At 38.9% G+C, this 72089-nt stretch overlaps 3 protein-coding genes across 3 annotated transcripts; 1 reads left to right on the top strand and 2 right to left on the bottom strand.

Annotated features, from left to right (window-relative positions):
* Window positions 1-15941: 15941 nt before the first annotated feature.
* On the top strand, window positions 15942-19016 carry LOC116138564 (protein NUCLEAR FUSION DEFECTIVE 4-like). Its single transcript, XM_031424279.1, has 2 exons — window positions 15942-17119; window positions 18341-19016. The coding sequence occupies exons 1-2, from the start codon at window positions 15942-15944 to the stop codon at window positions 18816-18818; spliced, it is 1656 nt and encodes a 551-aa protein (XP_031280139.1). The 3' UTR covers window positions 18819-19016.
* Window positions 19011-20708, bottom strand: LOC116138592 (peptidyl-prolyl cis-trans isomerase CYP21-1-like). The gene is made up of 3 exons (XM_031424305.1): window positions 20359-20708; window positions 19405-19483; window positions 19011-19177 (listed from the first exon to the last, which is right to left on the bottom strand). Exons 1-3 carry the CDS (start codon window positions 20458-20460, stop codon window positions 19011-19013), a joined length of 348 nt encoding a protein of 115 aa, XP_031280165.1. The 5' UTR covers window positions 20461-20708.
* Window positions 20709-29882: 9174 nt separating this feature from the next.
* Window positions 29883-30990, bottom strand: LOC116138542 (extensin-1-like). The gene is made up of 2 exons (XM_031424252.1): window positions 30256-30990; window positions 29883-30126 (listed from the first exon to the last, which is right to left on the bottom strand). The coding sequence occupies exon 1, from the start codon at window positions 30913-30915 to the stop codon at window positions 30298-30300; it is 618 nt and encodes a 205-aa protein (XP_031280112.1). The 5' UTR covers window positions 30916-30990; the 3' UTR covers window positions 29883-30126; window positions 30256-30297.
* Between the last annotated feature and the right edge of the window lie 41099 nt (window positions 30991-72089).

Raw genomic sequence — 72089 nt, 5'->3', positions numbered from 1 at the left:
CTTGAAATATTCTTCTCTGACTTGGTTCTCATAAGATGAGGTAATCCACAGAACTCATCATACGGAGATACAGGGCTTGGTTGATATCTGGCATTTGGATGAACAAATTTTGTCTATACTCCTAAAGACTTATCCACCAATCACGGAGATTGCCTCCAAATCTAGCTGTAAACTGCGTAAGTAAGTAGGACTTGGGCATTAGGTTTAGCATCTCAGCTTGTAACCAGGCCTGAAATTCATACATTCGAGCTCTCCATTTGTGGAGGAAGATCATCGACAGTAAAGTGTGGAGCTTTGTTGAAGCTGTATAAGAGTCACGTTCACCGAAGTATGACGAGATTGTCGATACATAGGCGGAGAGTCTGGAATGGAGTCATCACCTTCAGGCATCTCATCATCGATCTCAGAAAAACAGTGGTCTGGATGATTCAGTTGATGGGTCATCATTTGGGGATAAACATGAGGATGTTGATAAGAAGTATCACTGTCAGAGTCAAATTCACTTTCAAATGATTCATCAGGTGAAGGTATAGTGGCTTCTGATTCTGATTCTGTTTGGAAGTTTGATAGAGAACCTCAGAAAGACCCAGAAGGCAAGACGTTGCCTTTCTCGCCATGTCTCGCAAAAAAGAGCTCATAAAATTGGAGGAGACAGATTTTCAGAAGATTCAGGATTAGCAGAAGTTTGGCGGTCTTCCATCATCATTTTTGCATTGGAGCCTTATCCTTGATAAAGGACGCTGAGCTTAGGATGGGGATCTAGTGACTGGAAGAGAAGAGTCGAATACAGGATGGGATCCGCGGTTTAGCAGAATACTTTTCTCTCTTCTTTTGTTCTCGTTCCAGCTTGATCTTTTCATCACGTTCTTACGGAGCTTGGCATATAATTGTTCATGTTTGCCAAAAGCTTGAACAGCACCAGAAGGTATATGAGGTGAGACCAATGGTTGGCTAATTTTTGGGAAAGGGGAAAAAGAGGGTTGTGGCCAGCTGTTGTGGAATCAAAAGGGTTTGGTACCAATGCTCCAGAAAGTCTGTGGTTGTCTGAGTTTTTGCTTAAGATATTCCTGCTGAAGTGATGCCATTTGGGTTTTTAATGACTTCATTTCTGCTTCCTTATGAAGAAACTGGGCTGAATAGCCATGAGAGCTGCTGACAATGTGCATTAATTCCTGATGGAGCTGATCAATCCGGTTTTGGAGATGATCAATTTTTCTTTGTAGCCGAGAAATCAGCAGAGTTTGGTTCTGAGACTGAGAGTCCACTTGATAGCTACTAAATCCATTTTTTGTTCAAGTCTGGTCATGGTTTTGTTTTGGGCTAAAGCATTTTCAGTTTGTCAATTGAGAACTGCTTCAGCTTGAAGAGTTTGGGTGTGGATTCATCAGGTTGTATAACTTTGGAAGGAACCACTTTTGGTTGTTGAGTGGCAGTTTCTTGAAGGGAAGAAATCTGTGTCATAATTGGAATGTTGTCCTGTCTTTGTGGGCTCAGGGATTGGATCATCATGACGGACTGAACAGGTGGAGTATGAGCAAGGGGTGAATGGGTTGGTTTATTTTCTTTAGCAATCCACCGCAGAGACTGTTGATAACATGGTAAAGGCTGTTTGAAGTAAGGTGATTTTGCAGGTTTGGATAGTTTTAAAGGTGATTTGGTTTAGGTTTCGGGGATGTCCCATGAGGGATTACTAGATGGTGAATCTTTTCTGGCTGGTGGAGAATATTGACATAATAGTCAAATTTACCAGATGGTTGACTAAGAAGACCAACTTCAGGATCATGTTCGTCAAAGCGGATTGAAGATCTGTCTGACTACAGCGAGCTTTCTTCTTTTTTCTTGTTGAAATAGTTTCGTCTTGGAAGATAATGCTCATCGATTTCCCAAATAGGATCATCAAGGCATTTCGAGCATTGGCAGTCCAGATCAAATGGAGTGTGACCAGTGACTGGATCATATTGATGATAGACAGGAGCACCAGATTGTTGAAAAGAATGAATGGAAAGTCCAGGTTCCCGTACTGTGGTATGGGTTTGACCGGAGTAATCATGAATTGAGTTTGTCGAAAACTCAAAGGTGGAGCACTGGAGTTGCTGGAGACTTAAATCTGATAGTTGTTGTTCCATCACTGTTGTCATGCATGTAGATTCTGTAGAAACCACCGGAGTCTCTTTTTGTTAAGAGACTCATAGCTTGTCACCCAAGTCGGGTAACAATTTAATCAAATCATCTCTGGAATTTTGCTGGGAAACTGATGCAATGGGGAGTATTCTGGAGTCAATAGTAAGGAGCATTGCATCAGTAGTCATAGGGATAGCGAGATCAAGAGCATGGTCTTAGATTCGCCAAACCATTTGATAATGCAAAGTAGCTGCAATACTTCCTGGATTTAAATCTGCACCAACAATCTGTAATTGAACTTTAAGAGCCTTAGAGCAATGACATCGAGAGAGACATGTTGAAATTAGGAAACAGCGTCATGATGACTGTCCCAGCATTCAAAGTTGTCTGTGCTGTCCCGATATAAGCATGTTGATATTGGACAAATCTGGTGTCCAATAAAGCAATTCGAACTGAGACTGGAAGTCCTTTTCTGCCATGATAAGAGAGGCGAGCCGGATTGCGCCAAGTGCATATGAGAGTATCCTTCACGGATCCATTGAGTAATGGATTCTTGGGGATTTCTAGTAACATATTGTTCTTGGATCTGGCTGGAATTTGACACTTGTCAAATGTACTAGTCGGACATACTCTTTGACTGGCTTTCTGGAAGACGGACAAGAGTTTTAAAGGTTTTAGACAAAGAGACGTAGACTTGGAAAAGGCGGTGTAAGGATTTACATGGGAGGATAGTGTCTGGATTTTTTGATTTTCTGGGATATAAGATATTTCATACAGACTGTCTACTTTAGAAGAAGATCTAGATAAGCTAGTATTTATAGGAGCTGTACGTAGATAAAGCTGAGAGGATTCCATGTACGCAAATTCAACCTCTTGGATTGTATATCACTTCAAACGGTAAAGATACACAAGACCCGAAGATTACATATAAACATAATTTATAAACAGTGAAATAAAACATAACATATGAAATAGAGAAAGAAAACATAACCAAAACTTAAAGGAGCCAATACTGAGGGGAGGTATACCTCCGCACACACAGAAATTGGAACCAATAAGTAACTTAAAGAAGCCAAAAGGGAGGTAATCCTCCGCACACACAGAATTGGAATCGATAAGTGGCTCTGATACCACAAGGGTTACTAACCTTAGAGATGTTGTCAGAAACATGGAGTTTATGCATGTGGGAAACTATGATAGCCGACCTGACGGAACCATCAACACAAACGATCGTCTAAAATGGTCAAGGCCCTCCTTTTATCCCACACACACTTACACCCACACAGATTCTAACACCATCTAAAAGGGCTAGTGAATATTAAACAACCACATAAATAGAGAATGAATATAAATGATGAACATGTACATAAATAAAGAACAAGAACATAAATGAAAACATAAATATTAAACATGTTAAAGAACATAAATTAAAACATATATGGAACTTTTTGCTATCTATAACTTTTCAGAGTATTACAACACCCTTGAGTTGAGGGAAACTTAAATATGAAAGAAACATGGAAGAATGTAATGTAAGTGTGTAGAGAAAGTATGGAATGTAGAAAATATGGAAAAGAAGTGAGAGAAATAAACAAAAGTATTTGCAAAGTTTTTACAACAATTTCCTCCTCCTCCCGGGAAGGGGAAAGCCTTTATTTATAGATAGCAAGGAGACAAGCCCTCTAAATGAGGCATTAAGTACAAGACAAACCTTTTTGACTTTGGTTTTTTTTTTTTTTTTTTTCATTAAGTAGCCTACAATTGTTGACAAAGCTAAAACTTACAAACCTTGACTTTTTTACAATGGCTACGGGAGATTTACAAGTAAAGGCAAATTGCCATTTAGTCCACTCCTATTTTACTAAGACACCACCATTTATATAAGACACGCAGATCTTTAATCATCTGACAAGTTGGTAACGTGCCACGATTCTTCATCCTGGAAAAGTGAAAAGGTGATAGAAAATAGAGAATTTTGAAGCTCGCCATCAATTTTTTGACTTGGATTACTGGTTCAAGAGAAACAGTACATATAATGAATATAGTATATTTGCAGAGAATCTAAGTTAGTGAAATCTTATTGTATAGTTCAAATAGCTTATCGTTGATCACATAGATGCATTTGGTTGATTAATTGAATAATTTTTTATTGTTTTTTTAATCAACATTCTTTAATAAAGATTCTTGTTTATTGATTTATTTGAATCTTTCACAGTAATTTTTTTAAACCTCAAATGTGAATTTATTTGACTTACATTGGAGGGAAATTTTGGAATGCTAATATATAGAACGTCTCATAGTAATACTTTATATAGAATAACTCTCATATAGTCATAAAAAATTTTGGTCTCAACTTGGGCTACTTACAAATAAATAAGTTTCACATTATATAAATTATAGTTTTTTTTTAGGTCACGTCTTAAGGAATTTGACTCTATAGTTTGTAATTGTATGTATTTATAAAAAAATATATGTTTATTTTATATTAAAGTTAAGATAAAATAAATATTATCTAAAGTTGTTTGAAATAATGATTTATTTATCTTAGAATTGTTATTAATCTTTTATCTTGCGGATACTTAAGTTGCAATAGACACTTTTTTGTTGAAGCTAAAATATTTCTAACTGCATGTTTAGCTTATAGCTGAAACTTTGGGTATTTTCTTACTATATTCATCCTCATGATGGTCTTCTTCCTCTTCTGTTTAATTCCAGTATATGATTTATTTTTCGGTTAAAGCATACGCACTTATTGCTCATTTAGATGATTAAGAATATATTAATATCCATTTGATTATTTTAAAGTTGAGAATTAATCACTCAATTTTTAATGACTCTTTGATATTCATTTCCGTACTATCCTATACTACAAACATGAATTGAAATCTTAATATTACTAAAACATGAATTATGTTATGCCTGAGAAAATAAAGGGCTGACGTGAAAAGTCACGTGAAGGGTGACCTGCTCCCTTCAGAGCAACCCGCACAGTCAGGCCGCCCAAATGATATGGAGCTCACACGCGTCCATTTCCCTGCAATAAATCATGCGAAGTCAGCTTGGGAAGAGAGCAATGGGACATAAAGCCGGATTATATCCTGACAATCACACCAACCCATGGATTTAATGATGATTACACGCTTCAGTTTGTATAAAATGAAGAAGACCCCTTCATTAAGGGGATCGGCCATTTTTTACATTGAGAAAGCTCTCTCTCTCTCCTGTAAACACATTTACTCTTCCAACTCTTTTGTAATTCCGCTGTTGCGACCTGACCACCACTAATATCAATACAAACCAGTGGACGTAGGACTTGCTACCTTGCATCCACCCACTTAAAAACTCCCTTTGCATTTATTTCACTTTCTGAATTCATTATCAGTGTGTTTATCCTCCAACCAGCGTTACGCATGTGAATTGTTGGTGCCAAAAACGACATCAACAGTTTGGCGCTAGAAAGAGGTTGATTTAGTGCTACCCTTCATCAGGAGAATCTTTGACCTACTGGTCACACAACAAATGGCTCGCCAATCTGAACCTGAGCAAGTCAACCAGCATGCGGAAGGAGTCCCCCCAGCCCAGAGGACACCCCTTCCAACATACCTCCAGTTTCGCAAAATGCTGCTGGGAATCCCCAGCAGCTCCGCAACTGGACCCTGCCACCAGAAGCTACCTGGAGAGTTCGACAATACTCTCCAGACGGTCAACCAGAGGTTGGACCGTTTGGACCAAGGCATGTCATCTACGACAGCCGGAGCGGTACAAACCGCCAAAAATGCCTGCAGGTCCGCACGAAGCGCGGCAAAGGGCGATAGCCCGTGCCGCGAGCACTGCAGCGCGTAAGCGCAAGGGTAGCAAGTGGCAAAAAGTAGCCTACGGGCTCCCAAGGGCCCAATACAAAAGCGCCCAGAGCAGGTGTCAGCAAAGCTGAGACTCGGGGAAAAAGTGAATCCCGAGCGTGTCCCATGCCACGTCGCAAGCAACCAAGCACAAATGCTGGGCCGGTGATTCCTATCACCACCAGCAGAACGATCCGTTGTTTTGCGGTGGCTCCACACCTCGAGGGGCGGTTCGTACCACCGCGAGGTCGTGAAAGTGCCCCCACAACCCATCGCCTTCACACGCCTCTGCTCAGCGTGTGTCAAGTGCGCGGAAATGCCGACCGAGGCGAGGAGGAATCCGACATCCACTTTCCTGAACCGCAACCGAGAAGGCAGGGCTCGCACGGTGAAAGCAACCCCCAATTGGCTCCATTACCACAATTGAGGCTGCAGCGAGCTCTGGACAGGTTAAGGAGCAGCAAAAACGAACAGGCGCAGTCGCCTCTACATCCCATTTCTCCCCCGAAGTGTTAGTTGCTCCACTTCCCACCAGGGTTCGAATGCCAGATATCGGCCGTTTGATGGAACCTATGATCCGCAGTCATTTATATGAGTTCAACGACCTGATGGAGCTCCCCAGGTTTTGGACCTTGCGAAATGCCGTTGTTTGGCCGTGCACGGACTTTCTCACGCCAACGGTGGTTAAGGTCGCTCCCAGCGGGATCGATCAGTTCATGGCCTCAGATAAGCACGACGTTCGTCCTGCGCATTTCCAAGCCATCAAATTTTCAATGCCTTTGAGCTACCTCAGCAAATAAGGCAAGAAAGAGACGAATCCCTGCAGTCTTACATGCGCTCTTCCACACAACAAAGTGGCTCACTCCAAAAGAGTCCATCCGAACTCTTATAATAGCTGGAGTTCGCCCGCAAACCGAGTTGTGGAAAGACACTGCAGGCTGAGGACGATATTTCCCTCACCAGATTCTATAACCTGGCGAAAAAGATCTCCGAATAGAGAATTCGCTGGCAGCACTCCACTGTCGCGATCACGGCACTTCCAGCAGTACGCCTGGTTGGAGATAATAGGCGAGCTGATCGCAGAGGAGACATTGAAGATCAGCGAAAAGGGAAGAAACCCCGTTACGAGCAGAAAAAGTCCTATGCTCTTGTTCCTCGTCGCGACCGCGACGGACTCAATACACTCTGCTGAATGTGTCCATATCTGTAATCCTCGATAAATCCGAGGAGGCCAGCCTGCTCGGTGACCCGAACCCATGAAACCCCTGCTACGGCCAGAACAGCAAAAATACTGCCGTTACCATCGGGATAATGGGTATCTCACTGATGAGTGCCGAGCTCTAAAGCGGCTATCGAAGAGCTCATCAAGAGGGGAACTTCAAGGAGTACATTGATGACTCCCCAAAAGAAAACTAAGGGGAGCGAAGAAAAAGCGCTGCGATCGTAGCGGGTACGATAGTGTTAACTAATTTTCGGAGGTCTGCACCTCGCGGGAAACACGCGAGGAGCGCAGGAAAGATATGCTCGCGAAGCGCACCATGACCCATCAGGGTGATGAACACTTCGTAGCGACCTCAAAAAGCCAGAAAAGAGGAACCAATCCACCTTCTGTGAGAAAGAGGCAGCTCGCTTGCACCATCCTCACAGATGCTCTGGTGATCACCTCCCTGATAGGGTGTCACAATGTCTTCAGAATGCTTGTAGACAACAGAAGCACTGGGAACATCCTGTTCAAGTCCGCTTTCGATAGAATGAACCTAGTCGAGGCCGACCTGAAGCTAGCTTCGATGCCTCTGTACGTTTTTCAGGGGATCACCTATCCCCAGCGGAACAATCCAGCTACCAGTCACGCTCGGCGACTACAACGAGGTGACTAGGGTTACCGAATTCTTGGTCGCGGACTGCCCATCGGCCTTCAATGGAATCTTAGGCGGCCTCTGCTGAGAACTTTCAGGGCAGTCACTTCCATTTATCATCTCAAGATGAAGTTCCCCACTCCATCGAGGATAGGGGAGGTAAGCGGATCGCAAAGCGCATCTCGCGAATGCTATGTAAAAGCGGTCCAAATGGCCGACAAGGGAAAGGGCATTTCGCGATATGCGCCCCGCCAGGCAATGCGATCAGCCGATCGAGCCACAGCCTGGTCCAGCGAGGAATATAGATCTTCGAATTCAGATATCCCCCCGAGCGGCCCGGTTGAGGATCTGTCCGAAGTTTTGGTTGATCCAAAAGAGCCGCCGAGTGCTAAAGACGGAAGCTGTCTCAACCCTTAGCTCGCTTCCGAGCTGGTAAGCTTCTTGAAGGAGAACATTGATGTGTTCGCCTGGCCGCATGCAGATAGGTCGGGATCAGCTTGGACATTATTTGCCATTCACTGAACGTCAGCAGTGAAGCCAAGCCATTCGCCAAAAGAGAAGGCGATGGATCCGAGCGGTACGCCGCCTTAAAATCAGAAGTGGAGAACCTTCTCCGAAATGGATCTTTTCGCGAGGCTCTCTACCCGACCTGGGTTGCTAACCCGGTCCTGGTAAAGAAGCCAAATGGCAAGTGGCGGACCTGCGTAGACTTCAGCGACCTGAACAAAGCTTGCCCGAAAGACAACTTCCCCCTGCCAGAATCGACCAGCTCGTTGATGCCACCTTGGGGCACGAGCTTTTAAGCTTCATGGATGCATACTTGGGGTACAATCAAATGCCGATGTATAACCAGATGAGGAGCATACAACCTTCATTACGACCGAGGGCTATACTGTTACAAAGTCATGCCCTTCGGCCTTAGAATGCGGTGCGACCTTCAGAGGTTGGTCAACCGAATGTTCTCCGACCAATCGGGAGGACGGGAGGTCTATGTGGACGACATGCTGGTCAAATCCCAGGTCGCCTCAGAGCATATACGCATCTCACTGAGATGTTTGACATACTCCAGCTCTACAGAAGAAGCTGAACCCTCTCAAATGTCCATTCGGGTATCGTCAGGAAAGTTCCTGGGATATTGGTCAATCAGCGGGACATGGAAATAAACCCCGAAAGATTCAAGCTCTGCTCGATATGAGAGCCCGACCAGCAAAAAACAGGTCATGAGTCTGAACGGCGAATAGCGACACTTAGTCCTTCATATCAAGGCTAACAGCTGCTGTTTACCATTCTTCATGTTTTGAAGGCCAATAGAAAAATTCGAGTGGACTTCCGAATGCAGCGGGCATTCCAGAGTATAAAAGAGCATCTTGGAAGCCACCTCTCCTCTCTAAGCCTCTTCCACAGGAAATCTTGCTCATCTACCTGTCCGTGTCTCAGTTCGCGGTCAGTGTAGCTTTAATCCGGGAAGAGGAAAAAGCTCAGTGGCCGTATAATTATGCAAGTAAGCGTCTATCGGATGCCAGATGCGGTATCCAAATGGAGCGACTATTTTTTGCTCTGCTGGTCGCCTCCAGAAAGCTGCGCCTTACTTCCATCCATACAATCATATAATGACAAATTATCCCCTCAGGCAGGTCCTCCAGAAACCAGATGCCTCGGGTAAACTGCTCAAATGGCCCATGGAACTGAGCCAGTTCGACCTAAAGTATAAGCCCAGTCGACCATCAAGGGCAGGCTGTTGCAGACTTCATCTCGGAATTTTCCTATCCCCAAGCAGCACAACAGTCTAGCGAAGTTGGGCAAGAAACTATTCAGAACCTGTTACCTGAACCTCTACGTTACGGTCATCAAACAGGAAAGAGCCGTTGCGGGTCTTCTCCTGGTGAGCCCCGAGGGGCTCGAATTCATGGTATTCTCTGGTTCGGGTTTAAGGCGACCAACAATGAGTCCGAATACGAGCTCTGCTTGCCGGTTGTGACTCGCCAAAGAAATGGGTGCAACCGCGATCAGTATTTACAACGACTCTATGCTGGTCGTCAACCAGATTCTAGGGGAATACCAAGCCAAGGAAGGGAACATGGTCCGCTACCTGAAAGAAGCTAAGGTCTCTCTGGGGTCGTTTAAGCACTTTGAAATCGCTCAGATCCCAGGAGAGCAACTCTATAGCGGACGCCTGGCAAGATAGCCTCATCATTAGATTCTGAGGCTCCTGATAACATTCCTGTTCGTTTCGTCGATGCTCCAACTATCAGCTCGACCGAATAGGCCGTGAATGTGTTCAGCTAGATTCCTGATGACTCCCATTGTCCAGTACCTCAAGGATGGGACCTTTCCTAGCGATAAGGTCGAGGCAAGGGTCCTGCGAGTAAGGTCTGCTCGCTTTACACTCATCGGGGATCAGCTGTACAGGAGAGATTCAGTGCCCCTCTCCTCCGATATGTAACCAGTGAAGAAGCAGACTACATCATGAGGGAATTCATGAAGGATCTGCGGTAACCACATAGCAGCTCGATCTCTTGCGAACAAGGTTGTTCGTCAGGGAACTATTGGCCCCGAATCCAAGAAGATGCGCACAACTTTGTCAAGAAGTGCGACAAGTGCCAGCGGTTCGCGAATTCCGCGAGCCCCATCTCACGAGCTGATTACCATGTCTAGCCCCTGGCCATTTTCCATGTGGGGGATCGACCTTATCGGCCCCATGCCAGTTGGAAAGAGGGGTCAAGTATGCCGTGGTCGCGGTAGACTATTTCACAAAATGGTCGAAGCCGAACCACTAGCCGCATCACGACCAGAAAGCTGAAAGACTTCGTTTTCAAGAACATAGTGTGCCGCTACGGAATTCCTCACACCCTCATCTCATAATGGAAAGCAATTCGATAATGAGGATTTCAAGCAGTTCTGCGACGAGCTGGGCATCCATAAAAATTTGCCTCAGTCGCCAGACCCAAGCGAATGGCCAAGTTGAAGCAGTCAACAAGACCATCAGCACACTCTGAAGGCCAAGCTCGGGCAGCCAAAGGAAATTGGGCTGTGACTCCCCGAAGTCTTATGGCGTACAAGACAACTCCAAGGACCTCCACCTCGGAAACCCCATTTTCGCTAGCCTTGGCTGCGAAGCGATGATCCCTATAGAGGTCGGGACCGGTTCTCTTTCGGAGGGACCTGTACAATGAGGACGAAAACGAAGCACTTATGAGAGCAAGTTTGGATTTGGTCGAAGAGCATCGCAACAAGGCTTCGCTAGGATAGCAGCCTACAGCAGCGAGCAAAAAGGTTCTTCGACTCAAAGGTCAAGCGAAGAGACTTCCAGGTCGGAGACCTTGTGCTAAAGGAAGTTCTCCTCGGGACCAGAGAGCCAAGTGCGGGGTACTAGGACCTAACCGGAAGGTCCGTACCGGTTGACAAAGTGATCAGACCGGGGACCTACCATCTCAAAAGATTGAACGGCTCCAAAGTACCCCGAGCTTGGAATGCCGAGCACCTCCGGCCATACTATCAGTAATCCCGAACTCAGCTCTCAGTTTTTTTATTTCTTTTTTAAGTATTACTTTGTTCGCTCAAACACAGTTTGCATGTGTTCTGTTCGCATGTAAAGTTTACATGTAATCACATATTGAATTAATTGTAAAGTGTACATATATATGAAAAGCGAACTGCATTGTAAAGAAAAAGTATCTTCATTTATGTAAAAGTCAAAAGACCCGATTACAATGGGGACAACTCATTACTCTAAGGCTGGTCGGGGGGATCCTTCGAGCCAGACCACCCCTGCCTGGTCGGGTCCCTGAGTGGCCGCAGCATTCTGGTCGTCCTCCTCGGCCATGATCCGCAAGGTCGCCTGCCAACCCTCCGGGAGGTCGGACAAGTCCAAATCCGGTTCTTTGCTGGCAGGTGTAGATGGAACCGTTGCCTAGTCCGCGGCCTTCTCCTCCATCCTCCTCGACTGATTCTGCTTTCTTCAGTCAGAGAAGCGATTCTCTCCCGACTCTCCTAGAGCTCGGCCTCAGAGCTAGCCTTTCCTGTTCGGAGGCCTCCCTATCTTCTTCAGCTCGCTGAGCCCGTGCGAAGGTCTCCTGGATCTCCTGGTCCTTGTCTCCGACCTCCTTAGAGAGCCTGGCGGTTGTCCTTTGAAGTTCCTTGACTTCCTCCGCACGTCGATCGAGCTCCGTTTTCTGGAAGTCCACGGTTAGTAAAGCAACGTCCTTTTGGTTCAGATACCTGTTCGCCGCTTCGAACGCTTGAGTTCTTTCCGCTTCAACGGACTCCAAGCTCTGCTTCAGCTTTGCGCCCTCTTCCTTCAGGTCGCTTGTCCCCTTGGCGGCCCCCAGCCGCGTCTTTTCCATGGACATCCTCATCGAAAGCAACGCCTGCGAGCAAGATATAAGTTAGAAATAAATCAGAATGGAGTTTCAAGTACAGCTCATTTACCTTGCTCAATGCTGGAACGACGTGGTCATCAGGTCGTACCCCGTGTCCAAATTCATCGTATGACTCTGAGAGCTCGCACTCGAGCAGGCCATAGACTATCGGCTACAGGTACTCGGGCAGACTCCCCAATGAGTCTAGCACGTGTCGTCCTCGCCTTACCGGCAGCGACCGCCTCGCTCACGGGCTCCTTGCCCGACCTCCTGGATTCCTGGCGCACCTCAGAGGCTGTTCCTCAGATTCGGTCTCCGACTCTTCGGGCGGAATCTGCTTCCTCTTCTTCGACCTCTGGGCCGGAGCCTTCCGCTTTGGGCGAGCAGTTGGCCTAAGCGGCCTGTTCCATCCTGGTCGCTTCTTGCACAAGACGGGGCTAGGAGGCGCGATTGTTCGCACCGGCTGTGCCGGGATAGGACCAGCTTCGCCCGCCCTCTCTCTCCTTGATCGAGGAAGACGAATGGTGCTCGGCGGGGCTGCTCGGACTCCTTTGGGGGCATAGTTTCTGCTTTTAAGTTAGTTAGTAAACAGAATTGTCCCGCAACCAGAAGGGAACCAGTATAACTTACCTTCTGGGGTTTCTAAAGACGCTTGTCGCTGAAAAAACCGTACTTTTGCAAGTTTGCGGTCGTCACAAGCTTCCTCCCGCCGGCTCTCCTCTCTCAGTACTCCAAAGGATACGAGTCTATTTGGGTCAGCAAGTAAGTTTTGGCTGGTCGTTCTTTTAACTGCAAAAGAAAACAGGTCGTTCTATGATCATGCGAGCAGATAAAACCCAGCGAAAAAAAACCTACCTAGATCCTGAAAGCGAAGTAGCCGTCATGCAAAAGAAGAAGAACTTTGTCTCGTAGGCCCCCGCATTGCTGGGATAGCTGTGTATCCCCGCGGCAATGGTAGGTGCCCGAGACAAATAGTTGAGTCCTTGTCCTTGCTCTTTTTGAGATATAGGCGATGCCAGCTCCACTGCCGTTAGCTCGCCCAGTCGCTTTCGCAGCACGCGATGTACATCGCGACAGCGATGATGTACCGCGTTTGGCGTCAGCTGCATCGGCGTGATCCCGAAGTGATCCAGGACCGACCTGATGAAAGGATGGAGGGGAATCCTCCCTCCACCCTTGAAGATCTCTTCAGAGATCACGGCAGGCCATCGGCAGGGCGCCGTGACGACCTGGTATGGTCGAGGACACACCTCCGCGCGGCTCAAACTGCCTTTTTATCCTATCGATTTCCTCTGGGGTGGGACCGAGAAGACATCAAGGGACGCGTCCCGGAACTTCCTGCGAGGACGAGCTGGCTCCTTCCTCGTGTCTGGATTGTGGCGTTCCATTCCATCTGCAACATCGACAACACGGTCATTTAGGCCTTCGTGTTTTGCCCCGTGCGGCGGCAGGGGACAATTCTTAAACCCTAAAGTAACTGAGCCGCCGTCCACGGCTCGAATCCAATGACGGCGTCACGCCTCTGGTGAAACACCAGGGAGACCCAATGCCATCGCCTAACCAAGCAAATGCAAAGAAAAAGAAGAAGAAGAATCTTACCTTCTGGATGAGTAACCGAGACCGAAACTCGTTTCAGTTGCCTGAGAAGCGCCGATCGGAAAAGAATGGTTTTCTGGTTTGCAAAGGTTTGTCACTCGAAACAGAGAAATTTTGGTGACCTCATCTGAAAACGCGATTTTTTATATGGATTGTGAATCGATGGTTACCACCCCCGGACCGAAACGACAGCCCACTCTCTCTACCTGCATTAATTGCGCCCCACGTCGCATTAAATGCCGTGATAGAGTCGTCGTTTCGAATGCGCTGCAAACTATGCTGTCAAAATGGCGTCGGGTCAGCACACGATGCATTTAATGTGTCTGACAAACGCTTTAACGCGTGCAGAGCGCCTGACAGCGCAGAACCAGTTCATTGAATCTCTAAGGTACAGAAGGAGCGTCCATCAATCCAGGTCGCTAGGATGAGATTGTCAGGTCGCTTACGCAAGGAATTACGCGAGATCGTGTTCGCCAAGAGTCCTGCGCCGACTCATCCCATTCAGTCGGAGCGACCAAAACCTCCCATGCACTTAGTTTCCAAGGTTCGATCCTCAAACCTTAAAAACTAGGGGTTCTGTTATGCCTGAGAAAATAAGGGCTGACGTGGGAAAGTCACGTGAAGGGTGACCTGCTCCCGTCAGAGCAACACACCACGTCAGGCCCGTCAAATGATAGGGACTCACACGCGTCCATTTCCCTGTAATAAATCGGCGAAGTCAGCTTGGAAGAGAGCAATGGACATAAAGCCGAATTATATCCTGACAATCACACCAACCCATGGATTTAATGATGTTACACGCTTCAGTTTGATATAAATGAAGATGACCCCTTCATTAAGGGATTCGACCATTTTTTACATTGAAAAACTCTCTCTCTCTCCTGTAAACACATTTACTCTTTCCAACTCTTTTGTAAGTCAGTCCGCTGTTGCGACCTGACCCACACTAATATCAAACAAACCATGAACGTAGGACTTGCTACCTTACATCCGAACCACTTAAAAACTCTCTTTGCATTTATTTCACTTTCTGAATTCATTATCCCGTGTTTTTATCCTCCAACCAGCGTTACGCTGTGACAATTAGTTGGTGCCAAAAACGAGCATCAACAAATTATAAAATAAAAAATTAAAACAATAATTTTTTAATAAAAAATAATTTTTTAATAAAAATAATTTTTATAACTATACCTTTAAAAGTTATAATCTCTTCGTAATAATAATTTAATTAATTACAATATTAAACTACAAAGAGGTTATACTAGAGTTGTTCTTTAACGGTTTTAAATTCTACAAAGATGGTTAATTATTTCAACCCCCCATTTTTGGTTAATTTATAATTCTACAAAGATGGTTAATTATTTCAACCCCTCCATTTTGGTTAATTTATGTACCCTACTGTGCAATTGGATTAGATTGATCTAATCCAATCTTCCCATGTAGTGATGTACAATATAATCAATACCTTAAGCGTAATGTCAAAAACTGTGTGCTGACAACCAACGGCTGTAAAGTACTACTGTATTAGATCATGAGCTCTACTGGATTTATAATCGAACGGTAGTCGATTGAGACACCATCTAGAAGTAGAAACTCTCTTCACCGCCACACACGACACACCACGGTCTCCCGTACGCTTGACTATACTGCAACACTGTAACAACCTACTTCGCCGTCACCCTGACGTGCCAGAACCCAGAAGGAGACTTTGTTTGTCGCCACCTCACCAGTTTGTTACAACCTTTCTGAATATACAATTGCTTTATTTTTTCTTTTCTTTTTTTGAAAAAATATTTTTCAGTTGGTTTTTGTAAATAATTTAATTACTAAAAACTAATATTTACAATTTGTAAAATAAATGTCATATCTTCTACTTGGACACATGTCAATTATTTAATTTGTCGTTATCAGTTTTAATCTCAGTCGACAGTTTAATGGGTCCCAAACTTTCACAACTTGCATCTCAAATTGCGATTAAAATTCCAAATTACTGCACAGTAACATTCTAAAGTTTCCACATTTAAATAACTGCACCAAAACGTAGCCGTTCGTGTCGCTTTACCATCTACAGCAACAATACCACATTCTCGTTACTTTAAATACAGCGCTCTGCAAGCTTCAATGCTCGCCACTTGCTTCACTCTTCTTTTCTTCTTTAAAATTAATAGTTGATGGGTTTTGACGCTTCGTACACCGCCACCGCCGCCAAATGGCTGGCCTTAGTAACGGCCGTTTGGGTCCAGGCCATCTCCGGCAACAATTACACATTCTCTAACTACTCAGACGCTCTTAAAACCCTAATGAACCTCACACAGCTTCAGCTCAACAACTTGTCCGTCGCTAAAGACGTCGGAAAAGCCTTCGGTCTCCTCGCCGGCCTCGCCTCAGACCGCATCCCGACCCCTGTCATTCTCCTCATAGGCTCCATCGAAGGCCTGGTCGGTTACGGCGCGCAATGGCTCGTCGTCAGTGAAAAAGTAAAACCTTTAGCTTACTGGCAGATGTGTATATTTCTCTGCATGGGTGGCAACAGTACCACGTGGATGAACACCGCCGTCCTCGTGACCTGTATACGGAATTTTAGGCGGAACCGTGGGCCTGTTTCTGGTATTTTAAAAGGTTATGTGGGCCTCAGTACGGCGATTTTCACCGACCTTTGTACAGCGCTTTTTAACGATAACTCTTCCTCGTTTCTTATCATGCTCGCGACTGTCCCGTTGGCCGTTTGTCTCATTGCAGTATTCTTCCTGCGCGAGACTCCCCCGGCGGCTACCGCGGCGGAGGAGGAAGAAGAAACCAAGTACTTTAATGTATTCAACGTTGTAGCAGTTGTTGTTGCGCTTTATTTACTCGGTTACGATTTTTTCCCGAACAAAAGTAAAGCTTTTTCGTTGACTTTCTCGACTATTTTAATAGTTCTGCTAGCATCTCCGTTAGCCATCCCGGTTTACTCTTACATAAAGAGCTGGAATTTGAGACTGTTGAAAACCGAACCGGACGTGGAAGAACAGGTCGTTGAGCCATTATTAGCGAGCGAGGAAACCGCTGCGGAGAATAAGAAGGAGGAGGAGGCGGCGGAGGAGTCGGCTGTGGCCATGGTGGAGGTTAAGAGGAGACCGAATTTAGGGGAGGAGCACACGATATCTGAGGCGTTGAAAACCGTTGATTTTTGGATCTTGTTCGTGTCTTTTTTGTGTGGGGTGGGGACAGGGTTGGCGGTGATGAACAACATGGGGCAGATTGGGTTGGCTCTTGGATACGCCGACGTTTCAATCTTTGTTTCCTTGACCAGTATTTGGGGATTTTTCGGGCGGATTATTTCGGGCTCCGTGTCAGAGTACTTTATTAAGTAAGTTTAAGCCATCACTTAATTATAATTAGTTACACCTTATTGGCTGTTGCCTTTTTATTATGTTTTTTAATTGGTAATTTGCTGTTACGATGTCGTTTTTAGCTTGTCCTGTTTGCATGACTTTGCTTTTGACCTGGTTTCACATATAATTTATCATGGGAAAATATTCAAACCGTGTGAGATATATCAAGGAATTGACTGATTGTTAAATAGTCTTTATAGTTTTCTTCTCGATTAAGCATCCTTTCATTTCATTAGTAGTCTAAGGTCTTTGTTTCCTTTTTACTGGAAGAGTTGAATGAATAGAATAAGATCTGCCCATTTGGACCCTTCATTTTACACTAATTCCCTGAAGATTTATGACTTTTACGCTACATTTCAGAATGAAATGTTGAACGGTTTGCATTGGTAGTTGTAATAGGGTATGTGGGGGAAGTTGTATTGGTAGGTGTGACCCCAGTTTTGAGGTCAAATACTCAAATTCAATCTCTGTATTGATATTGCATCTGATTTTTGTTTTCAGCTTTGAAGTAACTGTTTATAGTCGCTTGCACACATTCCTTTTCATCGGTATGGAAAGTCAATAATAAGGTGTTGCTTTTTCTTTGTTTCTACATAATCAATTTATAGCTTCTGAAAGCAAAGTTTTTGGTGGGGTAGAGGCATTGACGAAGTCTATTCAGGGCGGTCCATTTCTGATAGATAAGTTAGCTGTATTCTTTCATCCTTGGTCTTGTTCAGCCAATTGATACATGGGTTCTTCCTTCTCACATTTTGTTGCTTTTATGGTTTGTGATTTCATCGAACACTCACGAAACCTTCTCAAGTACTTGATTGTGGTTGAGTATAAATTCAATAGTCTTCTGATTCAGGAAAATCATTTTTCAATTACTAGAATAAGAAACTTTTTGTTGGTTAAGTGACCGTGTAGATTTTTGCTATAGATGAACTCATGGACCACTGTTGTTCTTCGACAATAATGCTTTCGAGTCATGAATATGATATAAGAAAGATTAAAAGGGTTGCAAGTGGGTTAAGTAATCAGCTGAAAATGACATAATGTCATTTCTTCATTGTCAATAGATATGCTTTAAGCCATTCTCCTGTCATATGTTAGGTAGGCCTGATACATCCCCGATTGATTGCTACCATTCTGATGTTGAGAGATTCTTGAACGTATTTAAAAATCATTTTGCTAATGCTCACCATGTTTTGCAGGAAAGCTGGAACCCCAAGACCTCTTTGGAATGCAGCTTCTCAGATTATAATGGCGGTTGGCTACATTCTCATGGCATTAGCTGTGCCTGGTTCTCTGTACATTGGATCCATTGTGGTCGGGATATGCTATGGAGTCCGTCTAGCTATAACAGTCCCCACTGCCTCTGAACTATTTGGTCTCAAATATTATGGTCTAATCTACAACATTTTAGTCCTCAACCTTCCCCTCGGTTCCTTCCTCTTCTCCGGCCTGCTTGCTGGATATCTATACGACGCTCAAGCTACTCCAACTCCGGGAGGCGGCAACACTTGTGTGGGAGCCCATTGTTATGGGCTTGTGTTTATCATCATGTCAATAGCATGCCTTGTTGGATTTTGTTTGGACATTGTACTTTCAGTAAGAACCAAGAAAATCTATACCAAGATTTACGGGAACAGGAAGTCGAAGAAATCGTTGGCAGGATCTGGTAACCAATGACATAAATGATTCGCAATGGAAAATAGGATTGATTGGCTGTTGCTCAATGATATCCCCTGTAATTTTGTTTTGTTTTGTATTAGATTTTGTTCATTAAGGAGCATTAATTTTGTTGACCCTCTCAAAAGCACCATGGAGGGTTCACCAATGTACTAGTATTTGAAATAAAAGATATATTGCTCACTTGGTGTATTACGAAGCAAGCANTACTGAACCACAAATTAGGCAAATTGAGCATTCTCCTGGTTTAGACAAATTAAGCTTCCAAAACCGTGATATGAAAGTATTAACACAGCAGACTGAATACATACCAACAGTTTTTGGAACAACCTGGCCATACAATCCAATAACAATTCTACCTGCAAAATCCAGAACAGAACTGGAAGTTAATAAGATGAGAAATGCAGAAAAAGACGCAATTAATTACTACAACACTGTCATATAATAGAATCTATCTAAAAGCTTAATGTGTGGATTAATATCAATATGGCATTACTTCAGTAATTGCTATTACTCTTTAATTAAAAGATAAAAATTTTTGCAGTCATATCACTGTCATACAGCACTGTGGATGAGAAAGCAGTACCTAATCGTTGTTCATCAATATCAACATCCAAGTATACTCTATGCGTAATTTCATACAACTCTTCCACCTTCTCCTCCTCCTAAGAATCAGTTTAAAAGGAATAGAACAAAAATTGAGTCCAAGACAAGACAATTAACTAACATTTAAAACAGTATTAGGGAAATGATCTTGTAGTAATGAAAAGTATACCACAACTTAAAAGCACTTTCATGACTCAATGAACAAAACATTTCCCACTTCGGATTCTATATCTCCATAGCTTAGAGCAATGCAAAAAACAACCCTACCATAACCAATATTTTAATGGTGGGTGCATTGCTCTCCAAATTGAAGGTCAAACTATTGATTGACAAACCATTCACTTTACATGTAGTAAAACAGCCACTAATGCATACCGCAATAGTCATCAAAATTCAAAGACAAATTTTTCCTACCACTTCTAAATCACCAAAATAAACGTTACTCCTCTACTCATACCCTCTATCAAGCTATTCACTGAACAGAACCAGTAACGGTACTTACAGAGCTAAAATTAAAACACAAATAACATGAAGAAACCTCTGATCACATTCTTCACAGAATTATAAGAGAGCAAGTGACAACCACCATGAAACTATAAACAATTTAAAGTTATAAAAAGATCAGGCAATAGTCTAACAACGAACCCTAACAATGGAAAAAAAAAAAAAAATTAGCTCTAAATAACAGTAAACTTCGTTATCTTCACCAGTGATCTCACATCGAAATTCAAAATCAAACAACAGTAAAAAGAAAATTAAAACCCAATTCAAAAGAAAACCCACATTGGCACTCTTAACAAAGAATCAAAAATAAAATAAAAACCCTTTAACCCCATTTGAGTAATATTTCATTATTCAAAACCCAGATCATCATTTTCCGCAATAAAATTAACAATTAGATCCAACACAAAATACACAAACAAATAAAACGCACCGGTTTGTTATGGATCGTGAAAGCGTAAACGAGGAAAATAAAGATGAGTAACAAAACGAGAAGACTTCGTGGCTGAACCAAAAGCGAGATCTCTCTCCGCATCTTCGCTTTCGATTCTCTTTACCTTTGCTTCTTTGAACTCAATAAGGGCAAGCTTTATTTCGTTGATTCTCCATCAATACACAACTTCACGAAGGCTATCACTGGGTCTCGAGAAAACGAATACAGCACAGAGATTGAGATTGAGACCGAAAAAAGAAGAGAGACAGTGTCAGTGGCTTTCTTAATTGTTGTTGCAGGGCATTATCTCCTGTAAAGACGCTGACGAGTGGAGAGTTTGCGTGCCCAAATCTCATATTTTTTTCTTTTTGATTTATAATTAATTATTATTTATATATCTAAGTTTTGAATCAAAATCATTTGAATAATAGTGGTAAGTTAGTCGTAACATTATTATATAATTATATGCTTTAAAAATTTGTTTAACTAATATGCAATATTACTTATTATTTTTCAGGCGTAATATTATATATAAATCAAAATTTCTCTATTTAAAATTAAATTATTGACTATATTATAAGAGTAACCAACATTTTCCCACCCAAAGTTTGGCTTAATGACTCTTTTCTACCCAAAAAGTTTTAAAATACCATTTTTTCACTCTAAGTTTATATTTCGTTAATACCCAAAGCCGATTCTAGCCTATTCTATACAAAACCCTTCTCACTCCGACACTTGATTTCTCACCGACTATCAACCACCGCAAAGTTAAGGTTTCCTGTTCTTAGCTTATTTTCAACTGATTCCGACAGCCAATATTCAATTAGTTACCACCATTCGATCTATTGTCATCCACTCTACAAAACCCCTCATATATTGGCTCCTAATAACTCTACGAACGCTGGCTAAAAAAGTGAAGCGTATTTTTTATATTAACAGAATATAAATTTTGGGTGAGAAATTTGTATTTTGAAACTTTTTGAAAGGGAAAGTGTTATTAAGGCAAACCTTGGGCGGGAAAAGGTCGTTTAGTCATATTATTAATAGTTTAATACCATAATATGATCTATTATTGCATGAGGATGGATTACTTGAAAGTAAATTAAAGTATTAAAGTAGGTGTTCTTCTTCTAGAAACTGATGTAAAATTGGGCCTTTATGTTTTAAGGCCCAAGCCCAAAGTAAACAGAAGCAAATATATATTTGTGACTTGCCAGGCCTGGTCATTGACATGATATGTCATGTCATGTCATCATGACATATGTATGATGTAAGCAAATATGTATGTATTTGTAAAAATATTTTATTTTAATATTTATAAAGTTTGATTTATTATTAATAATTATTATAAAAATATTTTATATGTTATATTTAGTAACACTTTGTATTTATATGATTATAAAATATAATAAAATAATAAAACATTAAAATATTAATTGAATTTCAACATTTTTTATTACTTATAAGTTATAATTATAAATTACAAATACAAACTTAGAAATTAAGATTAAGAATTAGTATACATCTTCATTTTCATTAATTTCTAAATTCTTAAAATGTTCAAATATATCTTCAGTAACACGATTTTGAAGTTTGAAATCTATTGTCACTCAATCTTTCATACACATAATGGCTTTAGTAATACGATTTTCAGTTTAAAATAGTTGTTACCCCTGTGCAGGGGGTAACAGCTATTTTAAAAAGTAGTTGTTAATTTTATAATTTTATTTTTTTCGTGTCGTGCCGTATGGGCCCATAACACGGCTCGCATATTTTTATATCGTGCCGTGCTTTTTTTTGTACCGTACCTTATCATGCCGTGTTTTTTCTTTTTTGTGTTATGTTTTTTTTGGGTCGGGTCGTGCATCGGCTCTATATACGTGTATACGTTTTGGGTCATGGATTGAAGCCCCCAGTAGCCCATCCAAATTAAATGACTATCTGCCTCCACCAATAAGCCTGCCCTGATTTTCTGGACCCATCCAAGCCACCTTCATCCCATTAAAAAAAAAAAAAAAAAATCACATAAATATATCATAATAAACTTACAGGTTTTGATGTATGAAAGCTGACAATCAAAGGCATGTCGATCGATGAGATATCATGTTCAACCAATTAATGCCATTTCCATACGGATGAGGATAAGATAGATACAGACTTCAAAGTTATTAAATACGTTGAGGCCGGCCTTCTTCTGCTTCCAGAGCTGCCCATTTCAGAGACTTTTCAAAGCTTTAATGGTGGTGGGTTGAGATCATGATGGAGGAAGGGGAGCACCTTACTGTGGTTTGGTTTAGAAGATATATTTGTTTTTTCACGTTTATTCGTTGTCGTTTGAGTTGCAGTTTCAACTTTCAAATGCTAAAAGTGGGATGGTGATTGTGTATTTGTGTTATATTTTCATATTTTTATTTTTATTTTTCTTTTTAGGATGATAGATGTCCAGACTAGTTTATGTGTACCTCAATTAATCCCCTAAGACCCTGAAACTACTAGTCGGGTAAAAACTTTAGTAGCCATCCTTATTAGTGACCGAAGAGATATTCGAACTCAATACCTCTTAAGTAATACACTTAAGAGTCCCTATCGAACCACTCAATCACCTAAAGATTGATTATATTTCCAGATTTTTTTGCCATATAGAGAGAGTTAGAAATTGCAATACGTACATTACTTATCGAATAACTTTATAATTCATTTGATCAACCACATTTTGCATAAGAAAACCATAAAAAATATTGGTAAGATTGTGTGATATCATTCATCGTTTATTAAAAATATATAGTTGAGACCCAAATTTTTTAATATAAAAATAGTGTATATAAACCTAATCAATTTAACTGCATATAACATCATCATTTCTTTGAATTTTATTTTTATTTTCCACAACTACCTCTGAGTGCTTGAGTATTTCGATAAGGACTCTTTGATATATTATTCAAGAGATTCTGAGTCCCTCTTTGATTGCTAATAGAGATAACCACTAGAACTCTTACTCGGTCGATAGGTCCAGGGTCCCGAGAAATTAGTTGAGGTCTGCGTAAGCTAGCCTGAACATCCCCGATCATTAAGAAATAATATATATATTTTCATCATAATATCAAATCAGATGACTTAAGCAGTCAGTATCTGCCCAGGTGCACAATCGCCTAAGCGATCATGTGCTTGGCAGAATCAATATCTGCCCATGTGCACGATCGCCTAAGCGATTCATGATATCGCTTAAGCGATCCTTTATGAAAAACATTTTGTCACTTAAGCGATATATCTAGTCGCTTAAGCGATCATGGGCAAAACATATTTTTTTCCAGCTTTTCTCTTGAATTTTGACAAACTAAAATTACCAACACATATTAATTCCATAATTTCTCCTCAATTTGAAAACCTAATTCCAAACTAAAATCACCAACACATATTTAGGTTATGTAACAAGAATACTAAATATAAAGGATGATTTATTCAAGGTAATAATAAAGTTTAAAACATCAATAATTGAAAACAATAACTCATCAACGGTTGGCCTTGGCAACTCTCTCGATTTCATCCTTCTTCGAACCTAATTTTCTGGATCTCCATGTGATTGCTTTTGGCAACTGCTTCTCTTGTGGCCAGATTGCTTGCAAATTGAGCATTTATTCATCTTCCGGGGAACCTCAGAGGCTGCTGGAATATGTTTAGCTCTTTTTCTCCCCTTTGCTGTCTTCTTGAATGGCAGATGGATGATAATGTCAACCAACTCTGGCGGCACTACCCACTGCTCTTCTGGAGGAACTGGATATATCGTTTCTGAATAAGCTAGCATGTAGTGATTTGCCATATAGAGAGAGGAGCAAACTTCCATGTAAATTCTTGAACCAAAATCCAACTTCCGTTGGTGGTTCAGTGCTGCTAGTGCATGAGGACAAGGTAAACGTTGAATGTCAAGCACTTTACAACTGCAAGTTTTACTAACAAGGTTAACTAGGGCATCCGAACCATAGTCGCACACAGTGAACTCTTAAGCATTAAAAGGATAGGTAAACAGTGTATTTGATAGTTCCATACGTACTCGCAATAATTTTTCAGCTGACGGAACAAGGGTTGTAGTAAAATTATCTGACTTCGTACGACAATGGAACCACCGTGACAATGTCCTCTGGATTGCATCAAAAAGTGCAACTATTGGAAACTCTCTTTCTATTAACAACTTCTTATTTATGGACTCGGCTATGTGTATAGTCATGACATCAAACCTTCTTCTAGGAAAATAAGCTCTACTATATCGCTTGAAACCAACATCATGCTCAAGATACTTAGCAACTCTATCATCCTTGATTCGGATTTGATGGAAGTGCTCTTCGAACTCATCAACCCGATAAGCTTTTGTTGCCATATAGTATGTCTGAAGGAGGCCAGCACACTTAAACTTTTGTTTTATATTCTCACCAAGCTGCCTCATACAGAATCTGTGATGTGCTTGAGGGTAAATAGTGGCAATCCTTTTCTTTATAGAGTTATGTCTATCGGATATTATGCACAAGTCATCACCGTCATGCACTATCGTAAGTAATTGCTGAAAAAATCAAGTCCACGACTTTTCATTCTCAGAGTCAACCACACACCATGCAAAAGGATATGTGTAATTCTCGTTGTCATGTGCAGTGGCCACCAATAATGTACCTCCATACTTTCCCGTCAAAAAGCAACTATCAATAGCCAACACCTTTCTCATGTTTACAAAACCGCTTATAGCAGAACCGTAAGCAACAAAAAAATATTTAAACATCATATTCATGTCCCACTTCAAAGTCATCTTACTACCTTGGTTTGTCAACTCAACCATATAACGGTATGCTTCTAATACTATGTACCTGTGCTCCTGCGTGCCCCCCACAAAATCTTGTGCATGTTATCTCCCTTTCCAGCATTTCCAGTAACTAATAGCACATCCCAACTCTATGCGCATAAGTCTCTGAATGTCTTTAGGAGATGAACTTTTCCCTCCAACGAACTGACTTTTGACAAATTGTCCAATAACATCAGCGGAGGCTTGTCGATGCTCACCTGAAATATATCTCAAACCACATGTGTGCTCACAGGTATATGTGCTAAGAATAAATTTTTCGGACTCCGCCAACCTTCTACAATAAACTTGCCACTTGCACTTTCGGTCACGACATGCAACCGTCACAACCGATGAATTTGACTTTTTGGTGATGAACTCAAAATTACCTCTCACGGCAACAGGTTTTAGCTTCCTCACCACTTCCTCTTTGTTGTCAAATAAATACCCTATGCGCAACTCCGATCCATCCGTAAAAACATGAGCTGATTCACTAATACTTGCAATTGCCCCCTTTGAACCTGCATAAACGACCATAGTGTTCTCTTCCTCAAAAACTATACCTTCTGCATAATCTGTATTTAAAGGAATCTCTACATCTACAGGAACATATACAAGGTCCTCCTCCTCAACATTTTCATTCTGTCGCATATGACCAACCTCTTCTACAGTGTCCTCCTCACCACCCAATTCACCGCCTACTCTTGATTTTTCAACTAACAAATTAATGTCGTCGTAGTTCAAATTAAAACCAGGCAAATCTCCACCAACTTCCTTGTTATCCCCTTCCTTTGAACCAACTTCCAACGGTTTATCTACAAAAGAAACCCTTAAAATCGGCCTCGAACCATTATCGGCCACATCAATCATATATAACTTCACACTTTCATCCGACTTTAATATAGCAGGAGGTACCTTATAATGTTCAGGAACTCTGCTTAAAACATACTTCACGACTATATCGCAACGTGAGCAACTCAAATCACCTCTTCTAATTATTTTATCAAAACTAACATTTGTGCTCACAACAATTGGTATAACTTCTTTGCTCTTCCCAATCCACTTCCAGCTACTTTCTTCCTCCACCCACTCACCAAAATATTCAACACCGAAAACAACTTGTCCCATGTCTAATAATAGCCAAGTACCTATAATGCAAGAAAAGAAATATTGTTAACTGATGTACTAAGGGTTGAAATATTTTAAAAAGCATCTGCACAATCGCTTAACCGATCTGGTGTATCGCTTAAGCGATCTAATATATCATTTACTGGATCACTTAAGCGATCTACCTGCTGCACTACCAGACGTACCAGATCGCTAAAGCAATACACCAGCTCGCTTAAGCGATCTAGCTGCTACATTACCAGACGTATCAGATCACTTAAGCGATACACCAGCTCGCTTAAGCGATCTATCATATCCAGAACATATTTTCAGTCATATCCACCTACAATCGGTGCTACCACCCCCAGCTACCCACAATGCAAGAAAATATTCTACAAATTTCACTCCTTTCAACTTTCATTACATCAAACACAACCCTAATAACCTAAATAACTAAATCAAAATCATAACCCAAACTCAATCCATCATTAAATCTTTGTAAATCGAAATAGAAAATGGAAATAGGAGATACATACCTGGATGAAATGTCAGGAGGAGGAGGAGGAGGAGGAGGATCTATGGCAAGGAAGATGTTAATGGCGGAGGAACAAGATAGTGTTAATGGCGGGAAGAAGAAGATGTATAGGATGGAGGAAGAAGAAGATGTTCAGGAAGAAAAAAATGCAAAAGAAGAAGAAGAAGATTTAGACGAAGCTTACAACCAGGGGAGGGATCCGTTAATGTAGCGGGAGGAGGAAGAAGAAGGTGTTTGGGTTTGTTTGCAAGAATTTTGGTTCTTTGGGGACATTATAATTTTTAAAAGATTACACAATACTTCATTAATCCTAATTAACCCCTAATCATTTTTAATTAACTTTAATAAAAAATAAGGTTATTTACTTTTAAATTATATGATCTTTTAATTAAATTTGAACTTCATATGGCTTTTTAAAAAATTTCCCCCAATCAGTCTGCCCTGATTTTCTGGAACCATCCAAGCCACCTACATCCCATTCCAAATTATACGAACAAAACAATTCACATAAATATATCATAAATCAATAAATTTACAGGTTTTGATGTATGAAAGCTGACAATCAAAGGCATGTCGATGAGATGTCATGTTCAACCAATTAATACCATATCCATGTGGATGAGGATAAGATAGACATAGATTTCAAAGTTATTAAATACGTTGAGGCCTTCCTTCTTCTGCTTCCAGAGCTGCCCATTTCTGAGACTTTTCAAAGCTTTAATGGTGGTGGGTTGAGGTCATGATGAAAGAAAGGGGAGCACCTTACTGTGGTTTGGTGTAGAAGATATATTTGTTTTTGTTAAGTTTATTCGTTGTCATTTGAATTGCAGTTTCAAATGCTAAAAGTGGGATGGTGATTGTGTATTTGTGTTATATCTCCATATATATATATTTTCTTTTTAAGATGGAAGATGTTCAGACTAGTTTATACGTACCTCGATTAATCCTTCAAGACCCTGGAACTATCGACCGGATAAAAACTCTAGTAGCCACCTTTATTAGTGACCGATGAGAGATTCAAACTCAATACCTCTTAAATAATATACCTAAGAGTCCCTATCGAACCACTGGGTCACTTAAAGATTGATTATATTTCTAGATTTTGTTACCATATAGAGAGAGTTAGAAATTGCAATACGTACATTACTTATCGAATAACTTTATAATTCATTTGATCAACCACATTTTGCATCAGAAAACCACAAAAAATACTGGTAAGATTGTGTGATATCATTCATCGATTATTAAAAATATATAGTTGAGACCCAAAATTTTTAATATAAAAATAGTGTATATAAACCTAATCAATTTAATTACATATAACATCACCATTTCTTTGAATTTTATTTTTATTTTCCACAACTATTTTTGGGTGGTTGAGTGTTTCGATAGGGACTCTTGGATATATTATTCAAGAGGTTCTGAGTCCTTCCTCAGTTACTAATAAGGGTAGTTACCAGAACTCTTACTCAACTGATAGATCCAAGGTCCCGAAAGATTAGTTGAGATACACGTAAACTAGCTTGAACATCTCCGACCATTAAGAAATAATATATATATTTTCATCATAATATCAAATCAGATGACTTAAGCAGTCAGTATCCATATTGGTGAATAGATAGAGATGAAATATAATGTTATGAATGAACCCTAAACGCTTCAATTGCCTCTCTTAATGTGGACAAATAATTGAAAATATATTAACCAAAGTTGGAATGCCTGAAACATGATGTTCTTGATAAATAAATAGGGTAATATTACACATGCATGCACGATCCATACTATTATGCTAGTAATAAGGATCACATCACATCAAAAATGACAACCACAATGACCAACTTGCATTTATTTAAGTTCTGGTTAAGTTAATACGTCTTTCCCTTTTGGTGTAAGTGCAGCAAATTCAGGGAAGAAATTAACTTTGTGTAAAACTCAAAATCAAACTCGTACAGTCCTAAGCCTAAAATAGATAATATCTATTTGGTTAAATCCATTAATTCTCTCTGTATTTGTAATTTCATTTGCATGCATGAATCTCTCCATGTTAGGCCTTGTCCTGTGAAGAGTTACAGAATTATACAAGTTTTCATTGAGTAATATTACAAAATTAATGCACAACATAATAATTATATATTAATTTTTGTTTTCAAAATAATACATCTACCTTATTATATTAATTTTGGCCTGAAACATGCTACAATGAAAATTGATGGACAAATGTATACATGGTGGGGTTTTGAAGCTCTTAATTGATGAAAGTATGTGAGGTCATTCAATTGCATATATAGTAATATATAGTTAAGCAGAATAAATCAAATCTGAAAATAAGAACAATGAAAGGAGTCATAGAGATATGGTTTTCTTCACCCAGTAAGATAAACGCGTTATATATATAGTGAATAATAAATATTAGACGTTTCAATGTATTGTACAGGAAATCCAGAGTAAATAAATCCCCTTTTGGCATGTTGATATCTTGCGATATATATCTCATGATCGAGGCTAAAGATCATGCTACTCCCCATTTTATTGAATTTGAGTCAATCTTCAACTCAATCGTGTAATTAGTAACATATAAACTTAATTGTAATATGTTTGAGAGAGAATAAGTTGCAAAAAACCAATTACAAACTCCTTGTAAATCAAACTACTATTTCAACGCATTTAATAATATAATAGTGTACGTAAATATTACATTACGAGCAATCAAACCACTTAAAAAAATCTTTTTGTATTTTGTATAAATCTCTACAAATTCATTGTTCTAATTATCTTGCCACTAAAGTATTTGATTGGTATCAGTGTGTCTTATATCTTGGAACATTTAATTTCAAAGTACATATTTTACAAATACACTATAACGATTATTTGTTAATTACCAAATATTTATGTATCTTTAAAGTGTTCATATTGCACTTAAAATTTATCTTATTTTTTGTTTGACTATCAAGCAATGGATTTGAATAAAGTAACTATTTGAATGAATAAAGATTTTTCAATACAATAAAACCGAATTAAATGTTGCCATCCAGATTGATAAAAATAATGCAATTTATTATATATTTTTCATACGGATTATATATTATTAAAGTAATAAAAATTACAATTTCAAAGACATTTTTCCATGTATTCAAAATGTTTCCAACAGAAAATTATGAAATGTTCTCCAGCGCTTTAAAGCATCAACATTCATCAACATGGAGCTAGCCTTATTGTTTAAGAAAAGGGATCTGCATTCAAGGCCTATAGAAAATTTCGATTATTTGTAATTCCGCAGCTCATGTTATTTTTCCTATCTTATAACCTGCAATGCAATAAAAAAAAAAAAAAAAATTATAAAAGAAATGTATAAATGATAGTTAGATAATGACAAGCAAGAAGGGAAAAAATAAATCAAAGAGAAAATGATAAAAACAAATCAATAAATGCATACTTTGGATGACATCCTCATAGTCTATATAAATAGTGATCTTGTTTAGTAATAATATGGTGGTGGTGGTGGTGGTGAGCTATAAATGTAGGGAGGAGGATGTGATGGTGGAGGTGGAGACTTGTGAGGTGGAGGAGGTGATGGTGGTGGTGGTGATGAAGGAGGCGGTGGTGGTGAGCTGTGAACATAGGGAGGAGGTGGAGACTTATGAGGTGGAGGAGGTGAGGGTGGTGGTGGTGAGCTTTGAACATAGGGAGCAGGAGCTGGTGTCGGTGTCGGTGATGGTGATGGTGATGGTGATGGTGATGGTGATGGATACTTATGAGGCGGTGGTGGTGAGCTGTAAACATAGGGAGGAGGAGGTGATGGTGGTGGTGGAGACTTATGAGGTGGTGGAGGTGAGGGTGGTGGCGGAGATTTGTGAGGTGGAGGAGGTGATGGTGGCGGTGGAGACGGTGGTGGAGGTGAATGTGGAGGTGGAGGCGATGGTGGGGGAGGAGATGGTGGTGGTGGAGGCGAGTGTGGAGGTGGCGGCGAGGACGGTGGTGGTGGGGAGGTATAGATATAAGGTGGTGGTGGAGAGTAGCTACTAGCAACAATTTTAGTAGCTACCAAACATAATGCCAAGGCATAATAAACCAAATGAGGCCAAAATTTGGCCATTTTGGCAACTCTCACTAAAAGCTCTCAAAATGAATTCAATTTGGAAATTCTCAACTCTTAGAGATTAAATGGACCACAAATGAATGAATACTATGTTGAATCACGAAGCTTATATAGTAATATATCTTGAAGACTTAAAACATTTTTTTCTTTTATGTTGCATGAAGTACTTTAGTCCCTTTCTTTGACAAATGTATTATTATCCTAAACACATAATAATTGAACGAATTATTATCAAACTAAATTTTAAATTTAAATTTAAATTTATATTCAAACAAGCTTAGACTATTGAAAGATTAACAACTCTTCAATTCGTAGGTAAAGTTTCAAAGGTTTTACACTACGACAAAATAAGATTAGAATATTAATTTGTTCTTAATAAGCTGTATTAATTTCCAATTATCAGTCAAAATAAATATATGAAAACCATAGTTCATTTTCTAGCGATATCTTTTTTTATTTTTATTTTTTCAAATAATTCAGGGGAATTTACACGTTTAGTTTACAAATGGGTTGGTTTTGACGTTTAAAATGATTTTGTATATTAAGAGCATGGGACCAAACAAATAACAATTATCTCACCTCAAAACAGGTGTATATATAAATATATTAATCAAGAAAAAAAAAAAAATGCATGTATAAACGTTCTTTAACCAAAAAACGTAAAAATATTCTAATTAAAATTAACGCGTCTTCTAGAATTCTTTGAAAAATACTCAAGTTTTGGAAATAATAATGAAAAAAATAAATTAAAAGAAAAAGAAGAAGAACATAATAATTAGTTTACAGGATCTCATTAATGAAACTATTTTAATCCCTATTTGCGGTAGCTTTTTTCCCTTTTAATGCATTTTGGGTTCATTTCCTTCGTTAATATCTATATTTCCCAGTACAAAAGAAATGTCTCTGTGGATACGTGATTTTGACACCAACTAAACACACGTATGAAATGCTGAGCTGACCTAGAAGATACACACGAATGGGGGTAGCGAAAATGAATAATAGATGAAGAAACAATGTTTTAAAATGGTTGGGATGCTTAAGCAAGCAACTCCTACGTCCACTGATATTGAATTAATATGGAGGGTCAGATCGCGTTCAACGAGTTGACTTGCAAATGATTACAAAAGAGAGAATGAGCTATTACAGAGAGAATTTAGCTATTATAGAGAGAATTTGAGCCAATCCCACAAACGGGAGAGGAGCTCTCTATTTATAGTGGGATGTATTAGAGTAATGATTACAGAATCCGCAAAAAATAGGGCAGATACCGTGCAAATCCTTCTTTGCATCCTGTTACACACCCACTCGAGCGATTTCCTCGTTTAGTACAGGGGTTGGACACATGGACGGCCTCCAGTCTTTCGTCAGTCTGGCGCGCACCCACTACAATGGCAGGAGCAAGCTGCTCACGCCAACATGCGATGTGGAAGCGTTTGAACGATCGTAGGATCTGCCTAGACTCTGATCATTTACGCTGACTGGGCTCTACGTCAGCCCTACTTTTTCAGGCATAACAGAAGTCCCCTAGTTTTTAAGGTTTGAGGATCGAACCTTGGAAACTACATAATTATGCCTTGACTTGATGCGTTTGAAGAGATAATGGTTGACTCGACCTGCTTGTAAAGAGGTCAAGAACATATTTCAACATAGGCGACTTGAGAAGAGCTTCGCTATAAGGTTAGCGACTTGATTTTAGATCGTATTCAGTACCATAACGATGATGCCGACCTGAACTGAATTCCGTGACCTGATTACACTTAGCAAGTTTTAAGAACAAAAGATCACGTTGTTTCGCAACTGATGTGCATTGAGGTCGAGGGGTCGCATCGTTTCGCGACTGACGAGATAAGATTGAAGAGTTACGTCGCTCCGCAACTTATAAGATGAAGAGTGTTTTTCATAAAGACCTCTTCAGATGTTTTTCCGTTGCGCTTTTGCTGCAGGCGTATTTAATGAAATGCCTTCTATTTTAACAGACGTGCCTAAGTGGGTAGTTGGTCATTACATGGATCGTATCGGCGTGGAAGTAAGGTCGCAACTTTCGGGAAGCGATCAGTAGGGCATAAGCTAATCGTTCCATTTTCAAATACCGTATCTTGGCATCCAACAGACGCTTGCTCGCGTAATACACTGGCCATGGGACCCTGTTCTCTTCCCGAACTAAAGCTGCACTGACTGCGAACTAAGACACGGACAGGTACAGGAGGAGGATCTCTTGCGGGAGAGGTTTGGACAGGAGAGGTGGCTTTCCGAGGTGCTCTTTGATGCACTGGAATGCCTGTTCGCATTCGGGAGTCCACTCGAACTTCTTGTTGGCCCTTAGTACGTTGAAGAATGGCAAGCAAGGGTCTGTTGCTCTTGATATGAAGCGATTTAGTGCCGCAATTCGCCCATTGAGGCTCATAACCTGCTTTTTAGAGGTCGGGCTTTCCATATCGAGGAGAGCTTGGATTTTCTCGGGGTTGATCTATATTCCCCTCTAGTTAACCATGTATCCTAAGAATTTTCCCGAGGATACTCCGAATGAGTACTTGAGAGGGTTTAGCTTCATTCTGTATTTTCGGAGGATGTCGAACATCTCAACGAGATGCGCTATGTGATCAGAAGCGACATGCGACTTGACCAGCATGTCATTTACATAAACCTCCATCGATTTCCCGATCTGCTAGGAGAACATTCGGTTAACCAGCCACTGGTAAGTTGCGCCAGCGTTCTTGAGGCCAAAAGGCATAACCTTGTAGCAATACAGTCCCCGATCTGTTACAAAGGAGGCATGCTCTTCGTCTGACGCATACATTGAAATTTGTTATATCCCGAGTATACGTCCATAAAACTCAGCAGCTCATGCCCAGAGGTTGCATCCATGAGCTGGTCAATCCTAGGCAGGGGAAAACTATCTTTTGGGCATTCTTTGTTGAGGTCGGTGAAGTCAACACAGGTTTGCCATTTGCCGTTGGGGTTCTTTACTAGAATCGGGTTGGCAACCTAGCTTGGATAGAGCGCTTCTCAGATGGATCCATTCCAAAGGAGATTATCTACCTCAAGTTTCAAGGCAGCATATCGCTTCGGATCCATCGCTCTTCATTTCTGGCAAACCGGCTCGGCTTCACTGTCGATGTTCAAAGCATGGCAAATAACATTCGGGCTGATCCCGACCATATTTGCATGCGACCAAGTGAAAACATCGATATTCTCTCTAAGGAAGCCGGTCAGTTCAGTGGCGAGCTGGGGGTTGAGATTGCTTCCAATCCTCAACACTCTGCTTGGCTCGCTCTGGTTGACCGATACTTCAGCAGATCCTCAACTGGCCCACTGGAAGGGTATTCCTGAATACGAGGATCCATATTATCCTTGGCTGGGTCAGGCTGCAGTTCGATCCGGCTGCAGTTCGATCCGGCTGATCGCCATTGCCTGTCAGGGAATACCACGCAAGATGCCCTTCCCTTTGCATGCCATCTGCACTACCCTTACGTAACAGTCGCGAGATGCGTGATGAGATCCGCTAACTTCCCCTATCCCCGTCGGGGTGGGAAACTTCATCTTGAGGTGGTATATCGAAGTGACCACCTTAAAGTTTCTCAGCAGAGGTCGCACCAGGATATCATTAAAAGCAGATGGGCAATCCACTACTATGAATTCAGTACTTTGGTCACCTCGTCAGAGTCACCCAACTTGACTGGAAGCGAGATCGTTCCTTTGGGGATCATGTAGTCCCTTGTAAAACCATATAGGAGGATCGAGGTGGGCTTTAGGTCGGCCTCTTCCAAATTCATTCTCTCGAAAGCTTCCTAGAACAGGATGTTCACAGCACTTCCGCTGTCCACCAACATTCTATGGATGTCGAAGTGCCCTATTAGGGCCTTGATCACGAAAGCGTCAGTGTGGGGATGATGCAATCAGACTATGTCCTTTTCGTAGAAGGTAATTTCCTCCTTCTTACGAACCTTTGGTGGTCACCGCGTTGTGTTCATCACACTAATGGGGTCGTGATGGGCTGCACGAGCATATCTTTCCTGGGCACCTCGCGAATTTCCCGCGAGGTGCGACCCTCCGAAGATTACTCCGACGCTGTAGAGACCCTTGCGATCACGACGCTTCTTTCCTGGTTCCTCTTGATTTTTCTCCCTTGCGGGAGTAGAGTCATCAACGTACTTTTTGAAATGACCCTGCTTAATGAGGTTTTCAATTGCCTGCTTGAGAGCTCGACACTCATCAGTCTGATGCCCATTGTCCTGATGATAATGACAATATTTTTTGTTATTTCTGGATGAAGAAGGACCTTTCATGGGCTCCAGCTCTCCGACTAGACTGGCCTCTTCTGACTTGTCAAGAATGGTCGAGACAGATGCATTTAAAAGGGTATATTGACTCCTGTCACGATCATGATGAGGAATCAGAGCATAAGACTACTTGGGCTCGAACTGCGGTTTCTTTCCTTTTCGTTGATCGTCATTAGCCCATCTGTGATCAACCCTTCTATTTCCCCCCCGACCAAGTGCACTACCTGAAGTGCCAGGGTCGTGGCGGTGGAGCGCTTCCACGGAGTTTTCAATACAGAACTATTTCTCTGCAAGGTTGTAGAAGCGAGCGAGGGAAACATCATCCTCAGCCTGTAGCTCTTTCCACATGTCGGTCTGCGAGTGAACCCCCACGATGATGAGAGTCCGAACAAACTCTTCGGGAGTATGAGCCACCTTATGAAGCTCTTTGTGGAATCGGTCGATGTAAGACTGGAGGGATTCATCCCTCTCTTGCTTTATGTTGCTAAGGTAGCTCAAAGGCATTGAGAACTTCTTGTTTGCTTGGAAGTGTCTTAGGAACGTCGTGCTTATCTGAGACCACGAGCTGATCAATCCTACTGGGAGCAAATTGAACCACTATTTGGCATGAGAGGTTAGAGTTACTGCCAAACAACGACACTTCGCCAAGTTTGAAACCTGGTGAAGCTCTATTAGGTCGTTGAATTCATACAAGTGATCTTGCGGATCAGAATTTCCATCGAACGCCCGTATATCGGGCATTGCAAATCTTGATGGGAGAGGGGCGACTAATACCGCCGGAGAAAAGGGAGACGCTGCTGTGACCTACCTTGCTCATTTTGTTGAGCTTTTAGCTGATTTAGAGCTCGCTGTAGCTCCTCAATCTAAGGTAGCGGAGCTATCTGGGGATTGCCTTCCCCCATGCGAGTTTGACCCTCGCGATTGCGGTTGAGGAAAGTCCAGAGGTCGAATTCCTCTTTGCCTCGGCCGGCAGTTTTGGCCACTCTTAACACATGCTGGCTAGAGTCGTGTGATGGCGATGGATGGTGCAGGGAATTTTGACGACCTTCGCGGTGGTACGAATTTCCCCGTGGAGAGTGGGAACCTCCCGTATAATGACGATCGGGATTGTTATTTTGGCAGTGATGAGAATCGCCCTGCCTAGCACTTTTATGGGAGTGCTCATGCGACGTGGCATGGGACGGCTCGGGATGCGACCTTTCACCAAGCCTTAATGCCACGAGTATTCTACTCGGGACGTGGTGTTTGCCGGCCCTTTGGAGCCATTAGGCCTGCTGTTTGCCACTTGCTTACCCTTCCTTCGACGCGCTACAGTACGCGCGACATGGGCTATTGCCTTTTCTGCGCTTTCGCGTGACCTGCAGGCATTTTTGGCGGTTGGACCGCCCAATTTGATTCGGGTGGCATGACCCAGTCCAAACAGTCCAACCTTTGGTTTACCGTTTGGAGAGTATTGTTGAACCTCTCTAGGTAGCTCATGACAACAAGGTCAAGTTGTGAGCTTGAAAGGATATCCCCCATGACATTTTGTGGAACTGAGGGCACCTCGGGAGAAGTGTCCTCTTGTACCTGGGGGATCTCCCCAGCGCTATGATTGGTTCGCTCAGGTTCAAATCGGCGAGCCATTTGCTGTTGTAGGACCAATTAGTCAGAGATTCTCCTGATGAAGGATGAATACTAAATCAGGCCCTCCTTCTAGCGCCAAACTATTGATGCGTGATTTTGACACCAACTAAATGCACGTATGAAATGTTGAGCTGACCCAGAAGACACACGCGAATGGGGGTAGCGAAAATGAATAATAGATGAAGAAACAATGTTTTAAAGTGGTTCAGATGCTTAAGCATGCGACTCCTACGTCCACTGATATTGTATTAATATGGAGGGTCAGGTCGCGTTCAGCTAGTTGACTTGCAAATGATTACAAAAGAGAGAATGAGCTATTACAGAGAGAATTTAGCTTTTACAGAGAGAATTTGAGCCAATCCCACAAACGAGAGAGAAGCTCTCTATTTATAGTGGGATGTATTGGAGTAATGATTATAGAATCCGTAAAAAAGGGGGTAGATAGCGTGCAAATCCTTCTTTGCGTCCCGTTACTCACCCACTCGAGCGATTTCCTCGTTTAGTACAGGGGTTGGACATGTGGACGACCTCCAGCCTTTCGTCAGTCTGGCGCACACCCACTACACAGGCAGGAGCATGCTGCTCACCCCAGTATGCGATGTGGCAGTGTCTGAACGATCGTAGGATCTGCCTAGACTCTGATCATTTACGCTGACCAGGCTCTCCATCAACCTTACTTTTTCAGGCATAACAGTCTCTATACCAGATTTAATAATATATAGTTCATTTGACTTTCATGAAAAGCATCCAAAAAAAATAAAAATAAAATAAAATAAATACTTGTATATGAGTATTAATCATGACTGTACATATATAGCACTAGTTGGAAAATTTGGAATGTAGCCAAGAAGAAGATATGACCTCAGCTAGCCTCGCAATATATATTCTGTCTCATACTAGCTGCTTTTTTTTTTTTTTTGTTCATATTCACTATATTATTACTATTTTTGTTAATTTAATTAATTAATGCTCTTGATCACATGAAATGTAAATTACATTATCAACGTGATCATTTCATTTAGAAGGTATTTTTAAAAGATGTTGAATTGGTGATATATGAGATCACCCAAACAAGAAAATAATGAAGTTTATTTTTTTTAAATAAAAAAATGATATTAAGAAAAAAAATTTAAAATTTTCTTGAAGCTTAAAATATGTTTATAGAAATAATGGATATAATATATTAAAAATAGAGGTAGTTTGTTATTCAAAATTCCAATTATTGCATTTAACTTATAACTAATAACAAGAACCCATATAACCACTACTACTAACTACCCACTGACTGATTTTTCCTTATTTTTTGGGATAACTAAAAGCAATATACTGCCTACACTTTTTGAAAATTGAGAATTGATAAAGGATTAGGGATAACGTTACCTCAAGGACGATTGGTAAATCTTGGTTCAAGGGTTGACAAAACAAGGAGGAGGAATAGTCTTAATTATATATTACCCTCAAGTACTAGAATATCATTTATCGTTATCGTTTTACACATTTATTTTTCTTGTCGTTACATTTGGTCATTAATTTAATTATTTGATAGTGGATTATTATTATTATTTTATAACCAAGGTATTCAGATCAATTTACACGTACCTCAACTAATCCTCATAGTCTATTAAACACCTTACAAGTTTAATATAGCAAGTAAATCACAAATGTGGTAGGTGACCCCAAGGTGGTTTGAAATAGGAAGTTATAGAAGAGAGTAAATCTTCTTGACTACCAGGCCAACCCTTTGGGGTTAGATAGTGCATTTTTTTTTTTTTTTTATTAACAAGATAATTTTCAGTAAAGAAGAAATTATTTTTTGTTTTACATATTCTAGTGGATCTAGAATTATATGGCCTAATTGGTAGACTATTTGAAATATGTTATTATGAAAAACTACTTTAAGTTGAGTTGAGTTGAGTTGGATTAAATCAAATATGATAGGATTTTGAGAATGTGTTTGGTATAATATCTGAAAATTATATCAGAGTTGGATAAAATGTTGAATAGTTATTTGATACATTTTTTTAAAACATTTTCTGAAAATATTAATATTATTTTTTAACCCCCTACATTTGTTAATTTAGCTAAACACCCCCATAATAAAACTTTAAAAATTAATAAAAATACCCCAACCACCCAATGGGACAGCCGGCCACCATCGTCGAACAATAGCCGATATCGTTGGAACGGTGCACGATCGACTGGATTTGGCTAGTTGTACTGCGATATAGCCTTTTTCAGCCAGATCCACCATGGATTTGGTCAGAAACAACTATAATCTAACCGTCGTAAACGGCCAAAATCTGGACTTCGTCAACGACCAGATAGATCTGGCTAGAAACGGCCATATCGGTGCACAACTAGCTAGATCTGACGGATCATGGGTTGTTCCAGTGCCAACGGCAACAGCTACGGTTGGCGGTGGTGGTCTTGGGTGGATTAATTTTTCAGATTGAAAGGAGTGAAAAGTAATTGTTTTTAGTTGAATAGAGTTGGAAAAATGTTTAGAATAAGATAATAGAAAACAAGTCTCGAGGGGTGGATCCAACCCATTCTAGGCCTACCCTCATATTTTTAAAAAAATTATTAATATATAAACTGACAAAAATTGCTGTTAATATATATACCTAGACGAACCCTCAAATTTAAAAAAAAAAAAATGAGAACTATTATACATATGTCTAGGTCCACAAAAAACTTGTTATTAATATATACATTCCAAGCCCACATCATATTAAAAATTTAAAACTTTCTCCACTTGCTTTTTTATTATTTTATCCAAAAAATTCTTTATTCTCTCATTCTCTTTCTCATGCTATTTGCTCTTAAAACTTTTGAAGACTAAAATTGTTGAAGCTTTCACTACTCAAAGTGTCACAATTAGTTTCGTTTTCAATTTTATCAGTTTTAGGTATGTGTATTACTCATTTCAATTTAGTTTATTTTATGGTTGAATTATGCTTTTTTTTTTTTGGAGGTATTTTGTTCTAATTTGAGGGAAAAAGAAATGGGTCTTGTAAGTATATTTTGTGTTTTGTGTGTAAGAATGAACTTGCTTTCCCAAATTAAAACCTCAACTATATTTTAAAGGACATTATTCTTCACCCTCACCCATCACTTTCCTATATTTTAAATGTCACTGTTTAGCTGCTCAAAATTATTAAAGATGAGCTATTATCTATGTTTATACCAAGAAAATTCCCAATTTTTTTTTTTATTAATTCACATTAAAAGTCAACGTAACGTTGACTTGATTTAAGTTTTAGTTGACTTTAACTTAGGTTAGATCTGATCAAAGTTATGAAAATTTATATTATAATATTTGGAAGCCAAAAATAAAAAAAATTAAAAGAAGTTTTGCTCAAGGTTTGCTCAATACATTTACTAAAAATTTTGCTTTTCATAGATTTATTCAAGCAAGAAAGTATTGTGTTATTTCATTATTTTCTTTTAGGTTTTTGATATTGTATTATTATTTTTTTGTTAAGGCTTGATATTTTTTAAAATTTTCATTAGTTGTTTGGCAAACAATGGCGGAGCCACAGACGCCCCCCCCCCCGGTCCTTTTTCATTTTCAATAGAAGAAATCTTATTTGATTCGGTTTAATTTTCAAAATAATGAGTAAATAGAAACACAAATTCTGTTTTTTAATCCAAATAGGATAATAGAAAAATGATTAAAAAAGAGTGAAACAAACAGGGGCATAAATTCTTACAAAAGTGCTTTCATCATAATTATTTTCTTGAGTTAATTTTATGGAATTATATTTGTAAACGCTAAAATTTATAATTGAATTGAAGACAGAATCTTGTGGGGTGAGCCACTGACAACTTTGATGGACCTGCTGGGGATATTCCTACGGCTAGGATGGAGCTTCAGCAATGCGAGGAAGTTGAAGTGGGCGATGAGTTTGATAATACGAGAGCTAGAACTTAGGGGTGATTTCTAAATGAATAATGAGAGGGTCAACCTTTATTTATATAGTGATAGGACTTTGAGTCCTCCTTGGTAGGGGAGTTCTCTTTTCGGGAAGAGATTGGATTTTCTGCCTTTATTAGTTTAGGCTTTCCTCTTTGAGTGAGATAGGGGTTCTTGTCAAAAAAGGAATTTGGTTAGGATTTTGATCCTTGTTATGGACTACTATGGGCGAATAGGCCGGACCCAATTCAACTTAACTCAAGGGATGACCCAACTCATAGAGCAGACAGTTCCCAAGGTATTCTAAGCGTGGGCTCAATCGGGATTGAGCCAAGACTTTGGGTCGTCACATATTAAGGATGTTATTGGATCTCGTCAGGTCCAATACGATTTTTGGCCCATACAATATTTACCCAAACTGCATTTGCTGAAGATAAATTAATTGAAAACTTTTATGAAGATTGCTATGGTAAACACAATCAAATGGTTGAAGGAAGAATAATTTATAACTCAAGATGGATTGCAAAAATTAATATATATTGTGCTATGAAGGGTGTATCGGTAATAAATAACATATTTATTTTTGATAAGTTTTCAAAACAATAGGACTCAAGCGAATTAGTATAAGTCAAAAGGGCTATTTAAAAAAATGATTATCATTTTATGAAAGTGGATGGCGGTGGGTAGGACTATTGGGATGATGACATCATCCATGAGACGAAAGATAAAAGGGTCTTAGTTGAAATAATTCAATCTAAGTGGGCCTTGTCAATATAGAAGGAAGATTTAAAGTTTTTAAACATGAAATAATCTTTACAAGAGTAGGACTATCATATGATAAAATTAAAGTAACTTTGATGCACATTAAAATTTGCCAATCTAAGCGCTCAAATTCGTGGTTGTGAATCTTAATTAGTTGATAAGAGACAACCATTATGATCTCATAGTCATTACAAATGATAAAACACTTAACCCATGTGACAAGTGATATCAGAATAAATCTAGATTGATTATTTACTATTTGGGTTCCTGAAGGAAAATGTCAAGATCGAAGAGAAAATGGAAGAAAAATGACAAAGAAACTCTTCTGTAACTAATTCTGTTATTTCAACTTAATGTAAACGAAACAGAGGTGGCTTTTTATACTTGGCCATCACAAGCAACATACCATTACGCATCGTTTAGCAATATAGCAATACGCACCGTTTTTTGTTTTCTTTTACATTTTACAAATACAAGTCAAACAAGACTATCACAAGGAATAGAACAAAATACAAGATATTTACAAAGGAATTATTTGGACTCCTCAACATCTCCCCGTAAGCTGGACTGTGATACTTTTACCAAGACTTCTGCACTCCTCAACATCTCCTCGTAAACTGGACTATGATACTTTTACCAAGACTTCTGCACACCTCAACATCTCCCCGTAAACTGGACTATATTATCTAGATTAAACATCTGCACACCTCACATTTTCTAGTGCAAGTACCATCTTCCCAAGTAACTCAATAAGAACTTCCAAGGCTCATAGCATTACATCTCAGAGTTGCCCCAGTTCAGATCACTATATTGAAATTTTGTACAGCACAACTTCATATTACTACATTGCCACAACTTCAGACTACTAAATTGCAGAATTTTGTACAGTTTATAGCATTACATCTCAGTCAACACAACTACAGATTACCACAATGCCACACCTTCAGACTACTACATTGCAGAATTTTGTATAGCTCATAGCATTACATCTCAGAGTCTGTTATGGTAGAGAATACATTCAATTTATCTCTGAGAAACTGAAACTGATGGCAGGGTAATGCTTTGGTCAACACATCAGCAACTTGAAATTCAAAGGCCACATACTGAACAACTAACCTCTTTTCAGCAACTAGCTCTCTCACATAATGAACCTCAATTTCAATATGCTTGGTCTTGGCATGAAAAACATTATTTGAAGATAATGCCTCTGCACTCATATTATCACACCATAGTACAGGGATTTTGTTTATTTGAATGTCAAGCTTCTGAAATAAGTGTTGTATCCAAGCTAACTCAGTTGCAACTTAACTCAAGGTTCTATATTCAGCTTTGGTCGATGACAATAAGACATCCTTCTGCTTCCTAGAGCTCCATTGAGCCAAAAATCTTTGCTAGAAGATGAGCTAGAATTCACAGACTCACTTGTTTGAACAAATAACATTGAAAACCATCCTTGAAAGGAAAATTAGTCTCATCAAACTTAGCTGCTTAACAATGTAAATTCTTCTTGAGGCAGATAGGCACTTATACCCTTTATGAGCAGACTATATCCTATAAAAACACACTTTTCATTGTGATAAGAAAATTTTTGTTTCTGATAAGGCCTAATATAAGGGTAACAACACCCGAAGACCCTTAGTGTGATATACTAGTCCCTGTCCATACAGCATTTGGAAAGGAGATTTGTGCTCAAGTGTAGAAGTAGGTAGCCTATTAATAATGTAGGCAGCTGTACTGAATGCTTGCCACCAGAAGCAGAGAGGCGTACTAGCATGTGCTAAGAGAGTTAAACCAAACTCAGTTATGGTTCTATATCTCCTTTCAACCCTACCATTTTGTTCTGTGTAGGTGAGGACAAGGATGCCTAAAATCAATTCCATGCTTTTGTAAATAACTAGAAATGGCTCTAAACTCACATCCCCAATCAGTTTGCAAGCACTTAAGTTTAGTATTTAGTTGCCTTTCCGCAAAACAATGAAAATGAGTAAACATGACAAAAGCTTCAGACTTAAGTTTGAGAGGATAGATCCACATATACCTACTGTAATCATCTACAAAAATTACATAGTATCGAAAACCTTCTGATGAATAGATTGAAGCAGGCCCCCACATATCAAAATATATCAACTCAAGTGGTCCACTAGTTTTAGAAGTAGACAATGGAAAAGAAGCCTGAGACATTTTACAAAATTGACATGCTTCACAAAACATTTTATTTTCAACTGATCCAGAAACATGAATCCTATTCATTACATGCTTTAAGGCCTTTTCCTAAGGATGGCCTAACCTAGCATGCCACAACTTTGCCAGATTAACAAATACACCAGAATTCTTATTTTTGTGTTTTACAAAATCAACATTATTCATTCTATCACTCTCATTAGTACTGGAAGAAGCAGCTATATGACAAGAGCCTCCAGAATGGTGTAAAGCAGATGGAGAGGATTTCAAGAAGTCCACAGTAGGAAAAGTGACTTGTATCTGATATAAGCCGTCCTTCAAAGTCCCTTAGAGTAGTGTCCCTTTAGTGACTTTGTCCTTTATGAGACAATGGTCAGAATCAAATTCTACTATCATCTTATTATCCTTAGTAATTTGAGAGATACTAAGTAAATTCTTTGCTATACGAGGCACACATAGCATGTTTTTAAGATGCAACAATCTAGAATGGTTATTAGAAGATAGAAAAGACAAACCTTTGTGAATAATAGGCACTGCTTGTCCATTGCTTTACAAGTCTCCACCACCACCTTCTCCATCACCTCCTCCTCCATACATTTACAAGTCTCCACCACCACCTTCTCCTTCACCTGCTCCTCCATACATTTACAAGTCCCCACCGCCACCTTCTCCATCACCTCCTCCTCCATACATTTACAAGTCTCCACCACCACCTTCTCCTTCACCTCCGCCACCTTATTACTACAACTCAGTACCACCTCCTAAAGATTACTAAACAAGTCACTTTCTCTACTCAGAGCAAGTCCACTTCATCAATGCACAATGTTAGCTGATAAAATTGGTTTGATTACATTTTGGAGGTAGATTTTCATAATTTAATTCATCACTCTGTTGGTCAGAAAAATAACAATCTTAAAGAAGACATCATGTTAAACTTCTTTGTAGCTTTTCAATTGTACTTTCTACACAATTTATTTCTGTTTTTACAAAGTGTTATATTCAATAAAATTCTTTTTTCCAGAAATAATGGAACTTTTATATTAATTTGTAGTTTATATATAATACATTAACTTGATCCATCTCAAACTCTATCAAACTAAGTAATAAATTAGATATACATATTAATTAATAATACTACTTAGTTTGAGAGAGTTCGAGATCGATCAAGTTTGGGGTTAGCTATAATCCTATACCCAAAGGTCTTTGAGATTCCTTATACCCAAAAGTCTTGTGTTCGAGTCACAGGAGAGGCAATTATTGGGTTTACCTAAGAAAATACTGTTTTTCCCAAAATTTATCCCAAGTTTTATATTCCAAGTTTATCGTACCTGAAATTGACATGTAATATCCATATGATCGACATATTATTTACAAGGTGAAAATAAAATATTTGGAAGGAATAGTTTTACTTTATGTCAATACTCTTAGTGTACACGTGAGTGAGATTCAAAGAGAAAACGAAAAAGAAGGGAGCTAATTGAGTAAGAACTTACAGTGTTTTTATTTCTTGTTAACTAACTGATACAAGAAAAAGACTGCTCTTTTTTATATGAAATAAGAGAGAGTCAAAATGACACTGTTACAAGACAAGTGGGATTTACAACTTTGACCCAATTTGACTCTTTTTAGCTTTGGTCAACATTTCCCCTCAAATACAGTTGGGTTATTAACCTAGCTTCAATCAACATTCTAACATTTCCCCTCAATTACAGCTGGGGTAATACTTCAATCAATATGCCAACACTCCCTTCAAATACAGTTGGGTAAAAATAAAAAAAATCAGTATAGTCAAACAAATCAACAAAATAACTTATGCAAATACAAACAAACTATAGCTATTCTGCACTTCATCATTTGCAAACTATGCAACAGACTGTAGCTCTGTTTCACTACTTCAGTTTCTAAAATGTATTAGTTCAGCTCAGTAGCTCTGCTTCATGCCTTCAGTCTCAAAAAAGGCATATGTTCAGTTCAAATTTCATTTTGAAATTCTCAGACGTCATTCTCAAATTTAATACAGCAAAATCAATTGCTTCCCACAAAATCAGAACTTCTCAATGTTTACAAACCACAGATTCATCACACAACTTCAGTTTGTATGCAGAAAAACTTTAAAGCAGAGATTTAGAACATCCCAACTTTCTCACCAACTTAGTATACAACTTCAGAAATATTTGCACATGTCAAGAAAACTTTAGTGCATATTTTCAGAGAAGCTCACATCTTCAGGGAATAGTTTCAGAACCATCATAAAAGAAACTCTTCACAAAAAAAAAAAATAAAATAAAATAAAATAAAAAAATTCAATGCACACTTCAGAGAAACTTTTGCACATTTTAGTGCACACTTCAGGCAAACTTTTGCACACTTCAGGGAAACTTTTGCACATTTTAGTGCATACTTCAGGAAAAAAAAAAAATCTTTTGCACATTTTAGTGCATACTTTAGAGAAACTAGAGAGACTTTTGAACACAACTCCTCATAATTTCAGAAACTTAGAAATTCCTTCACACATTCAACGCAAAGCACCACAAACTCATCACTTTTCACAACTATTCTCAAACTTAGTGCAGTAATTCAGATAAATGCAACACATCACACAAATTTAGCCTTCAAAATAGAATGTGATTAGAATAAAGGAACAAACTTGCAGAATCTTCAGCAATATGGCACAGTTTAAATTAGACTTGCAGAATCTTCAGTAATATGGCTCAGTTCAGATTTTCTCAGCAGAAATCTTCACCTTAACAACATTGAGTTTCTGTTTCAGCTTCTGAAATTGAGCTACTGATAAAGATTTTGTTAATACATCAGTGATTTGCAATTTTGATGGAACATATTGCACTATGAATTTCTTAGCTAGAACCTTATCTCGGATGTGATGCATGTCTATTTCAATATGCTTAGTTCTAGCATGAAATACAGGGTTGGATGCCAAAGCTCCTGCATTAAGATTGTCACACCAAATCACATGAGTGGCAGTTAATGTAATCCCTAACTCAGAAAATGGGCTATTTAACCAAGCTAATTCAGTTGCAGTATGTGCAAGGGCTTTGTATGCAGCCTCTGTTGAAGACAAGGCAATAACTTTCTGCTTGCGAGAACTCTATTGAATTAGGTTGGGTCCTAGGTAAATGCAATAACCACTTGTAGACCTCCCTAATCTGCATCAGTATAGCATTCAACACAAAAGGCTATTGCTGGTTTGAATTGTAACTCATGAAACTGAGTGCCTTTACGGTATCATAATACCCTTTTGTAGGCCTGCCATTGAAGCTCAGTTAGAGCTTGAAGAAATTGACTAAGCTTGTTAACTGTGAAGCTTATATCTGGTCTTGTCAAAGTCTAGTATTGTAGAGCTCCAATGGTACTTCTATATAGGCTAGGATCCTTGAACAACTCACTATCAGAGGAGAAAATCTTAGTACCTGTAGCCATGGGAGTTGGACAAACATGAGCATCTTGCATTTTAGTTTTGGTAAGTAAGTCACCAATATACTTAGTTTGCTTCTCATTTCTAGTTGCTTCTAAACCAAGGAAGTAACTCACAGACCCAAGTGTTTTTTTAAAAAAATTCACTGCTTAGATCTGCCACAAGCTGTAAAATAGAGGCATTGTTTGATCCAGTAATAAGTGTATCATCTATATAAATGAGAATGTAAAGAACCTGAGTTGTTTCCTTAAGAATAAAGAGGCTAGAATTTGAAACTGAATTCTGGAATCCTCTACTCAACAAGGCTTGCTTGAGTTTGTCAAACCAGACTCTTGGTGCTTGTTTGAGACCATACCAGGCCTTATTAAGTTTACATACATGAGAAGAAAGTTAAGGATGCTCAAACCCAGCAGGCTAACTCATGTAGACTGTTTCACTCAAAATGTCATTGAGAAAGGCATTGTTTACATCAACTTGTTGGATATCCCATCCTTTAGAAACAACAAGAGTAAAAATGATCCGAATGGTAGAAAGTTTGACCACTGGACTGAATGTTTCAAAATAGTCTAAACCAGGGGTTTGTTGAAAACCCTTTGCCACTAATTGAGCCTTATATTTGTGTAATAAACCATTAGCATGATATTTGGTTCGAAAAACCCACTTATTACCAACAATATTCATGTCAGAGGTCTTAGGAACAAGAGTCTAGGTTTCATTTTTCATAAGGGCTGTGAATTCATCATGCATAGCCTCTCTCCACTCATTACAAGCAAGGGCTTCATTTACTGAGGTAGGTTCAGGTTGGACACAAAAAGGTGTGGAGGCTACAAGAACAATTTTGTTTTGATTAGCAAGTTTGGCTTTGTTTTGATCAGCAAGTTTAGTTCTGGTGATCATGGAATGGATATTGGCAAGTGAAGGATAGGTGGCTTGTGTAATTGATGTTGTTGATATTGTTGAAGAAGGATGTGATTGGGAAGCAGGAAACTAAGATTATGACAAATCAACTACAAGGCTACAGTCAGTGTTTTTCTAAGATAGAGGAAGTTGTGTTTGAATTGAAATGGTTGAGGTCATGGATTTGATGGGTATAGGTGGAAAACAAGTGAGATCCACAACTGGAGGACTAACTGGACACTTTGAGATAGATATAGGACGCTGTGTTTGAGAGATAGATAATAATGGTGAGTTAGAGGCAGAGGTAAGATACTTAAAGGGTGTGCAATGCTGAGAATTAAGGTTAGAGTTAGAGGTATGAAACAATTCAGGAGATTGACTAAAAATAGGAGTAATGGAATAAGGAATTTACTTACCAACTGTTGTAGAAGTACAAGGTGAAGAACAGGGCATTGCTGAAGGAGCTTTGTTGTATGAATCAGTTGCACAATTTATAGAGACAAAAGGGAAACTGGATGGTGATGTGGAAGAAGATGTACTACTGGAGGTTTTATGGGCAGAAAATTGAGAAACTTTAGGAAAACCAATGGCAAATGAAAATTGTGTTTCATGGAATTGAACACTAAGGGGTCGTTTGGATAGCGGGTAAATAAGATAACGGAGGTAATCTTCGTTTATTTTTCAAGATTTCTGTGTTTGGTTTGCAAGTAATAAAATATTACAGGAATCTTTTATTGCAAATAGTGGTTACTGTTGATAATGTGGGGGGTAATCTTCTTACCTTGTTAGGGGGTATTATTAAAACATTACCGGGGTAATATGATTTTTCTACCTAATTTGCCCTTAATTAAAAACCATTTCGGACACAATTGCCCTGAAATGTCTACCAAATAACAATTACCCAACCTCCCTATATTTGAGAAATTAGTTAAAAACCCCAACCACGAAAAAGTTTAAAAGTTAACAAAATACCCTCAGCCACCTAAGACCACCGCCGGCCATGACTCACCACCACCGACCATCGACGTCAGTCACCGTAATGGTGTACGACAAGTGGTATCTGGTTGGTCGTGCATCGAATGGCTGGAAAAGACCAGATTTGACATTTCTATGGCCGTTTCACGACCAGATATGTGGTCGTTTCACAACCACATCTTTGACCATGAAATGGCCATAGATCTGGCCGTTTTTCGGCTTTGCCGGTGCAAGCCCGACCATATACCGCCAGTTGTGCACCATTTTGTCGACTGTCGGTGGCGGCCAACAGTGGTAGCGGGTTGCTGGCAGTGGCTTGGGGTGAATTGGGGTGATTTTGCTACAAATTAAAGTTTTATATGGCTATGGTGTTTTAGCAACATTTCAAATATAGGGGGTTAAAAAAAATTATTCGAAAAATAATAATAAAAAATACTATTACATTAATATTTAAAAAGGAGGGCAATTTAGTAATCTATATAACATACCTACCCATTTATACTCTCAATCAAATATATTATTCACCAATTTATTCGAACCAATCAAACACATTTTCTAAACATTCACAGTATTCTTCAAGGTGTTCTTTCTTTCCGTTAATATAATATACACCTATAATAAAACATTATGTGATCCAAACGGCCCCTAAGAGTAATAACGATTTTCTCTTTAGCAGTTTGGCATTTATATCCTTTATGAACAAAACTATAACTAACAAAAACGCATTTGGAGGAGTGAAAACTCAGTTTGTGTTTATTGAAGCCTCTCAAATAGGGAAAACATGCACAACCAAAGACTTTTAATGAAGTATACAAGGGAATTTTTCCAAACAAAACTTGTTAAGGTGAGATAAATTGCAAAACTGAAGAAGGCATTCTATTTATTAAAAAGACGGTAGTTTCAAAAGCAAACTACCAAAAATGCAATGGCATGGATGCTTGAGCAAGTAGAGCAAGACCAGTTTCAGTGATATGTTTATGTTTTCTCTCACTTCTCCCATTTTGTTGATGTACATAAGCATAAGAATGCCTAAAAGCAATACCAACCTTAGTAAGATATGAAACTAAGCCTCTATATTCCCCCCCTTGATCAGATTGCAAACACTTGAGCATTAAACTATCTTTCGACTAAATGATGAAACCTAATAAATGTGGAAATAACTTCAACTTTTGTTCGTAAAGGAAATATCCAAGTAAATCGACTATAATCATCAATGAAATGTATGTAATACCTAAACCCTTCAATAGATGCAATTGGAGTTGAACCCCAAACATCACCATGAATAAGTTCAAGGGGTTGAGTGGCTCCGGACTGTGAGAGAGGAAACCTATTCTTATGTAACTTACCTAACTTGCATGCATCACAAAAAGACAATGAGGACGCAAATTTTATGAATTTGACATGGATTTGAGATAAAATTTTATGAAGAGCCTCAGTATGAGGATGGCCTAATCTATTATGCTAAAGTAATATATCAACAGTAGTGCTACTAGCTTGTAAAGCAAATGATACATTAGGCAACATGAACTGATCAGAATTATCATTAGCGTGATCATGTAACAATCCAAAAGATAACATAGTACAGTCATTAGAGTCACAATCGTGATGATTAGTATGAACATTTGGCAATTCAGAATGTAACATAATACAGTCATCAGAATTACAATCAGGATGATTATTGATAACAATGTCAGAAGAATTGTCAACTAAAGTACAATGATTCTGATCAGAAAAAGTTTTATTCACTGAATTGGAATTACAACTAGAGATATTATCAATGCAACATGTTTGTGGGATGAAATCAAGAGTACCCGATTTACACTTATTACCATAAATTTGCAACTTGCATTCAGGAATAACACTAGAGTTAAAGATTTTGTTATCTAGTACATAATGAAAAACTTGAGGATACAAACTGTTGGGAGCTAGCTGCTTAATGTACTTAGGTGAATTTTGAACAGGGCAAGAGAGGATGGCAAATTAGAAGGGATGTGCAACTAATACAGGCCAACTTTAAGACCTCCCTGCAGAAGCACTGTTCTGGTATCCTTGTCCTTAACAAGATAGCAATCATAATTAAATTCTACTACCACATTATTGTCTTTTGTAAATTTTGAGATACTAAGAAGGTTCTTAGTTATTCTAGACACAGAAATGACATTTTTTAGATATAAACATTTAGAGTGTAAAGCACTAGGTAATAAGGAAAAACCAACATGGGAGATGTTTAGAGACTCACCACTACCGACTTACAATTGATCAGTCATATCATAGTTCTTGCTGGCTGCTAAGTGATGAGGATCAGAGGTAGCGTGATTCATAGCTCACGAATCCATGTACCAAGCTGGATCAGGTGGTGTGGTGGTGGAGATAGCTATAGGTACTAGGGAGTTGGGAGCTGGTGATGGATTTTGATGGGATACATAGTACGCTTGATTAGGATTGGGTGAGTTTAGTTATTGGCTTGGGACAGGAAAGCTAGGCTAGGATGAAGGTTGCTGTTGAGCGGAGAAAGAGACACCATGATGTCCATGTCCATGAGACAGATTGTTCCCAAAAGAAACACCTCCTGCAGGTCCAGAATTTGGGCGAGAACCAAGATCCCCATAATGTGTGAACTGAGGATGAGAACCACCATACTGAGTTGTTGAAGCACCAAGCTAAGATTGAGCAGAAGTGCCAAATTGAGATTAAGCAGGCGGAGCCCCGTTATAGGTTGAATTGTACCTATGATAACATTGTGTCTGGCCAACTTTTCTGCATACTTGACACACTTGTTTGCCTCTGCCAGCACCTTTGCCTTTGCCTCTGCCAAAAGAATTATACCCAGGTGCTCTGTAAGATGGAAAGGTAGCACCGATAGATCCTCCAAATTGATTCTGATGTGCAGAAGGAAAGAATGAATCAGTATGTGTGATAGGAAGGAATAGGCTGGATAAGTTGGAGCAGAGTAAGTAGTTGGTGCTGATGGATAAGCTAAGTAAGCTGATGTACTGGTGCTGGGGGCAAAGTATTCATCAAGGCAAGTACATGGTGAAGTGTATTGAGAGCTCTAGCAACATCATTAGGATTTAGAGATCCCTTTGTACCAGTAGACAGCAACGGTGTAGCATTATGATTGCTAAGAGAGGCCATATGCACTGAGTTGTTTGTAAAGTCAACGTTATTAAACTTTTAAAGTCTCATCTCGTATTTCTGGAGCAGAAATTGAACCTCTTGTAGAGAAACTGAATCAAATTTAGACTCAATTCGAGATGTTAGGTTGACTACGGCAGCATCAAACTCTGGCCCAAGGCCATCTAGCACATACTGAATTAGATCTTCATCACTTATAACCTGACCACTTCCCGACAGATTCTCAGCAAAGCCCTTCATTTTCTTGACAAATTCACTAACACTTATACTTCCTTTTTGAGTGGTCTAAAGTAAATTCTTTAGGTGAAGTGTTCTTGCTTTGGAGTCAATAACAAACTCATGTTTAAGATTATACCAAATTTCGGTGGCAAATTGGCATTCAAAGATGTTACTAAACATACACTCGGAGATAGAAGCAAGAAGCCGAGTAACAAGAAATTTATCAGTCTTGATTGAGTTGAACTATCATTATCAGAGACAATTATAAGAATAGGACATGGAATTGAACCTATTATTAGAGGGTCTTCTAGTTCATGAGCTCCAACAGCCCAGAGAACTTGAGACCGCCAGAACCTATAGTTATCCTTGTAATTGTCACGGGTCAGTTTCAGAGTAATTACTTGCAAACTAGACGAAAAAATAAAACATTGAGCTGAGCTGAGAGTCGTCATCTTCTCCATAGTACTTTGCTTGAATGAAGAACCAAGAATCTTAGCTGTAGACGTGTGTTCAGCTCTGATACCATGAGAAATTCAAAGAGAAAATAAAAAAGAAGGGAGCTAATTGAGTAAGAACTTTCAGTGTTTTTATTTATTGTTAACTAACTGATACAAGAAGAAGATTGCTCTCTTCTATATGAAATGAGAGAGAGAGTCCAAACGGCACCGTTACAAGACAAGTGGGATTTACAACTTTGACCCACTTTGACTCTTTTTAGCTTTGGTCAACAGTGAGAACCTATAAGTGATCAATTGTTTAGTAGCACAAAATTAATTGAGGACATGCAGAATTAATATTTGATAAGCACACTCTTTCTTTCCAAACATTTTGGAATGAGCTATTCAATCCTTTTCTATCCATCTAGGATCATAATATTTTTTTTGTTAATGATATGATACTTTTGTCACGTTTAACATTGATACACTATTTATGATCGATCCAACTCCTATAGACTCAGCTCAAGTACTTGTGGCTGCCAGAATGACACCACTTCATAACTATTCCTCACCCAACACTGCTCCTACAAGACCTTACTGTCCGATGCCAAGTTACCAGAGTTAATTTTTTGGCTATGGCTGGTCTCCACAATCTAGAAGTTTTGCTCATCATCAAATTTCAAAACCATAGCTTGGAAATTCTTTTCAGTAGAATCATACCTCACAACGAGCTGTTGTCCCTACTGGTAATAGTACCTCTACATCTGTCCTACTATAAGAAAGAGATCCAGCATCATTTCCAGTAAGCTCTCACAATCTGACAGTTGCCACTCCACAAACCATATCTGATCAAACTTGGTATGTGGATTCTAGTGCCACAAATCATATGACTATAGACTCAAACAATCTTCTCCTCAAGGAAAATCATTCTGGTGGATCATCAATCCAGGTTTTGTAAATGTATGGGGGAGCAGGTGAAGGAGAAGGTGGTGGTGGAGACTTGTAAATGTATGGAGGAGGAGGTGATGGTGGAGGTGGAGGTGGAGGTGGGGAGTTGTAAATGTATGGAGGAGGAGGGGAGGGTGAAGGTGGTGGTGGTGGTGGTGACTTGTAAATGTATGGAGGAGGTAGAGATGGAGATAGAGGCGGGGGTGACTTATAAACATATGGAGGAGGGGGACAGGGAGATGGTGGGGGAGGGGGAGGGGAGTTGTAGACATAAGGAGGTGGAGGTGATGGAGATGGTGGAGGAGGAGACTTATAAACATATGGAGGAGGAGGTGGTGGTGGCGACTTGTAAAATTAAGGAGGAGGCGGCGAGGGCGATGGAGGTGGCGGGGACTTATAAACATATGGAGGAGCTGGTGAAGGAGAAGGTGGTGGCGGGGACTTGTAAACGTAAGGAGCATGAATCTTGAAGGAATTTGGAAGAAAAACTTCTAAACTACAGTTTAATAAAGAGAAACAGAGAAAATTGCATGAACTGTAAGCTGATTAATTAACCAAAAGCTTATTACAGACTGCTTTATATACAGCAGCAGCTGAGTAGTTAATTTCATTGAAACGACATCACTTTGGCATTTTTACAATAAGCCCTTAACTCTGTAGACTGACACTTTGATCCACATTCCCCCTAAAACCAAGCCAAGGTCTATTCTTTGCAAACCTGACTTCTTAGCTTTCTTCACTTCACAGTCTGACTCTTTTATTCACAGTCCCCCTGAAACCAAGCTAGGAGTCTCTCCTATCTTGCAATGTGCACAACTGACACTTCAGAATTGTTTTGTCACTCAACTAATTGTTGCTATAGTTATACTTTTGACAAAAAAAAAAAAAAAATTTAACTTCGCAGGAGAGAGCTGAGGTCCAGAATGTCAATTATTCCATAGTGTCAACTTCATATCAGTGGCATAAAAATTCTGCTAGCATAAAAATTCTGCACTCAGTATCAGTACACATCTTAAACTCCTCAATCTTAAGAAAAATATGCTCTGCAGTTAATTACTGCAGTACATGGCTTCGACGTCTCAACTCTTTAATCAATCATATCATGTGAATTTAATAACAAAAAAAAAAAAAAAAAAAAAAAAAAAAACTCAACAGAAGAATGGAACTTCTCAGTGCACACCTTTTACTTTTAAACAGCAACCAAAAAACAACTCTTAACATTCTCAGCAAAAATGCAGCTTCAGCAGACCATTTTCATTAGCCAAAGAATGCAACAACAGCAGACTATAGCAGACCATTTCCATTAGCCAAAGAATGCAACTACAGCAGACTACATCAGACTACAACAGACCATTTCCATCAGTCAAAGAAGGCAACTACAGCAAACTAAGGCAGACTACAGCAGATCACAGTAGACCATTTTCATCAGTCTACAGCAAACTACAGCAGACTATAGTAGACTACAGCAGATCACTGTGGACCATTTCCATCAGTCACAGTAGACTACAGCTGATCATAGCAGATTTTTTTTTCTTTTAACCATCAACCAAACAAAAATTCTAACATTCCCAGCACCATACCATTTCAATCAATCAAGAAAATGTATTGCAAACAATTTCAACTAGTAACTCCAACTAACAACTATGCACCATACCATTTTGAATGCAGCACGACTACAGTCTTTTGCATAGCTGCTTATACCAAGTACTTCATTTAGCAAAGATGCAACTATATTCTTTTGTAGTGTTTCTTACACCATATAAGGCTAAAGCCTGACTGATTAATCTGTAGAAATAATTACAGCAGCAACAACAATCAGTTTGTCTTTCAACAACTGAAATTGAGAGGCAGATAAAGCCTTAGTAAGGATGTCGGCAATTTGCATCTTAGAAGGAACATATTTGACAACCAGCTTCTTCCCAATAACCCGGTCTCTAATGTAATGAGCATCGATTTCAATATGCTTAGTACGAGCATGAAAGACAGGATTTGCTGCTAAAGCTCTTGCACTAACATTATCACACCATATGATAGGAGAAGTGTTTAAAGGTATTCCTAACTCAGAGAACATGCTTTTCAACCAAGCAATTTCAGTGGCTGTATGCACAAGGGCCCTATATTCTGCTTCAGTAGAGGATAAGGCTACAACTCTTTGTTTTCTTGAACTCCATTGTATAAGATTAGGCCCTAGATAGACACAATAACCACTAGTGGATCTGCGATCATCTAAATTACTTCCCCAATTAGCGTCTGCATAACATTCAACACTCAAAGAAGCAGCTGGTTTAAATTGAGGACCATGATCTTGAGTTCCCTTTAGATATTGTAACACTCTTTTGCAGGCTTGCCATTGCAATTCAGTGGGGCCCTAAAGAAATTGACTCAACTTATTGACTGTGTAGCTGATGTCAAGCCTTGTTAGAGTGAGGCATTGAAGAGCCCCAACTGTACTTCTATACAAGCTAGGATCCTGAAAGCAATGCTGTCAGTAGAAAATAGTTTGGTACCAACTGCCATAGGTGTAGTACATACATTTGCTTCTAACATTCTTGTTTTGGTAAGAAGATCAGAAACGTCCTTGGCCTGCCTCAGATGAATACCATGAGCTGTCCTAGTAGCTTCAATACCAAGAAAATAATGTATTGAACCAAGATCTTTAAGAATAAACTGAGCATTTAAGTCTTGAACCAGGTTTTGAATGAAAGTAGGATGTCCAGCAGTGATCAAAATATCATCAACATAGATAAGGATGTACATCATGCAGTTGCCAAGTTTGTAGGTGAATAAACTGGTATCTGACACAGAATTTTGAAAACCCTTATCCAAAAGAGCTTGTTTTAGCTTTTCATACCAAGCTCTTGGGGCTTATTTGAGGCCATAAAGGGCTTTCTTAAGTTGGCAAACATGACCAGGGAAAGAAGGATTTTCAAAACCCTCAGGTTGATACATAAAGACTGTTTCACTAAGAGTTCCATTTAGGAATGCATTGTTAACATCTATTTGCTTGATATCCCAGCCATAAGTCATAGCAAGAGTTAGGATCATCCGAATAGTGGAGGGCTTTATAACAGGGCTAAAGGTTTCAAAATAATCCAGCCCCGGTGTTTGATGGAATCCTTTAGCGACAAGTTTAGCCTTGTATTTTTGAAGACTACCATCAGCATTATACTTAGTCCGGAAAACCCATTTGTTGCCAACAACATCTAAATCATTGGTCATAGGAACAAGTATCTAGGTATCATTCTTTACTAAGGCATTAAATTCAGCTTGCATTGCCTTTTTCCATTCTTCACTTCTTAAGGCCTCTTTCACTGAAGTAGGTTCAGCTTTGATAGAGACCCCTGGAATAGTAATAAGGGCAGTTTTGTTTGGAGCTACCTTGGATCTAGTGACCATCGGATGCACATTTGTGAGAGTTGAAGCATCTTGAGTCTTAGATGAAAACTGTGAGGAAGTCAAGTCAACTTGAAGATGGCAGGGTGGTAATGAAGTTTCTGATATTGTAGGTGAGGACAGAAACTGAGAAGAGGTTAAATCGACTTCTACGGTGCAAGGAAGCAGATTGTGAGGAGTGTTAGTGAGACCAGCTGAAGTGTGTGGGAATGATGATGATGAGAAAAAAGGTGTTTTGGATGGGGAAGACTGCTCAGGAGTGGTGGACTGATTGTGTAAGGAAATATTTGATATGGAGGATGTAACAGGTGCTATAGGTGGTGACTTATGTAGTGCAGATTGTTCAGGAATGGTGAACTGATTATGTGAGGTAATGTTTGATGTGAAGGGTATAACAGATGTTGTAGAAGGAGTATGCTTTCCAATTGACAGTGGTGGACTTGGCAAAGAACAGAACATTGTTGGAGACTTTTGAGTTAGAGGTGCTGTATCAGTTGACCGAGAGGTCTGCATGGAGGAGACAAAGGGAAAACTGGAGGGCCTATGTTTAGGTAAAGCTGTATGGATAGGTGATGAGGTGGGATGGCCAAAATCATATGCATAAGGGAACTCTAACTCATTAAATTTAACATTGGGTGTAATATAGACTTTTCCATCAGAATTCATGCGTTTATAACCCTTGTGAATAAGACTATACCCTATGAAAATACACTTGGAGGAATGTAGGCTGAATTTAAGAGAATTAAAATCCCTTAAGTAGGGAAAACAAGCACAGCCAAAAGCTTTCAATGTAGAGTACAAAGACAATCTTCCAAATAAATTTTGATATGGAGAATTAAAATGTAAAACAGATGATGGCATATGATTTATCAAGAACACAGCTATATCAAATGCACACCACCAAAGATTCATAGGCATAGATGCATGTGCAAGCAATGTTAAACCAGTCTCGACAACATGCCTATGTTTTCTTTTACTATGACCATTTTGTTGATGCACATAGGCACATGAATATCGAAATTGAATACCAACCTTAGTAAGATATGAGACCAGGCTTTTATACTCTCCCCCTTGGTCTAATTGAAGACATTTAAGTTTGTATCCAAATTGCCTTTCAACTAAATGATGAAATTGAATGAAAACAGATGCAATTTTAGCCTTTGTTCTTAATGGAAACAACCAAGTATACCTGCTAAAATCATCTATGAACTGAACATAGTACCTAAATCCCTCTAAGAAGCTTAAAGGTGCAGGCCCCCAAACATCACTATGCACAAGAGCAAGTGGTTCAGTGGCCCTTCAGTGAGAGGCTGGAAAATGATTTTATGCATTTTTCCAACTAAGCAATCATCACAAAAGGCTACAACAGAAATTGATTTAGTTTTAGACAAAGAAGTACAAGGAATATGATGCATGATTTTGGAAAATGTTTCAGCATGAGGGTGGCCTAATCTTTGATGCCATATCATAGATGTAGGATCTTTAATAGGATCAGCATGACATGCGAAGGCAGAAGTACGAACTGAAGGTGTTAAAATGTCAATTGGAGACTCAAGCAACACTAGCATCAGAACACAAAGAATTTCTTACTTCAGCAACAGTGCATAAAGAATCAGTTACAGTAGCAGCTAACACATTGCTCAAAGTACTATCATTCTTAGGTGAGCACAAAGAATTCACAGGTAGATAACATTTCATAGCAAACACAACATGTGCATTATCATTCATATCATCAACATGCATTGGATTAAGCAGTGAACACAAAGTACTTTTATTGATTGGCTGTTGTGTACAATTGACATTATTAGAAATAATGTGATTGTCAGTACAACTTATAGACGTTATATCAGAATTAGACAAAAACAAAAGTGGTGAACTAACATCAGGAGGTATTGAATTATGAGAATGCTCAGTACCTGATGAAACACAACTAGATTGAGTAAGAGTACTTGGAAACTTATTAGACTCTATTAAAGACACAAAGGACCGAGAACTAGGTAAAGCAGATTGTGCAGGAATTTTAGTCAAAATTGAATTTGATGAAGGCTGAGAAGTAAGGGCAGAAGAGAGGTTCAACTGATACAGCCCAGCTTTAAGTTCTCCCTGCAGCAATACTGTACTAGTGATTTTGTCCTTAACCACACAACAATCAGATGAGAACTCAACTATAACATTGTTATCTTTAGTAAATTTAGAAATGCTAAGTAAATTTTTGGTTATTCTAGGTACGCATAAATTTTTTTGTAAATAAAGACATTTGGAATGTAAGGAACTAGGTAAATATGTAAGGCCAACATGTGAAATATTTAGGTACTCACTGTTGCCAACTTGTAGCTGCTCTGTTCCATCATAGCTCCTACTAAGATTAAGGTGATTCAGGTCAGTAGTAACATGATCCGTAGCCTTGGAATCCATATACTAGGCGGGGTCTTGTGTGGCTGCTGGTGTGGCTGTCATTGCAGAACCAGAATGTGCATAACCAGGTAGGTTATGGTGAGCAGCAAAATATGCTTGAGTTGATCCAGATGGTTGTTGACTAGGTATTGTAAACCCAGATTAACTAGGACTAGAACTTGTAGTTCCAGAAAATTGATGTCCTGACAATTGTTGTTGCCCAAAAAATTGCTGCTGTTGATAACTACCATGATTTAGCTCAAAGACTTGATTCACTCCATAAGGAAAGATAAAAGGAAGTCCACTTGGAAGCTGCTGTCCACTAAAGATAGGAGGATAAGATGGTTTGTTATGAGACTGAAATGGACCAGGACTATTAATTTGTCCTCTTGAGTAAGTTGGTAAAGTTTGGAGCTGACTAGGATTCCCAATTTGACCTCCAGAGTAGGGAGGTGCACCATTGTATGATGAATTATACTTGTGGTAGCATTGGACAAAAGTGTGTCCGACTTTGCTACACACTTGACAACCCGGTCTGCCTTTATTGTTTCCTCTTCCTCTTCCTCTTCCAATTTGACGAAAACTAGGGGCTTTGTTACTAGAAAAAAGGACTTCCATACTATCCTATGTGAACTGAAGCTGGATAGGGATTAATGGAAGGTAAAACTCCCGTATTGGAAGCAAGAATCTGAGAGTGATAATTTGGAGGGTAATGTTGAGGTGTAAAGGAATGATTTGGTATATTTGGAACAGAGGAAGCTGATAGTGGCGTATTTGTTAATAGGGAAAGGTTATTAGTGGACATTGTGTTGGACATTGTGTTATTGTGGAGAGTAGAATAGGATGTTGAGCTTCCTAAATTATTAGTTGCAGCAATATGGACGACACTATTTGAGAAGTCAAGAGAATTAAACTTCTCAATTCGCATCTCATACTTTTGAAGCAAGTATTGCGCCTCTTGTAATGAAACAGAATCAAATTTAGACTCAATCCTAGAAGTTAAGTTGACGATGACAACATCAAACTCTGGACCAAGACCATCAAGAATTAGTTGCAACAAATCTTCATCAGAAATCAACTGTCCACTTGCCAATAAATTCTCAGCTATACCTTTCATCTTTTTCACATATTCACTAACAGTTAAGTTCCCTTTTTGAGTGTTCTGTAGAAGGTTTTTAAGATGCAAGGCTTTTGCCTTATAGTCATTTAAGAATTCATGCTCAAGAGTGAGCCAAATAGTAGTAGATGTCTGACACTTGAACACGTAGCCAAACATACATTCGGATATTGATGCTAGCAACCAAGTAATCAGAAATTTATCAATCCTTTTCCAAGCTACATATGCTGGATTAACTAAATTTCTTGCCCTAATTTCTGTTGTTTCTGAAGTGGTTTCATTCTCATTAGGAGTAGGGTAGGGAACTAAGCCTGTTAAGTGGTCTTCAAGCTCATGAGCTCCAACTGCCATAAAACTTGCGATTTCCAGAATCTATAGTTGTCCCTGTAATTGTCTATTGTCAACTTAGGGTTTACAACTTGGAGGCTAGAGGGAAAGGTTGAAGTAAATGAGCTAGACGAGCTATGAAGCATGTTAGTCCCTGATTTCATTGACTGATCAGAATCGGAGGAATTCGCCATTGACAATTAGTTGGTGGCTCTGATACCATGTGAATCTTGAAGAAATTTGGAAGAAAAACTTCTAAACTACAGTTTAATAAAGAGAAACAAAGAAAATTGCTTGAACTGTAAGCTGATTAATTAACCAAAAGCTTATTACAGACTGCTTTATATACAGCAGCAGCAGAGTAGTTAACTTCATTGAAACGACTTTACTTTGGCACTTTTACAAATAAGCCCTTACCTTTATAGACTGACACTTTGATCCACATTCCACCTGAAACCAAGCCAAGGTCTATTCTTTGCAAACCTAACTTCTTAGCTTTCTTCACTTCACAGTTTGACTCTTTTATTAACAAGGAGGAGGTGGTGAAGGAGAAGGCGGTGGCGGCGATGGAGGAGGAGGAGATGGAGAATGTTATGGTGGTGGCTTGTAAACATAACGAGATTTGTAAGGATATGAATTTGGTGGCTTGTGAGAATGAGGTGGTGGCAACTTGTAAATATACGGTGTCGTTGGACGTGGCGAAGCATAAGTGGGAGCCTTGTAGGCAGCAGTTACGTTAGAGGCAACAAGGCACACGCTAGAAGATGAGGCCAAATCCTGGCCATTTTGGCAACTCTAAATTCTTCTTCTCCTCTATAAGAGATTAAAGGACAAGTTTTGAATGAAAACAAATAAGAATGATGAAGTTTATATAGTGATTTCTTCAATCTTTAAATCAATTCTTTAATGTTGCATGCATCAAGTTTCTTGTCTTTGACAAGTTCATTTTACATATTTTAAGTAATATGTACATATGTTGCAAAAAAAAATACACAGTGGGAACCCAACTACCTTTACGATGTCCATTAACATTGTACAACTAGAGCAAGTTCTTTGAAGTAGTCAATTTTATACAACAAGAACAACTCTAGTAACATAAAGAGAAATATTTACTGAGTCTTACTTCCGAAAATTTACTTTCTAGAGCTTTTAATGAATTGATTATTCAGATGTAGTTTAATTAATTTATGATAAAAATCTATTATCTTTTTTATAATTTCATTATGTATCTACCGATCATAAGTTTTATTTACTTGGTAAAAACTCATATCAGGAGGGAATTCTGGTTTGAAAATAGTTGGTCGGTGTTATGAGGAAGCTACCCAGATTCAGTGAGTAAAAGGTTTGAAATATTTGTTCAGAAAAGCTGTAATCTACTGTCAAGTGTGGTTGGCATTTCAACTACTCATTAAAAAGAAATCAACCCACCCTCTTTGTAGTTTCTGAAGTCTCCTATTCAAATTGATCAGTGTCAAGTTGCACCCAGGACTAATTCACAATGAGTTAAATACTTTTTTTTTTTTTTTGTTTCCTTTTGCCTTTACAGCTTATTTAGTTTTCCTTTTTCATGAACTGATACAAACTAAGCAGTCTGATCATAGTCAACCTTCTTATTTAGAGTCAAAAGTATAAACATCGGCAATGCGTAGAAAAGGCGACATTCGCAATTTTTTTTTTAACTACGCTATAATATTATGCTAATATTAAAAGTTAAAAACCCCAGGGGTTAGCCTAACAGTCAAGAAGGTTTGCTTCTTTCTTTGAATTTCTGGGTTCAAACCTTGGAGTTACCTACCACAATAACATTATGACTTATTTGATCCTTTAAGCTTGTAGGGAGTTCAATGGACCTTGGAGATTAGTTGAAATACGCGTAAGATGGCCTGAACACCCTGGTTATAAAAAAAAATGAGTTCCTAGGTTCAAACCTTGGGGTCACCTATCACAATAACATTATGGCTTCCCTGATCCTCTGGGCTTATAGGGTGTTCAATGGACTTCGAAGATTAGTTGAGGTGCATGTAAGCTAGCCCAGACACTCTGGTTACCAAAAAAAAAAAAAAAAAAAAGGTTAATGTTAAAAGACAAACTTTTACAATTTTCAATATGAAAGAGTTTATCAATACTATCTAACAAAATTTGTAAATATAGTTGACTTGATATTGTTTTATATCTATCATTACATCATCTGTGTTAGTTTGTTTAACCTATTTTTTTAGTTTTCGTTATCTCATTTTATTAAATTTTATATTAGTTTGCATGTAAAATTTGCACCATTGTCTTATATAAATACATTAATTCTAATATTCTTTCAAAAAGTTACAACATTTTATACACATAGCTTATACTCTACTGGGCATTATCTTGTTTAGCTCTACAATTAATCAGTACTTCAAGTTATAACTTGGCAATTGAAATGCAAACTACAAAGACCATTAAAATCTAAGGATATTTTATTAGATACTTGTGATTTGTTAGTTCTACTGGAATGACTTTGAAGAAGAAGCAAGAATCAAGAAGAATAAAGAAGAGCTGAAACACTCTGTATTTCCTTAAATGAAAATCGTTACAAGAAGGAAGCAGTTTATACTTGGTTAATGAGTATCAAAACGCAGAGTTTTAACTTCCTGGTTTTGATCTTTACAAAATACACCCCATATGATATTCTAGAAGATTACAAATATACCCTATTATACTAATATGCTCCCTTAAACTAAACTATGTAACTGTGTAACAGCTTGCTATAAACTTTCGGAGACTGAACTATATTCCCCATTCTACTAGTATGCTCCCTTAATCTGAACCGTGGAACACTCTATCAGCACCAGCACCATCTTCTGAAAATTAAACAACACAGCACCAGCATTGAAAATTAAACAACATAGTACCAGCCCCAACATCACCAATCTTTTGATAACATCACCAATCTTCTGATCTAAAATTTTCCAGATTCAGTAAACAATACAGCACCAGCATCAACATCACCAATCTTCTGATCTGAAATTTTCCAGAACTAGTAAACAATAAAACATCAGCACCAACATTCCAACTTCTGAAGACCAATCTTCTGAAATTTTATGTAATGGTAAACAAACAGAGGTAAATCTAGAGACAACACACAACACAACACTAGTACACCAGCACCAACTTTCTAACTGCAAACACCAATCTTCTGAAATTTTCTATAATGGTAACAACACAACACAGCACCAGCACACCAGCACCAACTTTCAGAATTAGTAAAAAAACAAAGGTAAATCCAGAGACAACACTCAACACAGCACCAGCACACTAGTACCAACTTTCAAAAATCAGTAAACAAACACAGCACCAGAAAAAACACACAAACTACAAACTACAACTCCAACACTTACTCATAATCAATACTACTGTCAGTATTGCTGTCTTCTTCATACTCAGTACTAGAAGTTACATTCAACTTCTTCCTTAGAGACTGAAATCTATTTCCTGGCAAGGCCTTAGTTAAAACATCTGCAATTTGGTACTCTGTACCAACAAATTGAACTACTAAATGCTTGTCAGCAACCAGTTCTCGCACATAATGTATATGTATTTCAATGTGTTTTGTTCTAGCATGAAACACCGGGTTAGATGAGAGTGCTCCAGCACTCATATTATCACACCACAAAACAGGGGTTGTGTTGATGTTTATGCCAAGTTCTTGAAATAAATGCTAAATCCAGACAAGTTCAGTGGCTGCTTGATAGAGGGCTCTATATTCAGCTTCTGTCGAAGATAAGGAGACCACTATTTGTTTCCTTGAGCTCCATTGCACTAAGTTACCTCCAAGGAAAATAATATAACCACTTGTGGATCGTCTGTCACTCGCATCACTTGCCCAATCAGCATCCGCATAGCCTTCTAGAATAAAATCTATCCTTTTTGTAAACAGAAGTCCATACTGCAGGGTCCCTTTAATGTATCGCAGTACTCTGTTACAAGCAATCTAGTAGGCAGTTGTAGGAGCCTGAAGAAATTGACTTAGCCGTTGACAAAGAAGGCTAAATTAGGTCTGGAATGGGTAAGATACTGTAGACCTCCTACAATGCTTCTGTAGAGAGAAGGTTCTTCGAAGAAGGCATTATCTTCTCTACCAAGTTTTACTTCCGTAGCCATAGGAGTACTACAAGGTTTACACTCACTCATGCCAGCTTCAGTTAGCAAATCCTGAGCATAGTTGCATTGAGTGAGAAGTAATGTGGAATCATTCCTTTGAACTTCAAAACCAAGGAAATATCGTAGAAGCCCAAGATGTTTCAGAGCAAACTGCCATTTAAATCTTCAATTATTTTTGCTATTAGGGTGGAGTCAGTCCCTGTGATTAGGATGTCATCCACATATACCAAGAGATATATAACTTGACTCTCTTGTTTGAAGAAAAAGAGACTAGTGTCTGAGGCTGAGTTGTTGAAACCCCAACCAACAAGAGCTGTTTTTAGCTTATCAAACCAAGCTTCAGGGGCTTGTTTTAAACTATACAAGGCTTTGTTGAGCTTACACACATGGTGAGGACAAGTAAAATTAGAAAAGCCCTCAAGTTGCTACATAAAAACAGTTTCTATGAGATCACCATTTTGAAATGCATTGTTAATGTCAATTTGTTGTATTTCCTATTGATGGTACACAGCCAAAGACAACATAATTCTGATGGTTGCAAGCTTAATAACAGGAGAGAAAGTGTCAAGGTAATCTAAGTCAAGTGGTTTGTTGAAAACCCTTGGCTACCAACCTGGCTTTGTACTTTTGTAAAGTTCCATCTGACTTTAGTTTAGTTTTGAATACCCAATTGTAGCCTACTATGTGCATGTCTGGAGAATAAGGAACTAAATCCCAAGTTTTATTTCTCAAGAGAGCTTGGAACTCATCAGCCATGGCAGCTTTCCATTTTGGAATTTTTAATACTTTAGAAGAAGTCTTTGGTTCAGCTAGAATGTGGCATGTTGAGAGTAGTGCTTGTCCTACTGTGTGCTTAGACTAGGTGATCATAGGATGACAGTTTCCACTTGTAGATGAATGTTGGGGTCTAGTGAAAGGAAAGACAACCTCCAATTGTATATCTTGGGAGGAGTTACCATGTGGGATTGAAACTGAAATAGATTCTGATATTGGAAATGTGACAGACTCATGTGCAGCCTTTGTAGTTGAATCAGTCAAGCTGAAATCAAGATTAGCAGAAGACAATCCAAGAATGGAAGGAACATTATTCGTGGGCATGAGAACTGGACTAAATTGTGGTTTGCTGATAGGCAAGACAACTTCTAACTGTATACCTTGAGAAGAGTTACTAAGTGGAGCATAAACTGGACCAGATTCTATTCTTAGGGTTGTCACATACTCATGTGTAGATATTATGGCTGGATTTGCTGGACTGCACTCCTTATTAGTAGGTGATAAACCAGTAGCTAAAGGATCATTATTAGTAGTTAAGTGAGTAGTATTGCAGCAACTTCTGCTGGTAAGTCTGCACCAACAAAGAAATCACCATCCACACACCCAATTGGTATCTCAGTAGCTGGTATCTCAGCTGTGACATCACCATCCACAAACCTTGGCAATGTCCAAGGAAAGTAGCCTAATTGAGGTGTGGAAATCTGCCCTGCAAGTTCAACCTTTTTGATCAGATGACATTGAAAATCATATTTGAAAGGAAAGGAAAGGAAAATTCATTAAACTTGGTTTGTTTAACGATGTATAGTTTCCCTGAAGAGGACAGGCACTTGAACCCTTTGTGACAAGTGCTATATCCTAGAAAGACACAAGCTTCAATGTGATAGGAAAACTTTTGTCGTTGGTAGGGCCTAATGAATGGATAACAATAACACTCAAAAACTCTAAAATCATTGTAGGTAGGTTCTTTATGGCATAGCTTCTGGAGAGGAGAAATATTCTGAAGAACCGATGAGGGCAACCTTTGATTATAAACACAGCTGCACTAAAAGCTTGCCACCAAAAACAGAGAGGCATGGCAGCATGAGCCAGGAGAGTTAGGCCAAACTCAGTGACAATTCGATGCTTTCTCCATTTTGTTGATGGAGATAAGGACAAGGGTGTCTAAACACGATTCCTTGCTCTTGTAAATACTTGGTAAAAGATCTGAATTCCCCACCCCAGTCAGTTTGCAAACACTTCAATTTAACCTTAAATTGTCTTTCAACCAAACTGTGAAACAACTTGAACACAGTAAAAGCTTCAGATTTTAATTTCAAGGGATAGATCCACATGTATCTAGTAAAATCATCAACGAAAAGCATGTAATATTTAAAACCTTCAAAGGAACATTTTGGTGCAAGACCCCACAAGTCTGAATAAACCAATTCAAGAGGGCCATTAGTGTTGGATGTGGACAGAGGAAAGTGGCTTGTTGCATTTTACCAAATTGGCAAGCTTCACAAAAAGACATTTTATTTCCAAAAGATCCAGCTACATTGACTCTATCCATTACAAGCCTCAAATTCTTTTCATTTGGGTGACCCAACCTAGCATGCCACATACTAGTAAGCTGGCTCCTTACATCAGACTTATTTGCAAGAATACAGGAAGCTGAAACATTACTGACTTTAGAACTATCACTATTGTTAGCTCCAGAACAAACACTATTGTTTATTGCAGCACTACTTGCACTAGAAGAGATAGTAGTTGAATAGGGGACTGATGCTGGAATGTCCAGGGAGACAACAGATCCAACAGGTACAGAGACTAGTTGTGGGGTTGCAGATGATATGAAAGTTGTGCCAAATGTTGGGAGAGAAACTTGTAATTGATATAATCCATTCTTTAAGAACCCTTGGAGTAGCACCAGCTTAGAGACTTTATCCTTTATAAGAAAATGGTCACTATGAAATTCCACTATCACATCATTATCTATAGTAATATTAGAAATGCTTAGTAAATTTTTTGCAATATGGGGAACACACAACATTTTCTTAAGATGTAATAACATAGGACAGGTGGTGGAAGGCAATAAAGACTCACCAATGTGAGTAACAGGCACATTATGTCCATTCCCAACTTGAACAATTGATCCTCCCTGATAGTTGTCCTTAACAACTAAATTGGTTGCATCAGCAGTCATGTGATTTGTTGCTCCTGAGTCAACATACCAAGTTTGATCATTGACCACTTGAGGGGTTGCAACTGGCACAGTTAAGGAAGAATGTGCTCCTGGAGATGTTGTAGAAGAGTATCCATCTCCTGGAACAGAACTTGAGCCAGAGTTTGAGGTAGAACTTCCAGGAAAACCATGGTAGAGAGGAACACTCTAGTGAAAATTATTAGGACCACCAGGACCAATCATGTTGTGTTGAGAATGAACCATGTTATGCTAAGGATGAGTGGAACCAACTTGTCTAGGATAAATAGGATTGGAAGGAATAAAAGCTGAAACGGAATTCAGTCTAGACTGTCCTGTCATAATGCTGGTCAGCAAAGCTTGAGCTGCTTGAACTGAATTAGTAACTGAATTTTGAGGAAATCCCTGTGAGGTTAGTTGATTAGAGAATCCAGTATTAGCAAACCCCTGAAATCCATGATCAAACCTGTGATAGCATTGAAGGGCAATATGCCCTCTTTTGCTGTAAACCTGACAGAAGAGTCTTGGTCAATAATAGCCTCTTCCCCTGCCACGACCTCGAACTTGAGGATTAAACATAACATTTGCAGAAGATAGAAACTGTGAAGCATCCGTATGGGGCTACTAATAGGATTGATTGAAATTAAGTCCAAAACTACTTTGATTGGCATTGTTACTAAAGTGTTGAGGAATACCAAAATTTTGTTGAGGGTTAAAGGTTTGGTGTTGTGGAATAGGGAAAGTCTGATGTTGTAGAGGGTTAAAGGTATGGTGTTGTGTAGGGTTAAAGGTCTGATGTTGTGAGGCAGAAAGAGTTTGATTTTGTAATGGAAAACTAGCCAACTGTTGAGGATTAAAAACCTTTGTGTCAGCGTTCATATGGACATTTGGAGACGTTAAAACGGGCTCATTTGGGACCTGTTTAGTAACTATTAAAGCTGAGGCTAGTTGATCATGAAAGTTTGTAAGATAGTTGTTTTGTTTTTCCAATCTGATTTCATGCTTGTGCAGTAGAAATTGAGCTTCTCGCAAAGTGGTTTGGCTACTAGTATGAACAAGATTAGCTACAACTGCATCATATTCAGGCCCTAACCCATCCAGAATGTACAATAACAATTCTTCATCACTTATATGAACACCACTCGAAGTCAATTCATCACCTAATTCCTTCATCTTAAGTACATATTCACTTATACTTGTAGAATCTTTCTTAGTACTTTGAAGCATATTGCACAAATGTAAAGTTCTAGCCTTAGATACCGACTGAAAATGCAACTCTAACAGATTCCAAATCTCATAGGACGTACCACATTTAGTAACATGACGAAACATATTTTTCAGAATTAGATGATAAGAGCCAACTAACCAAGAATTGATTGACCTTTTTCCAGGTAAAGTAGCTAGGGTTTGATCGCTTGATTGATTTATCAGAACCTTCTTCCTCGTCAACTAAGAACAGCGAAGGACATGCTTTTTCGCCAATTATAAAGCCATCAAGACCATGGGAGGTCAAAGCTGGAAGAATTAACGATCTCCAGAAAGTGTAATTCTTCTCCTGCAACTTGATTGAGATCGGTGGCAGGGTGGGAGGTAGATTGAAATTGTTTGAAATGGTGAAGTTGTTCTCCATTTCCATTGTTCAAGAAGCAAAATTTGAGAGATTACGGATCGAAAGGGCACCTTGACGTTGGTCTAGGGCTCTGATACCATGAATGACTTTGAAGAAGAAGCAAGAATCAAGAAGAATAAAGAAGAGCTGAAACACTCTGTATTTCCTTAACTGAAAATCGTTACAAGAAGGAAGCAGTTTATACTTGGTTAATGAGTATCAAAACGCAGAGTTTTAATTTCCTGGTTTTGATCTTTACAAAATACACCCCATATGATATTCTAAAAGATTACAAATATACCCCATTATACTAATACTACTAAAGACTTTCTCTGAAATTTTAAATAGTAAATATATAAAGATTAGATGAAAAAAAAGAACAAGAAATTCACTGAATGACTTAGTCTACTAAAATGACATCTAGAAGAACACATGTAAGAGTAAAAAGACCGATGAATGTATTGCCTCAATTAAATACTTATAATTTACAAAATTCCAATTCATCTTCCTTTTTAGATTTTTACTTTTTTATTTTTTTTTATTTTTTTTGCCAATTGCCCAACTTAGCCAAAGAAAAATTCATAGTTGTGTATATTTTAAGTGGAGAAGTAACAAGTTCTTACGGGAGAAAGAGACAAGCGTTGCGATCCGAATGAATACAAATGGGTAGAGAAATGGGAAACATTTATTTTTTTAATATGCTAATTTTTTGGGTAGTCAACAAACACTTAATCCATGACAAGTGTCAAAATAAGTTAACCTAAGGTTGTCATTTATTATTTGGGTTTTGGTTTCTCAAACCAACCAAGAGGTAAGTTGGACTCACTAATCATATCCCACCAAGGGGTGAGTTGAACCAGACATAAATACTGTCGACAAGATTGTTACAAGCAGTGATTTTAGCCCCTATTAATTTATTAATTTTATCAGTAACCCCCCATCTTTTATTTAAAAGAGGGTAAAATTTTAAATTACTTCATATTTAATTAAAATATAGCATTTTTTTATTATTAATTGAAAAATATTCGTAAATAAAGATCAAGAACCCTAACAATTCTAAAAGTCTATTAATTCAATAGTTAAATAAAGATTATACAATGAGAATTATCTATTTCACTTTATGTTATTCTATTTCAATCAAAGGTGTGTGTTGCATTAAATATATTTATTCTTTATGGCAGAAAAAAAATTCTTTTATATTTATTGAAAGATTGCAAATAATTGATGACAAAAATGTTCTTTGATTATTGTGAGAATATGATTTTTTCTTTTTGAGTACTCGAGGCTCGAGCTTATCAATGAGTTGAAGTGAAAGATTAACTGGTGGTTGGTTATTTTTATGAAACAAAAAAATAAGAATTTTGCTAAGTACACTCACTTTTTTATAAGTACCATTTATTATTAAATTATATTACTATTTTATCCTTTAAACGGGGCAATTAATAAATTAGCGGGGACTAAAACAATTTCCCGATTGTCATATTATTGACTAGAAGAAAATGTTGTGATCTCCCGTTTATAAATTTGGCTTGGTATATAGCGGGTGGCACAAGGTATGGTGCTCCTTAAATCTCATTAAATTCATGTCTTTATGTATCAAAACAAGCCTTAAGTATAGCTATAGATTGTCAATGGTTAGACCTTGTTCATTTTAGCTTAGTGTTGAGGTTTAGCCTAGCGAAAGGCCAACATAGTCCGTTTTTAAGTGAGAAAAAATGTGGAAGGAGAGGAGAATAAAATGAGATATAATTAGAGATGAAAATCAACTAGAAACCATCTACGAAAGTAGCTGATAAAGTGCAGGAAAAATGAAAGAAGAAAAAGGGAAAGTTTAAGAGAGAGAGTAATATGTTTTTCTTATTATTTAATAACAGCTATAGTGTTGTATTTATGCAAAATTGTATTAACAAACTTAAAGCATGTGATTAACAGAATAATAGAAACAGTAAACAGATTTAACAAACTCTTTAACAGTAAGCTCTTGACAGTCAACGTGGGTCAAAGTTCTAGCATTTTCACATCCTAACATCCACCCGTAAGCTGGACCTCTAAGCTTCAGCATTTTCTCATCCTAACATCCACCTGTAAGCTGGACCTCTAAGCTTCAGCATTTTCACATCCTAACATCCACCCGTAAGCTGGACCTCTGAAGCTTCAACAATAAAAGGAACTCATCAAGAGACCTCTCAATCACTTATGAAATAATTCACTAATGTAGTGGTTGCTTAGCAGTGAATAGAACTCATCAAGACACTTCTCAGCAGGTTTAAGTAGTCTCAATCACTTGTGAAAGATTTCACAAATGTAGTAGCTACTCAGTAGTAGAATGAACTTCATCAAGAGACCTCTCAATCACTTATGAAATAATTCACTAATGTAGTGGTTGCTTAGCAGTGAATAGAACTCATCAAGACACTTCTCAGCAGGTATAA

Source organism: Pistacia vera, unplaced genomic scaffold (genome assembly GCF_008641045.1).
Source record: "Pistacia vera cultivar Batoury unplaced genomic scaffold, PisVer_v2 Contig342, whole genome shotgun sequence".
In the NCBI taxonomy this organism is placed as follows: domain Eukaryota; kingdom Viridiplantae; phylum Streptophyta; class Magnoliopsida; order Sapindales; family Anacardiaceae; genus Pistacia; species Pistacia vera.
Note: the sequence above shows the minus strand (reverse complement) of the source record. Positions and strands in the feature narration are given on the sequence as shown.

Coding starts and splice junctions, on each gene's coding strand:
- LOC116138564 (XM_031424279.1), top strand. CDS start 15,942: ATGGGTTTTGACGCTTCGTACACCGCCACCGCCGCCAAATGGCTGGCC. Junction 17,120..18,340: donor GTGTCAGAGTACTTTATTAA/GTAAGTTTAAGC, acceptor CATGTTTTGCAG/GAAAGCTGGAACCCCAAGAC.
- LOC116138542 (XM_031424252.1), bottom strand. CDS start 30,915: ATGGCCAAATTTTGGCCTCATTTGGTTTATTATGCCTTGGCATTATGT.